Genomic DNA, 71,533 nt, shown 5'->3' on the forward strand with positions numbered 1-71,533 from the left:
GTTATCTACAGTTCTAAAACATTCAAATTTGTTAAGGGCAGTTTTGGAATTTTATTAAATTCAAGATGTCATGGACTTTTAATTGTGTTTGTGCTTGTTTTGATGGTTAGTATTTGAGATTGTTAATATCCCAATTACAGGACGCGCTACAAAAATCAGGAATTAATGTAGAGGATATATGTGGACAATATGATGTGCTTACACAAGCCCTCAGTACCAAAGAACAACGTGGACATGTACGTGGGATGGGTAAATTTGTTACGCCCCGCCAATATTTTTTCTTACCCAAGACGGTGAAGAAGATAATGGATACAGAGAAGAAGAAGGTGGATCAAAGGTTCGTTAAACTTGAAGACGAGGTAGAGAAATTGAAAAGGGGTATGAATAATGCTTCCGAAGCTGAAAGTTGCCAAATTTGGGGCAATGAAGACTTTGAAGACGAACCATATGAAGAACCATGTGTAAGTCTTTATAATTTGTAAGTAACAAATAATTGCATGTCTTGATTACAACTAACCTCTGATATATTTTTAGGGTAACTCGTGTTATCTTGCGGTTGAGGTTGCTACGAATATAGTCGCCACAAGAACCGTATTAATGGAAACAAGTGAGAACATTTAAGTTATGATGGAATGCAGTCTAAAAGGAGAATCTTCACTGCCAATTCCGCTAGAGGAGTTAATATTTAAAGTCAAAGATGGAGTGGGACACATACTAAGTTGGCCAACACATCTTGTCATTCATGTCTCGGAGTTGGTAATATTAGTTACATAGATTTATTGCATATGTACATGAGGTCTAATTTAAGTTATGTATTTATATTTTCTTTAGAGAAAGGCAGTGAGGGTTGAAGAAAGCCATGGAGGCTGATAGGGCCAAGTTGGATGCTGACCGTGAAGCCTTTGAGGTGCAGATGAGAGCCTTCGAGATAGAGAAGAAAGGCTTGAAGGCTTCGGTTACTCAGACTTCTGATGACAACAAGTGGTTGATTGAGCATGGGTTTCAGCAAGTTGTATCTTACTTGCTTCATTCTAAAGAGTTTAAATCGGTGTTGGGTGATGTTTACACGAAGCTGCTAGGTCATGGGAAGCATTTGGGCTTCATTGCAGGCTTCCATCATCACGAAACCGGTCAGCCTATGGAGCAGTCCCCCTTGTTCAACCCTGAAGCCTACAAGCTTTTTACTGGTTCAATTCATGCGATGGAAAGGCTCACTTACCCTTATGTGGGTGTGGTTTCATCATGCTATGGTAAGCCACTTTCAGTTTTGCAGGGTTTGAAACCAGCCGGCCTTGATGAGAAGGTTGCCAAAGAGGTGATTGAGTCTTTGTCGAAAAAACGTTCCCGTTCTGGTGATAGTGAAGAGACTTTATCTGGGGAAAGCGACGGGTCTCATGTGGCAAGCCTCGAAGGCTCGGCTGTTGCTGATGTTTCCCGCAAGTCAAGAAGTCCAAGAAGGCTAAGGGTGGTAAGGCTAGTACCTCAAAGCCTGTTTCTGATGTTTAAACACTTTATTCGTAGCTTTCTTAGCACTTTAAAACAATGTTATGTAATCTTTAAACAATGTAGGTTTGGCATGAAACTCTTAAAGTTTCTGCCTTGTGGTTGTGTTTGGCCTTTTTGGCCCTTTGAACATTTTCTTAGGAATCCTTGTGATTTCCTTGTTTTAGCCTTAATTGGCTTATTATGTATGAATGCTTGTTTAGCTACGGCCTTGTAATGGCCTTGTTTATGAACTGTGATGTTCTGTGTATTTTGGTTGCTTGTCTTGTTAGTTTGATGTGATTTTAGCTAACTTTCCTTAAAAAGTTTTAGTGCTGCAGTCACTTTAGCTTCAAGGCTTCATTAGGTAAAAAGCACATGTTGACTATCCTTTGTATCACTACTTAGTGTGTGTTTTTTGTTTTTGTAAGCTTAAGGAACGAATTGGTGTAGACTATTCAGACCTGTCTATGAGACAAGTTTTAGTTGAAAAAAAATTTCTAAGTCTCATGGAGTAGGATTGACATAGGAACTCACCCCTTATATAGATCCATTCAACCCTTGAACCTATTGAGCGATGTGGCCTGGGAGCTCATCCCCTTACATGGCCCTTGCCATGGAGTTTCTTACTAGGTTCTCAACCTGATTATAGGATAGTAAATACAAGTTATGACAAAAAGTTTATCATTCATTCAAGAGGTTGTTGTTTTACAAAAAGGAAAATTGTACATCTCTTGAAATATATTTTTACATTTTGATTAGGTATGGAACCTTTTAAGGGTTTTGCCGTTCCAGTGTCTTGGAAGCCTTTTGCCTTCTGCGTCGGCTAGCTTGTAGGATCCACCCTTGTGGGCTTCAAGGATTGTGTATGGTCCTTCCCACTTTGGGCCAAGTTTTCCTTGATTTTCTTTCTTGCTGGCCTCGTTGTTTCGGAGTACAAGGTCTCCAGGCTTTAAGCGTTCATGCTTTACTCTAGCATTGTAATAAGCTTCCATTTTTTGCTTGTATTTAGCCTCTTGTATTACGGCTTGATCACGAATTTCTTCGAGGAGTTGCAAATTCAACATGGTCTCATTGTTGTTTGATTCGAGGTCCATGTTGAGTGTTCTTTGAGTCACAACTCCGACTTCGGCTGGGATTACGGCTTCCGATCCGAACACTAGGCTATAAGGCGTTCGCTTGTGGCTTGTCTTTTCGGTTGTTCTTATTTCCCATAGAACGTTTGTGAGTTCTTCAAGCCAATTGTTGTTGTGCCTTCCCAGCCTTGTTTTGATTCCTTCAACGATAGTTCTGTTTGTTCTTTCAACTTGGCCGTTGAATTGTGGGTATGCAACTGAGCTGAACACTTGAGTGATTCTGAACTCTTTGCACCATGTTCTAAAAGGCTTCTCAGCAAATTGTTTCCCATTATCTGTGACCAACACTCCTGGCAGCCCATAACGGCAAATGATGGTTTCCCATACGAATTCGATGACTTGTTTGCCCGTTATTTTTGCAAGTGATTTGACTTCAGACCACTTGGTAAAGTAGTCAACTGCTACTAACAAAAACTTTACCCCACCCTTGGCCGGTGGGAATGGACCGACAATATCCATTCCCCATTTGTGAAAGGGCCAAGCTGAGGAGATGAGGACTAGATCGTGTTTAGGGCTTTTGGGAACCAGTGCATGAATTTGACAAGCTTCACATTTCTTGAGTTGTTCCGTTGCTTCTCGGTGCATGTTGGGCCAGAAGTATCCGAGATTCATCAATTTCGCAACCACCGTTCTTGGCCCAATATGAGCTCCACATATCCCCTCGTGAACCTCTTTGATCAGATATTGACTTTGTTCAGGGCCTACACATCTCAGTAGTGGTGCAAGGTAGCCCTTTTTATAAAGCGTTTCTCCTTGCAACACATACTGTCTGGATTTGATTCGAACCCTTTCAGCCTCAGTCTGGTCCAAAGGTAACTCACCATTTTTGAGGAACCTTTCTATGGGAGTCATCCAATTGGAACCTTTTTCAGTGATTACATCTTGAACCTCCAATTCTTGAATTGAAGGAGTTTTCAGCACTTCCACCAGTACTTTCTTGGTGAGGTGTGCAAAAGTGAGGGATGCTAGTTTACTCAGGGCATCGGCTCTCTTGTTTTGTGATCTTGGGACTTGTTTGATGGTGCATTCTTGAAACGTGGTCATCAACCCTTTTGCCTTTTCACGGTACTTCTTCATGTTGGGCTCTTTGGCTACATAGCTGTCATTGACTTGACTTGAAACAAGCAACGAGTCTGTGAAGACTTGTAGCTTTTGGATCTTCATCTCTTTGGCAATCTTCAGACCAGCGATCAATGCTTCGTATTCAGCTTCGTTGTTGGTGGTCTGAAATTTAAGTCGAAGAGCATATGTAAATTCTAACCCTTCGGGGTTGATTAAAACAAGCCCAGCTCCTGACCCTTTGATGCTGGAAGCTCCATTGGTAAAAAGCTTCCATGCTTCAGGGTTAGAAGGTTCAGTGGCAGTAGTGTGTATTTCAGGAATGACTTGTTTTGGTATTTCTACAATGAAGTCCGCCAAGACTTAGGCTTTGATAGCTTTTCTTGGGACATAGGTGATGTTATGTTCACCTAGTTCCACAGCCCATTTGGCCAATCGGCCTGAATTTTCTGGTTTTTCAAGCACACTTTTGTTGGGTTGGTCAGTCACCACTTGTATAGGGTGTGCTTGAAAGTACCTTCGAAGCCTTCTGGCCGTTTGAATTAAGGCGAGGGCAAGTTTTTCTAAAGGAGGGTATTTGACCTCTGCCAATTTTAGTGTTTTACTAAAGATATAAACGGGTACCTAAACTTTGTCTCGTTCGATGGTTAGAACCGCGCTTAATGCTTCTTCAGCAACTGAGAGATAGACATAGATCAATTCTCCCGTTTCAGGGGCTGCAATAGCTGGGAGTGAAGCCAAGTGTTGCTTCATTTGATTGAAGGCTTCTTCCGTCCACCTGAAATCTTTCTTATTGGTGCAACCCTTTAGTGTTTTGAAGAAAGGTAGGGATTTCTCAGCAAGCTTAGAGGTGAAACGCTTCAAGGTTGCAAGCCTTCCATTCAGACTTTCCACTTATTTTTTACTTTGTGTGGATTTGGTTTCAAGAACAGCCCTGACTTTGTTGGGATTAGCTTTTATGCTTTGTTTTCCCACAATGTGCCCCAAGAACTTGCCTTCTTCGAACCCGAATTAGCATTTTCCAGGGTTAAGCTTCATGTTGATTTTTCTTAAGTTTTGGAAGGTTTCTTGTATGTCTTCAAGCATTTGATGCTCGGTTTTGCTTTTGATTACCAGATCATCAACATAAGCTTCCAGGTTTCTGCTAATTTGGCTAGCGAATGCCTTGTCGATCAAACGTTGGTAGGTTGCACCGGCGTTTCACAGGCCAAAGGGCATCTGTTGGTAACAGAAAATACCCTTGTCCGTGTGGAATGCGGTTTTTTCTTCATCTTCCACTCTCATGAGGATTTGATGGTAACCCTTGTAAGCGTCGAGAAAACACTTAAAAGGATGGCCGGTTAAAGAGTCAACCTTGAGGTCCATTTCGGGTAAGGGATAGCAATCCTTTGGACATGCTTTGTTTAAGTCTTTGAAGTCGATGCACATTCTCCAATACTTGTCAGGCTTTCGAACCATGACTGGATTAGCTACCCAAGATTGGTACTTGACCTCGCGTAGGATCCCAGCTTGTACAAGCTTTTCAACCTCTTGACATGCTGCCAAGCTTCTTTCAGGAGCTAGGCTCCGTTTCTTTTAGACAACAGGCTTGACATCGGGAGGTATTTTTTGCTCATATTCTGCAATGCTTCGAGGGATGCCTGTCATGTCTTCCGGGCACCAAGCAAAGACATCGTTGTATTTTATCAACAGCTTTTCAATGTGTGAAAGTGTTTCTTTGGAAAGGCTTGTGTTTACCCGTACCTTTTGATCAGGGTACTTGGGGTTTATGATTAAGCCTTGCTCTTCGTATTTGCTTTTTGAGCTTTCCCCTTCAACCGTGTGAACCTCTTGGGTAGGTTGAAGGGTTGCAATTCCCCTGTCGGTGGGAAACTTCACAGCACCTTGACTAACCGAAACAGCCATGTTGAACACACATTGCCCTGGCCTTCCTATGATCACATCATAGTTGGAAGGTGTATTGATAACCACAAAAGTGAGTGGTTTGGTTTTCTTCTTCCTGCCTTCACTAAAACAGACATCAAGGGTTAGTGGCCTAAAGGCTTCAAGGGTACATCAGCGATACCTTTTACAGATGACTCAGAGGGTTGAAGCCTTGAACGTTCTTCCTTGATCAGCCGGTTGAAGAATCTTTCATACATGATCTATGTGGCTGCCCCTGTGTCGATGTAGGCTTTGTTTGTTTAGAGTGTTCCCACATTCGCTTCCACCGTTAGAGGGTTTGAGAGTAAGTTACCTTGAGGCGGTGGGAAGCAGATGCATTGAATCTCCCAAGCTTCCAAGCGTTGTCGTTTGTGGGAACACCTTGGTCTATATTCACCATATTCACTTCTTTGCTTTTTCTTTCAGCCATCTTGTCTTTGACCCCTTTCACCAAATGAGCCAATTCTCTAGACTTGACGGCTTCCTCAATTCTTCTCTTGAGTTGAAAGCAATCGTTTGTGTGGTGACATTTTTCTTCGTGGAACTCGCAGAACTGGGTGGAGCTTTCGTTCTTCTTGCTTTTAGGCAAGGGTCGAGGAGGTCGGAAGTTGTGTTTCACTTCTTCGGTGGCAAGGATCTCCTGAGGGGTTTTAGTTAAGGTTGTGAAGTTCACAGTCTTCTCCCTGCTTGGAGGGTTCCAGCCTTCAGGCCTTCGTTGATCTGAGCTCCTGGGGTATTTGTCATAGGGATTGTAGTTCCCTTTCTTTCGGTTGGGGCTGTTGCCTCGCCAACTGGGAGCTCTTTTCTTTATTCTTTGAAATCAACGGCCTCCTCGCCTCTTATATGAGCTTCAGCCCGTTCGAGAGCTTTTTCGAGGGTTTTAGGTAGGCACTTGTTAAAGTCCCTTGTGAGGTATTTGGAGGTGATGGCATTCATGAAGCCTGCCACCCTCATTTTTTTGTCAACCCCCACATATTGTAACCCTTCTTTCTTGTACCTTTCGATGAAGTCTCGAAGGCTCTCATCATCTTTTTGCTTTATCTGAAAAATGACCGTGGCATCCTTGACGTACCTTCTTTGTTGTGAGAAGTGGGCAAAGAAGCCCTTGCTCAGATTGTCGAAGCTTCGAACGCTTTGAGCAGGAAGGTCATTGAACCATATCCTGGCTGACCCAACTAACGTTTGCATGAACATCAAACAACATTCAGCATGGGACCATTTTTCAATTCTGGCCGCCCCGGTGAAGACCTAGAGGTGGTCTTCGGGATCTTCAGTCCCATCATACGTTCTTATATGGGGTGGCATCCTGATTTTTGTTTGAAAGTCATAACCGGCGATTTGTTGAGAGAAACAGGATAGGTTGCCGACTTGTAAGGTTTTGCCAAATTTTCATCTAACCTTACAGCAGGATTATGGCTCGTTGTTCCTTGGTGAGTAACAAGTGCTTGGTTGATGAGATGGGTCTAAGGGAAGTGTGCCATCATTTGAGCCATCATCTGAGGCATCAGGTTAAAGCCTTGAAGGCTTTCAGGGGTTGCTGCTGTTTGACTTGTTCCCATGGGAGTGCTCATCGCAGCACTTCGAGCCAAGGGCAAGACCGATATGGCCTGCTCCCATGTGGTGGCTGTGGGAGGAACACTTGAAGCTGGTGACTGCCATATTTGGTCGAGAGTGGTCTCGTGTCCAAGGGGTTGTGAAGTGAACAAAGGGAAAGCCGTTGGGCTTGGCCTCCCATAGGTGTAAGGAGATGGGTTAAAAGGTTGGCAGGTTACACTTGGACCAGCTTCAAAAAGAGAAGCAGCCGGTCGTGAGCTGATTGGAGGAGAAGGTGTTCGTCCGAGCGACAATGAGGGCTCCGATTCGTCATAATCTAGCCTTATTTGTATCCCCTTTTCTCTTTCTAGGCTCACGTGTTGGTTAAGAAGATGTCTTAGTTGCAAGAAATTTCATGATACCCCTTTCAGCGTCATGTCAACACGTTCCGGGGTGTTCGTGACTCATGCATGAGGAGAAGGAACTCCGGATCGTGAAGGGTTTGGAGTTCGGAAAGGTGAAAACTCAAGGAACAAGGGTTCCGTTCGAGTTCCTCCCGGAGTGGAAAAAATCAAGGTTGTTGCCAGAGTTTCTTGTCCGGCATTTGGTGTCGGTGTTCTTGACACTTGGTTGACTTCACCTAGAGATCCACCTTCCGACATGGTGATGGAGCTACACTACTGGTCTTTATGATAAAGTAAGCGGCGTAGTCTCACGGTGGGCGCCAACTTGTTGCTACAACAAAGATAAGACCAATGATAGTGAATGGACGGTTAGGCTAACAAGCTTCAAGGGTTCAGGTTAACCTAACGCAGGTCGTGGTGTCCCTCTACGTTTGCAAAACGTAGAAGGAGGTTCACTAGTTAGTTGTTTGTTGTTATAGCTCACCGAAGATCAAGAACCGTGATGTTTGGAATCGGTTTTAGAATGATGTTCTTGGTGAAGCTATGAAGTTATTGAAGTAAGAAAGAAATAAGCTAAGAGCATATTTCTCAAGGAAGAAGAAAAGATTAGGGAGATGGTGTTATCTGCCCAAATCTGTTGTTCTTGTTTATGGCTAAGTCATCTATTTATATGGAGGAGATGTAAGCCTTTTAGTCCAGTTAACTAAACTAGTTAGCATCTAGTTTGCATAGAGAGTTGACCTTTATGGGCGGGAAGGTTTGAACCGCTGGTCCATAGTTAAAATAATATTACTTTGTCTGAGCATGTCCTTTGCTCAGAGGGGACAAGGATGTGAACAGTGATGTGACATCGTATTGTAGCACGTGGGTACTTGTTTACATAAGTTTGGGCGGGAAACGAAGCTTTTAACCTTTTAACCCTTTTAGCGTTACTGCGTTTCAGTCATTTTATTATTTCTTTGGGCTACCCCATCATCAGATAGTAATACTAATAACAATAATAGCGTCCCAAGAAAACCGCAAGAACTTTAAAATCAAAAAGTGGTTTCTTTAATCAAGAAAAATTCAGCCAAGATATTGCAAAGATGGTTAATATGCATGACTATGTAAATTCAGGCTGGATGTACCCTGCAAACAACAATGAACCTGCCTTTTTGAATTATGTAAAACCCCTTCAACCTAAATTTACCGTTTACCCCTGGATACACTTAAAAGTGATTGTTTAGTGTTATACAAACTGTAAAGACAAGCCCTTTTGAATCTGGTTACCATGATTGCAAGTGAGTTAAAACCGTCGATTGCTGAAGCACTTATTTGTGCAAAAGAATGGCTGCAACATGGAAATTCACAAGCAGGTACCTTTAGTTCTTGAGTAATAGTTGCAAGATTTTAATTCATTTTGAAGTAGGCAGTAATATATATATATATATATAGGTATTGGATCATTTCAGAAGTTTTTTTACAGCGAGAAGTGCGAGAATTAAATGTGTAACTCTATCAATCCCTAATTTCACTCAATTTCTTATGTGTAGGTGCATTGTGTATGTGTGTAACTACGTATGTTTGTATATGTGTACGTATGTTTGTATATATGTATGTATGTTTGTATGTGTGTAGGTACATAGGTTTGAATGTGGCTCGGTACATTTATATGTTTGTAGGTAGGTTTGAATGTGCAATTAAGACATAAAGACAATAAATCTACATATATGTATGTAACATCATATGAAAGGGAGTGAAATTAGGGATTAATTGAATTATACCTTCACTTCTCGCACTTCTCGCTGCAATATCACTTCTCGCAATATATATATATATATATATATATATATATATATATATATATTTGTGCTTATGCAAACACCAATTTATGAATTCATGGCAGTAGTGAATTGTTCTTGAATCTTGCAATTGACATGTGTATATGTTGACTATGAGTCAACATCAATTTAGAAGAAATCGAGCAATCGAGGGGTCATCAAGCAAATGTGAGAAATTCTTGACTCTCTTATGTAAGCAATTGCATGAGATTGAATTTGTAGAAGGAATTGGTTTGTTTCTATAATTTGTTTAGGTACAAAATTTGATTGTAGTTTTAATGACCAAATTGTGAATAACTTGGTAATAATAAGAGTTTTGAGTACACTTGTTTGGGTTCTATATTAGTAACACACTTAGCTTCTTGGATTCTTCCTAACATGCTGGCGTGTGCTTTCAGGTGATAGCCCGCTGCTGGTTGATCACGAACTGAGTTTCTAGTGGGATTGATCACGGTAATGTTTTGCGACTGTCTGTTGGAAATGTGTCAGCTTACTTTTGTTGTATATATGAACTTAAACCTTTGGCATAATTAAACAAAAAAATTAGGGACCTATTTCTGCAAATTATCTTTAAAAAGGCTTAGTCATTATTACAAATTTTCGGATGTTACAACTTATATAGTAGATTTTAACATAATACTGAGTTATTTCACGCGGTGTGTTTGATTGCGACTTGGATTTTGTGGAAAAGGAGGAATGTGTTAGTGCACAAGGGAAGCCCAATTCATCTTGTAAGTATGATGGAGGAAATAAATGTGCTAGGATTTCTTTGGATAAAAAATAGGGGGAAAAGAAGGTCTTACTTGGGAGTATTGGTGTCGGTTTATTGTATAATGGGGTGTGGTTCATTACTTATGTCCTTGTTCTTTTGGCGGCGTGCTTTCTGTAATTAGGTGTTTGTGGTTGTAATAGTGTTTCTAGTGTCTTGCTAGTGTGTTTAATAAAATTTTTGTTAGTCGTTCAAAAAAAAATAAAAAAATATTGAGTTATTTCAAATAACAAACAGAGTTGTATCAAATAATTTGACACACATAATAACAATAATAATAATAACAATAATAATAAAAACACTTATCTTGTGACTACGGGTCGCATGACTTCCATACATGTCGTATGGGTTATATATGCGTTGATGTCATATGAACATGTCTTCCACATGAGTTGTTTGGTTGGATGGTCGTCATACGAGTCGTATGCAGACCATTAGGGTCGTATGGATCATGTGACAAAAACGATGTGATAGGGATAGTGGACTATCAAATTTGGCAGAGGTTCTTAAGCATTCTTGATAGATATATTCTTGAGATGCTTAAGGGAGCCCACCAACCTAGTAATTATTTAAAAATGAAAAGGCCCTACCACATATAGTCATGAATACTAACCATTCTCTCCACAAAATGACACAGCAAAAATTGCACTCTCAAAATTGTTGTCTAATAGTTCCAACATATCAGCTAAAACCTAAAAGTAGAGTTGTCTGTTAAACATCTGTGTTTCTTGCAATGATTCATTTACCTAAATCTGTGCTCTAAAAGCTAGTTTTAAAGTTTAAAAGACAGTAAGAAAAAAGAAGTATGAAAACTGTGTTGAAAGAATACTTAAAATAGACTCCTTATCAACCCAAGCATAATACCATTAGACAACAAAATACTAGATAAAAGCAGCAGCAGCATAGCTTAACAACATTGCAAGTCAAAAACTGGTAGACAAGAAGCATTCTGAAAATGTCACATTTGAAAAATAAGTATCCAACTCTCAAAAATAGAAAAACAAGTGACAATCTATAAATTCTAAAACTCGACTAGCTGTGACATTACCACCCATCATCACTCTAGTTCATCCTCCTGATGAGCTCGTTGATGAAATCTTCACGGTTTCCAGCATCCCCACCCTCAACATAATGGTTTCTCTTCTTTTTCAAACCACCCAAAGGTGCTTTCAACTTGAATGGCCACAAGAAGTTGTTGGCTTCCTTGAAGTGAGGTCCGGCTGTCAAGATCTCGTGAATCAAATCCTCAACACAGATGATACCGAACTTTCCAAGTCCCTGTTATATTAGAAAACAATTCAATTACTGTTGCTAATAATATTCATTATTTTAAAATATGATTAAACAGAAAAATATAAAACACACAAACCTGTTCAACAATAGAGTTGTCGGTCAAAGGAATGCGTTGTTTGTTAAGCTTTCCATAACCTCTCTTGTAAATCAACTCCTTCACACTCTTCAAGTTGGGGTAACTGAGAAAGATTGAAATTTTAAAGAAAATATAATATGAAAAGCAATGTAAAGACCATACTAAGTGTAAATATGCATACCCATAAGTAACATATGGTTCAACCCTGTGAAGCATGTTCAATGTGGCTTTGTTGCATTTCAAGAAAACACCATTGAAAATCTGTTGATAAAAACAGGATTAAGTTAAAAAAAATTAAGAAGGTGGACCATTAAGTATTACCGCATACTAAAAACTCATTTGTTTTCAGAATTGCTAACACTACAAGTGTACAACCAAACTCATGTGAATCAACTTTAACCAAACACAAAGTGAAAGTTTTGTTGCCCATTTAATTAACATAGAATATCCAAGACAACGTAATAACATCACAAGTAACCCACAAATGTATCAATGAAAACATAAATAATAATCTTAGGCATAGTGAAATAACCTGTCTCAGACGCAAAAGCTGCAAGATCTTCTTTGACTTTGGGTCCATAGCATTGATACTAGACAATTCAAAATGAAACAAAAATTAAGCTATTTCAATAGCATATGCACATAAAAACCCAACCAATGTCACAATAATCATAAAATAAAAACTTGATAAAAGAAGCAACATGCACCCTCTAATACGGATGATGAAAAGCATCTTGGCCTCGGGGTTGACATAAAATCCACCTTTCAATCTCGCCTCACGCTTGAGCTGAATCAACTCCCTGTCCTGCATTCAACGAAAAGCCAATACATATCAAACATATAACACCACATCATACAAACATATACTGACGAATAAAAGAGATAAATCACAAAATAATATACCTGAGCTTCATACTCCTTGCTGTACTGCTTAGCCCTGTTGAAGATCAACTTCCTGTTGACTGCATTCTTCTTCTTCAACTCCTCAGCCGCTTGCTTCTTTGCAAGAGCCCACTCTTCATTTCTTTTCTGTTTCTTCAAAACAGACTCCGGCACAATTTGTCCACCCTTAGCAACTTCAGCCATTTCTTATACCTACTCCACAAAAAACAATTTTAACCAAACAAATTACACATCGTCTAAACAAACAATTCCTTCACAACTAACTTCTACCATAAAACACACACAAGCATATATAAAGTATGTTGATCAAATACAAACAACTCTTAACATGAGAAACATACAAAATAACTCAAAGTTATTAATTCATTTAATAGGTTAAACTACTTGGCACGGTGCAAACAAGACAAGCTTTTTCACGATCCAGCTGAGCCTGAGCCTTCATTTAAACTCGTTTAGTTATTGAGCACGAGCACGAGCTCGAGCCTTGGATAAGAAGCTCGTTCAGGCTCGCCGAGCCTTAAAAAGCCTTGTATATTTTAAACTTTTCAACTTATAGACTTTTATGTATTAACTTTACATTGCACAACTGAGGTCAGCTCGGCTATGATACTACACGATCTCAAGCGGAGCTTAGGAATGTGATTTTATGTCAAAATATCTAATTAAAACCGTATAAAAAATATTCGATAAATGAGCCGATAACTTGGCATAACAACTTACGAGGCAAGCTCGAGCTTTAGAAAAAAGAGTTCAAAACAAACCATGCTCGAGCCTAAGCTCAGATCGGCTCGTTTGCACCTATACATACAGTCATACAGACACACATACTTATATGAATATAAAACTGCCCTAATTTGATATTTGCAACAGAAATACAGATCAAAATGAACAGATTAAAGCTTACAAGATATCAAAATCTAAGGATTAAAGCGTAAATGTCTGTTTATAATTTGATGTGATCAAAGAACTAATAAAAAAAAAATAAATAATAATAATATTCTGATAGTGGCTGTGTTTACAGAAGCATACCTAGTTGAAGCGGCACCAGCGACGAAGTGATTTGCAGGTGATACTAAAAAGAAAAGAAATTAGGGTTTGGTTTTGTAGGGTGTGTTTATAAAATGAGACGCATCCAATGGTCAGGATGAGGGACTGTCAATCTCAGCCGTTGATTTTCGGGCTTAGCCCATTGGGCTTTGTTGGTTTTTTATACAATGATTAACAGGCTTCTGTTCGTTCCTTTCTCGATACGATTATAAAACTAGATATATAATAATACGATTAATATTATATATATCAGTAGGATCGGTTTTGTCATTCAAAAGGGGGTGGCGCCGCAGCTTGTTGCCCGCTTACCTGCCTCTTTATTGTAATTGAAACTATTTTTAATATAATTTAACTCTTTGAAATTTTTTTTTTATTAAATTAATAGTATAAAAGTAGAAAGATATAAATTTTCATAAGTTAACGAGTGGTTCGGAGGTTAATCCTCGAGAATCACTTAACTATCGTAAGGTTGTATGTAGTGTAGCAATTTTTGGGTTAAAATCATCCTCCACACAACCCCCTAGGCGTTTTGTGGGGTTGGGGGGCAACAAATGCATGTCGTCATTTAACTTGGAAAATAATAATATTATATTATTATTGGGTAACTTTATGACGGTTTTGGACTACAACCACTACACTCTTAAATAAAAATTGTTCCCCTACTGACTAAACGCCACATGTAGAATATTGCTCCCCAAAATAGCCCCTCATGGTCTAAGTGGAGTTGGTACTTGATTTAACCGCCCACCATGGTTTTTATTTGAATCCTAGTGAAAATTAAGGTGATTCATTGATGTCGATTTGATTCAACCTATGTTTCAATCAACATATCGGTTTAACCATGAGCGATGGTCCAAACCTTCAATTGGGCCGATTTCGACTAAACCACCCACTTAGGTTTATACAACACTGATACAAAACCTAATAGCCCATGTAATGATGGTTTTAACTTTTAAGAGACATATAAAGCAAATTTATTTTTCCTTAAATGGATTATATACTCCTAAATTCGCCTAACCCCTAGTGCAAATTTAAACCCATGTCTCCGGTTAACTCAAAACATTATGGTACAATCCAAGAGTGTGCGAAACATTTCATAAGAACAAGGAACTTCGATTAGTTGGCATAGAAGTATACAACATAGCCATTAAAGCATTAGTCAAAACAAGAGCAAGCAATAACATTGTCTTAAAGGATGAAGCTAAAAGGTTTGGGTTCATGACGATACGAAACCAATCAATTGGATGGTAGATGGTGTGAAGGTTAAGATCGAGAATGAGAAGGCAAGGTGGGTATATAATAGTGGATGGGATCAAGTTGGGATAGAACTCTTCCATAAAGCAAAGGCCTATCAGATAAACAAATCTCTTATGCATAATGAATGGGATCGAGTTAGCATGGTCGAAAAACAACTCCATGAAACTAGAGCTACAAACACAATCGATATGAAACCAAAAAGATGAAGAATATTGGAGCCAAGGTTTGCTTTACTTTATACAATATTCACTAGTTAATGACAGGTGAATTAATCTTGTTTTTTCAAGTATTGGCTTCAACCTTCTATTCCTTAGTGGCTTAGTATACATATGACAAGAAGCATGGCAGCTTGTGATATTGTAGCTTTGGACGAAAATGATTGCATAATATTAAAGAAAATCTTGACAAATTAGATTTCATCTAATCTAGTAATTTCCGCTACTATTGGTTTGAATATCAAGTAATGTGACTGTTGGACTTGGATGTAGAAGCAAATTCATATTCTATAAGTTCTTCACAGCTTCATGATTTGGTAAGGCCATGAAAACATGTAGCTCTAAGTATGATCAACATATTTAGAAGTTCTGAATGTGTAGAGTGTGTGAGAACCCAATTAACAACTTATTTAGAAAGTGTAACTTTTGATGCATTGAGGCAGACAGGCAGTGAGAGAAAAACAAGTTTACAAGTTTTGTTAAAATGGATGCTGATCCCATCTCTCTTTTCCTACAAGTCTACAACCACTATTGCATACATTAACTATCCATAAACTAAGATATGTAGATAACTGGCATCGTCGCTACTAAAAGATGCCGCGCGGGACTTCCTAGAGGTTAAGGGGTACATCTCGTAACTAAAGGTTGGGAGTTCAAACGCTACAAGATGTATCTTATGGTGTATTATCTTAGAAAAGCTAAAACAAGACAACTCTCATCTGATTCTGGTTTTGTTGGCCAGAACAGTTATCAGCCATATTTCGGCCACATGAAACCACAAGAAAAAAAAAAGCAAATTCATATAACAGACTTCGTTCACAATCAATCCATCTTACCTTCTGCTGGTCAGTCCAATTGAAAGTTTCATAAACCTTGACTTAATTACAAAACCCGTAACGTTCCACTTTAAATAGAATCATAGCAAAACTGTTGGAAATCAAAAGTTTATCGTCGTTTTGACTTCTTATTTGATGACTTTTTGTTCTTCCCTTTATACTTTTTAACTTCTTCCTCTTCATCTTCACCGCCTCTTCTTTTCTTACCGCCTCCAGTTTCCTTCATTTTCTACAAAAAAACAGAAAATAAAAACAAAATTAACTTACCATAAACCACACATTCTAAGCAATCCAAATAAAAATTCTTACCGCCCGGGTAATACGCTCAGCCTCTGTCACGCGTTCCAACAATAACAAAACTTCCTCTTCTTGAGCATCAAACTCTGGCAACTTTTTGCCTGAACCATAAAACAATATATATCATATATAACTTATAAAAATATCGCCCTTTGCAACAATATAATAATAAAAGTTTCTTTAGTATATTACCAATAAGCTTTTCTATTTGAATATACCACTCCAGCTCATACTGGTTCACTAGAGAAATAGCAACCCCAGATCGCCCTGCACGTGCAGTTCTTCCAACTCGATGAATATAATCCTGAAATTTCAAATAATAATGGATATATAAAAAAAGCCCGATTTCAAATGTCACGTGTATAATAATCATTACATACCTTTGAGTTCGTGGGGATATCATAATTTATAACCATATCAACAGATGGAATATCAAGTCCTCTACTGGCCACATCAGTGCATATAAGAATATTACACTCTCCAGCTTTAAATTTGTTCAACGCACCAAGCCTGTTTGCCTAATTTGATAATTTTATAAGTTAGAAGCAAAATAAACAATCAAGAAAAATTTATGAAAAAGTCAAGGGGTACCTGAGTCATTTGACCGGATATTGGGATTGCACGTAACCCGAGGTTCCTTAGCATCATAGCCAAATGACGAGTTGCTTCACATGTTCGGGTGAAAACCATTGATGTACTTCCAGATTTTTCAATCAAGATATATACAAGATAGCAATTCTGTAGATAAAATGAGTATTTAATTATAAAGCCATATCATATATTTGACATGTAAACGAACCGATGAAAAATGAAAAAGGAATGTTCATGTTAGTTCGTTTAGATTTAACCGAACAAACGATCCAGCATGCATTATTAATCGAATATATTTCTTGTTTATGTTTTGTACTTATAAAAATGAGTGTGTTCATGTTCGTTTAATTAAACTTTTTAATAGTATAATCAAACAATTCATAAACGTATACAAACATAACTAAAAATAGATGAGCAAACATAACCGAGCAAACTCTAATTAATGGTAAACAAAAATACTACACTAAATTGTAATTCATAATATTTTATATTTATATTTGATAGAACTATACTAAATAGTATTGAATATATAAACAAACATAAACGAACATTCATATAAATATGTTTAAGTTTGTTCAATTAACTAAATAGACAAAAAAAATTCTGTTCATGTTTGTTCGCTTACATATACAAATGAACTTCCCACTGAATGCTACGCTAAACGTTTGGTTCGTTTACAGGCCAACGAACTAATATACGATCGTAATCTAGCATCAGATTGCATACCTTGTATTTAGCTGGAAGAAAACGATACTGCTGTTTCAAGGTATCAACAGTAGAGTATTTAAATGCTGCTTCAATCTGGAAAAAGTTAACAAAAACATATTAACATATAAATATTGAAACAACCATGTGAAGTGTAATAAAGTTCCTATTGCTACCTTTACAGGGTTTCTTAGACAAGCTCTCTGAAGTTTTTGCACCTGCAATGCGAAACTTTATTAGCAACATTTTATTGTAAAAGATGATAATAATAATAATAATAATAATAATAAACAAAATTGTACCTTTTTGGTCATAGTAGCAGAGAATAAGTATGTCCTTCTTTCTCGAGGGATGGCATTTAATATTTCATCAAGAGATTTCTCAAAATCCTCATTTAACAGTCGATCTGCCTCATCTAACACCTGTCAAATATGCATGTTAACATAATCACAAGATACTGCAGTATCCAAATAAATTCTTACCAGATACTGTATTGTGCGAAGAGAAAAACCCTTGGTGTTAGATAAATGATCCACAAGACGTCCAGGTGTTGCAACCTGCATTAAGAAAGAATAGAGGGGCTTTAAGGGTGAGCAATGAGGACGCCTGGCCGGGGCATGTTGTTTTCGGGGCACAAAGTTTTTTTAAAAAATCCCAATATTATGTTTATTGCTACCACTTTTATCGACGTTTAAACGAAAAATAGTTTACATTATTTAGTTCGTCAAGGCTTAAGGAAATATTTTTTCCGGCTCGGCCGGGACACGTGAATTCTCAGGGTTGCCACTGAGAAAGATTCTGATTATAATGCATACGTTAAATTTATGAAATTATACAAGAGTTTTAAACCTAGACTTTTAACAATTAACTATGCTAATAAATCAAACAACAAAGATAATCAGAAAGTAAAACTTACAACAATGTGAGGTCGTTTTCCAAGTGCTATACTTTGTTGTACATGATCCACCCCTCCAACAAGCTGCAAATTTAAATTGCATAGTAATTCAAATAAACTTCATCATATATCCGCAAACTATTATAAATCATTGCTACTAGGCAAAATCTCACCACTGCAGATTTTACACCAATGACCGAGCCCAAGGCCTCAAATTGCTCAGCAATCTGAATTGCAAGCTCCCTAAAATAAATTCAAGACCATTAAGAATAATATTAAGTACACACTCACAACAGATTTGCTAAACAAATAACCTAACAAAATACAAACCTAGTGGGAGAAAGCACACAAGCAAAAAACGCTTTCGGAGTTTCCAACAGCGCTTGGATTATAGGCAAAGCAAAAGCTCCGGTTTTACCCGAACCGGTTTGCGCTAACCCTATCAAATCCTTACCTAAACATTATAATACACAAACAGGCAGTATAAGCTACAAAGCTACAGTTCAACACAAACTATGCTAAATATACAAATTGAATAGTATTGTAACATATTAATAATTAATGTAACCTTCAAGAGCATGAGGAATAGCTTCAGCTTGTATTTTAGATGGATGCTTCCAGCCTAAATTGTCACAAGCCTCAATCAATTGGTCAACAATACCTAGCTCCTTAAATGATTTCACTTCTTCTCTCTCTTCTTCCATTTTTCAATCTGAAAACAAGGTGTTTTAAGTTTTAACCTAATTTTAGTGTAAAAGTCAATATTAATTGAATTTGAATTTGTAGAAATAAAGGATTAGAGAGCAATACGAGCAGAATTAGGTTATGCAGAGGCTAACAAGCGGCACCGGCGACGTGTGTTCTTGAAGATTTAGGTGAATGAATTGTAATGGCAGTTGATATCCGGTTGTTGTTGTTGTAGTTCAAGTATGGGTTTAGGGTTTCAGTATGTCGGGTATTATTTTATGGGCCAGCATTGAATGCACATTCATTGACGTGTTCACGAGCCTGTTAAGTCGATGGGTTTGGGTTTTAGAAATCACGGTTTGTCATTGGAGGCAACGAAAGGCCGTTAGACGTGGTGTGTGATACCTACTGAAAAGGAGTGGAGATGGGTGTGATGTGTAGCTGACGTTACACGGTGGAGAAAGTGTGAAATTGGTGTCCACGTCACACAGTCTAATGGGTGATAAGTTTAATAAAGAGATTCAATTCAATTTATATAGCGTCATTCTCTACATTTTGTTATTGTATCTTAAACCTACCAGGTTTTTGTTAAGGTGAACGGAACTTTTACATCAAAATATAAGGTAACCAGACAGTAAGTTGCGCCACTTACCATTTTTAAATGGAAGAACTAAGTATTTTGAAAACTACATTTATGGATTATTTACTTTTTTGAGTGTGTGAAAAAAAAATTAACTAGTGATTCACTCTTGTATATTATTTGATACAATATTTAATTAAAATACATTAGTGGGAAGGGGTATCTATTGCTCTTTCATATGTGGAAATTGCTACAAATGCACAAAAATGTTATGAAAGAGCATTACTCTTTCACGGGTAGAGTGCAACTTATCAATTCCATGCTTGACTCGATTCACGTGTATTGGTCGAGTATGTTCATTCTTCCTATATCAGTTTCCAATGAAATTGAAAAGCCTATGAGAGGTCAAGCAAAGGTAAAATGGAAATATGTGTGTGTGTGAATGCCGAGAAACCATGGAGGCTAAGATTGAAAATTTGAAGGCCTTGTATTGTTGTTTCTGAACGCCGACATGAAGTTTTCTTCCGGTTTTGTTGGAATATTGTTGTTCCGAAAATAGTTAGGCCAACATTAGCAAAGAATGCAAAGTCAACAACCTCATAGTTGAGGATGTTAAAACTACTCATTCTTTCAATTTAATATCAAACATCTTTTATCTACTTTTACATTCTAACAAATGTTGGTTTATTTTTCAAATTTGGGTTGCTTGGAGCTTCATAGGTTTGTCTTCTCATTCGTTGTGCTAAATCATCTTTCAAGACTTGTTAACCACAGCATGAGTGTCTTGGCCCGCTTATTAGCCAATAATAATTATGGATCCTTCCACTGTCCCATGTATTGCTTCTCTTTTACCTTCACTAACGGCTCTCGTCCTTTTTGTTCTCCTACAATTATGGCTGGCATTCGCCCGTTTCTAGTCAATCAAGGATTGATTTGGTTATAAAAGGATCGCTTATTTTGAAGGAAAGTAATCTCAATCAACAATATAGTCTTTAATCTTATTTGTTGTTATGGGTTCAGCCCTATAATGTTTCATCTTCTTGTATTTGAATATTCTTGAACAAACCATTCGGTTCTAAATACTTTGTTCAATAACAATCATATCATATCATTCAATTTATGACAAGGGATTGCTCAAGTACGATCATATGGACCGGTATGAGTAGGTGATTATAGAACATACTATACTTCGAGTGGTACACAAACAGTTTATTGGGCTTTCAATTCATATACAAGTCTACATGTGTTCTTACACACAAAAACTTCATCTTCCTTCATTTGAACCAGCAATAAGTTGATAAACTTTAACCACACATTTTTGCTTTTGTTAACCTATTATTAGCCACTACATAAAAAATATAAAAAAAAGGAAATTATTCATAGACATATTTACTATGCCCATGCTTACACCATCCTCTTGTGTATTCAAAACTTCAATTTTCTAAAATCATTTTAAAGTGAACTTAAAATTGTTTTTTATGAAAACAATCTATGAAGTGAATAAGTTATTAGTGTTGGCGGTAAAAAAATCTAGTATATTTCTAGAGACTTGTGAATTTATAAGAGCGGCCTTTTATAGTAAAGATTTGTTCAAGTAATATCTACCTTGACCTATTGACACAACTTATGAACACGTTGGGTGTTCACATTCGACGATACCTCAACATTTGGTTTCTTTCTTTCTAATTCTAATATACAAAAACGTCACAATTGAAGATAGTTTAAGTCGGTAAGAGGATCAACCGAATTAAGGACTACATCAAGTTTCCACTTGTTGTTACTTTGACTTAATCAAAAACTCCAAATTTTCGTTTTTGTTTGAACTTTGAATAGGCCATGCATGTTGAAATGTCAAAGCATAAAGCAATTTTAAAGCAAATGAAAGAAAATAAAACATTTTAGCCCCTTTTGACCTCCTTCCTTCCTTCCTTCCTTTCCCTTTATCTTTTCTCACACGAATAAAGAAAAAGCACTGCTAAAATCGACTTTCTTCATTGTCACATTTTCACATTATCCAATGTAAAATAGAAAATTAATTATCATAGAGTTATATATTTTAATGCGTCGACAAATGTATAGTGAGAAAAGTAATCCAGAACACTATGATCCTTTAAAAGAATACAATAAACTATATGGGTCATGTATATTTAAGTTCTAGACCCTATGTGACAGAACTATTTGGGTCATGTATAATTAATACATTGGATAGTTACACAATATTATATATTATTAGATTCAGGGAATAATTGAGAGGGTGATAGTTTATACGATCAATGATGAGGCACACCATACATTCTAATAGATTAATTAGAGGGTGATAGTTTATACTGGAAAGGTCGTTATATAGTCAATTCTAGTTAGTAGTTAAATGGCATGCCGTAAAGAAGAGAGAATAGTAGAATACAAACAAAACGCCTTTGAACTCAATAATTGGCGTATAAGGTGGAGAATCTTATTCCTTTTTATCTTTCATCACTCAACGAACTTTTCTTTTGTAAATTGAGCTACGTATATAGTATTGTTTTATATTCAAGGGAAAATAAAGTTCTAACCATTTAAATTATTATCCATTGATAGATAGGGAAGCAAACGAGCCAAGAGCCCACAAGGAGATCAGGTTGATAAAAAGCTCAAATGGAATCGAGCCTAAGGCCTGAGCTTGAGCCATAGCACCAGTGGCGTACTTACTCTTTAAGTATGGGGGGTCGAGCAAACCACGTGAATAAAATTTTAGGTTGTATATATGTGTTAAAATCTCTATCGACCCCTGAGAAATTTTGACACTGATTGCTATGGAATTTTGAGAACGACAAAACGATCTTGTGAAAATTTGAGAACGATCACTTGAAATTTCGAGACCAGACGTAATAGAAAATAAATTTATATATTTACAATTATAATTATATAACTAATTTTGAGTTTAATATAAACAAATTTAATACAAGTTTAAGCCCAAATGCTCAATCAAACTATTCTAAATTTTTAAGTCCAAACCCAAAACTTTCAACGCAGTCTATATTTAACCTATTAAAAGAAAAATGTTATGATGTCGTACGTAATAAGTCTGGTGAGTTAGACATATTAGTAGCTTTATTTTTAAAAGAAAATGTTTTGACTTTATATATGTATTCACTGTTTTGCGCATCAACTTCATTTGTATTGGTTTATCGTTTATTGAGGTTAACTCGTATTACCCGTCGTAACTGCTAACGTTGAAAATGATTTTCAGTGATAAAGTACGTGAGGTCCGATTTGCGTAATCAAATGGAAGATGAGAATTTAAATAATAGTTGTGTTTTTTTTATTGAGAAAGACTTGCGTATGAATGTCAAACTAGATGTTTTGGTCAAACTTCAAACAATTAAAACTCTTAAATAACATTTTTAGACATATGGCATTTTATTCATGCATTTCTAATGAAGTTACACGTACTTTTTTTTGTTATATGTTATTTTGTTTCATTATCTTTTTTCTATATTACCTGACCTGATTCGATCTGATCGGAACGACACAACCGAACCAAAAAATTATACACCGATTACCTGATACAACCGACGGATCGAAAAAAAAATTATGAAGCGATAGTCAATTCAACTTAATACCGATCCAAAAATTTATGACTCCTATTAGAAATTTTTATGGGTCCGCCACTACACAAACCTTGTTTTGATAGATCGTTTAGGCTCATCGAGCCTCGTGCTTTCTTTACCGTTTCAAGTCTTTTACTTCAATGTATAAATTATACTGCACAACCGTGCTCGAGCTTAAACTTGACTCACGAGGTGATTTCGAGCTTTAGAAAAAGTTCCCGAGCTCGAGGTCGAACTCTCGTAAGTCAAAACGAGTCGAGCTCAGGCTCCACTTGTTTCCAACTTTCCACCCTTATAGATAATTCATTTTGATAATGTGATCAATGACACTTTTAACATTGATTATCATTTCATAAAACAATCACACGATTCTCATTTCATAAAACAATCACACTCCGACAGAAAAAAAGTAACTCCATACGACCCTAATAAACAATTGAGTGAATTTTATCCCAATAAGAACATTGTAAGATGTTTTAACGCGACATAAATGAAATTAAAATGACACTACACTTGACAACGAAAGTTAAAGTTGCGACTATCACTAATCACACTAGTATGAATTCCAATTAGCCTATACTTTACAACCAAAACCATTATTAACATTGAAGTGTATTTCCCGGAAAGAAGGGTATATTGGTAATTATATTGGCGGGAAGGACAAGAGAGATCAGATAACGAAGCAAATACTAAAGGGGCCAATGGAGCAGAAATAATAAGAGCGAGTGGGGCTTTACAGCTACTAGATGCAGTTGCTTTGAAGGGACATCACAAGAAACCCTCTGGACCCCTTTCACCTTTGATCATAAAAATTTGCCTCTTGTGTATCAAATAAGGCGCCACCCACAGTCTGGTTAGTGGGACGTTCAACTTTAACCATACTGCCACAATCACCCGTGATCATTTTTAACTACTTTTTACCATTGTAAGTTTCTTTTTGTGTTATTTACTTGTATACGGTTAAGATGCAAGAGCATTATAAAGGGTTAAGTTATAATAAGAAGATTAATTTTTCTAAGAAGGATATGATATAATCTTATCCATTCATTTTAAAATTAAATGATTGAGATTAGATTAGAGAGATCATAAAGTGTAAAACAAGGATAAGGGCATAATAGGGATAACACATTTGTTGACTTTCTCTCTCCACATGCAAGACACATGTTAAATACCCCCATCATTTTAAAACGCACATAACTTTTTTATACGACATTTTTTTTCAAAACAATTTCACCATAATAACGAGTGTTTTTTTATCTTTTATATGAGAAACATATTGCTATATAAAAAAAAAAATTCATGGGTTTTTTACAAAGTGTGTTTTACCAAAATTGTGTTTTATTTTTTCATAGTGTTTTTACAAAGTGTGTTTTACCAAAATTGTGTTTTTTGCATTGTGTTTTTTACATCGTGTAATTTAATTGTGTTTTTATTTTCATAGTGTTTACTCCATTGTGTTTTTTACATTGTGTCTTTTTCATCGTGTTTTTCATAGTGTTTTATTTTCCAACGAAATTTCCGAAGACTTTTCCGGCAAGGTGGTGGCGGTGGGTGTTGGTGATTTTAGAAGATAAGTGAAAATTTAAGTGAGTTTTAATTAAGTGTGTTTTTTAAATTAAATTAAGTGAGTTTTCAATATTAAGGTATTAGACAAAAATACACTTTTTCCTAGCCTTCTTAGAATAATCAGACTTCTTATTTGATCTTTTCACACGTTATAAAAATTAAAAAGATGATAAAGCTAGCACAATGAATAAAATACCCTTTAATTTTTTGACTTAATAATGGTGTCCCTTGCCTAAATGCTAAACCATCCTTTAATTACGCCGTTCTTTCCTCTTACTTTATATTTTGATCATGATTTATTTACATTGTTAAAAATCCAAGAACTAAGATCCCGTCCTGAAAACAATACTCGCGAAAACGACCGTCACAATATCCAAAATCGCCCACATCTTTAAACAAATGTAATTAAAAAGTAAAAGAGAATAACACAAGTAGATATGAATCATATGAAAGTAAGTATTTATATAACACAAACTCAATAACACATTCACACTTTCTAACTACAGAATTGGCCATTACACTAAAAACAAGTAGCCTCATCTAACGTATATCAAAAATAAAAAAAACAAACAATAATCACTAATTAAAAAAAAAGGAAAAACGAGGATACTCCCTAAAAACCGCATCCACACCGTTGTTATGTAGTTTTTTTTGTATAACACTAAATAAATCCTTTTTTGGGATTTTTTTTTCATATAATAGGACAAAGATAAAGTAGATTGTTACCAAGATGTTTTGGTACTTGGCTTCCTTAACAAGACCAGTAGTTAGATGAGTCCAAACCAAGCCTCCTACAAAGCCAACATAAATTTAAGTTATTATTACACTTTTTAAATAATTTGACAAAACATAATTGTTTTTTCATGCAATACTAGCTTGTAACACATACTTTCACTGTTGCTTCACGAAATCTAACTTCACGGACTGAATTAACGAAAGAGTCATGTGAAAGCACAGGTGATTAATATACAACGGACCCACCGGAGATGGGCCCACCACGTGATATATGTTCCCAAAGGCTTTTTGTGGGGTTTTACTCAATGTTTTGAAACCCAGCCCGGCCCGGCCGGTCGGACCGGTCCGACCGGGACCCGGTGCTAATACCGGTCCGGGTTGTAGTGTAAGACCCGTTTTTTAATGAACCGGCCGGTCTTCACGAGCGCCGGTTGAACCGGACCCGGTGACCCGACGGTCAGCCCGGCAATTTTTATCCTTTCCTGTTTTTTAATGAAAATTAATCAGATCAGCATATGATATCATATACAAACACACCAACTAAAGTTGCTACAACCATATTCACTCCACCACCGTCGCTCCTTATGCACCACCGCTCCTAACACACCGCCGGAATGGCAGTAGAAGTTGCCAGATCTGTGAATTGAGAACAAAATAGAAGAAAAAGAAGATGTTACGAGCTATAATATTGCCGGATCTAAGGTCGTTATTATCACTTGTGGTGTTGAACAAAGGTGGATGTGAACGGCTCTATTTCCATGAACGGCGGCGGCTGACGATGTTGATGGCTCTGTGTGTTATCTCAATTAGGTTTGAAATAAAAATATCGTAGAGAGAGATGGAGAATAATAAGGGGTCTGAAACATATTTTAGTGTGAATATTGCCTTTTAGTATATCTATTTTACATATTTGGTCCTTCAAAATTTCAGTAAACACTAAATACTCCTTCAACATCAATTGTATTATATATGAAAAGTATATATATTATTTATTACGTCATCCGGGCAGGCCCGGCTTCGAGAATGGTTAAAAATTTTTGAGCCGAAGGCGAAAGCTTTTTTGGGCCTTAATAAAAAGGGTACCTTATTAGGTTTAAACAATTTTATTTTTTAATAAGCCTTAATTTTTTGGGTCTTATGATTTGGTTGTGTAATATACTTGGTTAAAATGTCTCAAGTGAGATTAGAACCCACAACCTTTTGGTTGAAAGCCACACCCCTTTACTGACAAACCAAACAGTGGTTGTGCAATTTGGTTTAAGCATTATTTATACATATTGTTTTTCACAAAAATATATATATATAATTTTTATTTTTTTTAAATCCGGGCCTATCGTGGTGTCGGGCCGTGGTCCGTCGACCACCCGGCCCTCCCTTATAGCCGGCCCTGCATCCGGGTTAATGACCGGTCCGACCTCCTGGGTCGGTCCGACCTGTGACCCAGTAAGCAGTCTGGGTCAATCTCCGGTCCGAGTCTGAAAGTATACTTTAACTTCACATTAAATGCTCTTCAGGAATCAAGACAGTCAACACAAAGGCTAATTTCGTCATCTATACTAAATTAATATCCACGTCAGCATTTAAGCCTAGCTGGCGGATTAGACGACTAACACGTGTAGTTTAACACTTTTAACTGTTTATTTGTTTAACTTAATTATTTTATTTTTAATAAAAATTTGAAGGAAAATTAATTTACCTTTTTCTTGGCGGGTATTAGTGGACTTTATTATTCTTATTCTCTCCAGGTCCGGCTGAATATATGCATCAGCCGGTTGCCGGAAAGTCTATGCAACGCCTTTTTAGCTCCGGCAACTTCCAATTCACTCAGCTTCTGTAAATAGCCTTGTGCGCCGGCGTCCCCTAGTCTCTTCCGGCAGCCGTTACTTCCTCCAGTCATCAACGAGTACACAATCGCCACCGAAAACCGCTTCGGAACCGATTCGTTAATCGGATCCAGCATCTGGATCAATCTCATCATATTCTTCTCGTCCTTAACGAAATCCTTCCGATTAAGTTTCACCGTCAATAGAGAAATTAAAGCCTTCAACGCCGAGTCCTGTAAACCGGCCGGTTTTGCGAATTCCATTAGCTTCATTAGAGATCCCATACATCCGGCTATCGCTCGCTTGTTCGATTCATTGATTGATAAATTAGCTAAAATTGAGACTGAGATCTGTTGTAGAGTGAAGTTTCCTTGCGAAATGAGACCGGAGAGTTGAGTTATGAACATAGACGATGTAGATAATAACCGATTAACCGAATCCGATGACGATAGCGAGTGAATCGCGCGTAATACGTGTTCTAGCGTGTCAGGATTTGAAGAATATTGAAGCAATTGTAACAGCTTTTGCAAGGTCTTTTCTTGTATTATCAAAGCCCTAAAATACTCACTCGATGATGAAAGTATTGTAATACAATTCGCGGCCTTCTCTTTCGCAGCTGCAGAACCGGATACAAGCAATCCGACTATCACCGGAACACCTGCTTCTTCGCCTATCGAGATCCGAATATCCTCAACCGAAGCCACATTTCTAATAGCTCCAATCGCGTGAGATTGAGCGGTTAAAGATCCAGACCTGCACACATCTAGGAGTATAGGAACACCTCCGTAAGCTGAAATCGCCCACGCGTTATCCGGATCAGCTGTTATTGCTTCTACGGCCATAGTCGCCTTTTCCTTTAACTGAAGCAATCCGGATTCAACGATTCTCAACAATGGACCTAATCCGCCTTCTTCGAAAACCGTTTTCCTTGACTGATCACTCGCACATGCCAGAATTGATATCGCAGTGACCGATTGTTCTCGATGAGCATTTACATCAAACAAATTAATCAAATAGCCGATATTACCTAATACAATAGAGTTATATCAGTATTACAATTTGTATAATTAGTTTAGATACATATTTGTATGAATCAGAATTCTGATATAACTTTATTGTAAACAGATTAATCAAATAGCTGATATTACCTGTTACAATAGAGTTATATCAGTATTATGATTAGTTTAGATTTATGTTCTTATTCCTGATATAACTTTATTGTAATTTTACCTTCTTTTGCAACTAATGTGGCAGCCTTTTCGTCTTCAACAAGCAATTGAATAAGCGATTCCAACGCCTTCCTCTTAAACTCCACACCACCGATCTGCAACCTGGTGAACACATCTGTAATAAACAAGCTCAAATCCTCCTTAGCAGATCCAGGAGCCGGTTGCGAGAGGACAATCGCGTTAGACTGCCGAAGAACACCCGAACGCAGCAACAAATCAAGGTCACTAAGCTGATTAGAGAGCCATCCAGTAGCCATATCGAGATCACTCTGCATCAAAAGCTTTCCAGCAGTGTAATTAACATCACTGCATCGTTCACATAAGGTTTGAACACGGCCGAGGGTGGATAAGAGGTTAGGGAGTAGTGTTAACAAGAGTTGGTTTTCCGACCAGTGAGGTAGGTAAGAGAGTTCAGAGATTAGGGATTTGAGTGTGGCGAGTTTGGACCGGATAACTTGCCAGCGGCCTGGGAAGGAGTGGATTGATAAGGTGGATGGGAGGAGGTGGGATAAGAGGTTGGTGGTTAGGTCTAGGGTTTCGGCGGGAGATGGTGGCGGGAGGGTGGTGGAATGCATGGTGTGGATTATTGGGAGAAGAGAGAGGTGAAATGGAAGGGAAGGATTGAGAGGCACGAGAGAATGGAGAAAAGTGAAGGTATGTATTTTATGTATGGTATGTTATATTGTTATGTATTAGAATGTGGGGTTTTAGGGAGGAATAGCGTAACAGATGCGTGGGCTAGTGGTAAATGGAGATTGTTGTGGGTGAATAGGTGATTTTGTTGACCAGGCTTGTTTTTATGGGCTTTGTTATGTTGGGCTTCCTTTAGATTTGTAGTTAACTAAAATGATATATTTTATGTTATATTTTTTTTATCAACGACCGACTAATAAAGTCTTAGGTGCTTAATGAAGACGAAATATGAAAGCCAATGTAATTTGGATAAATTTTAGTTCAAAGTGTAATTTGGTCAACACAAAATTATTGTAAGCTCTTGAGAAGTAATATAATACTAAAGTTTACTTAACCAATCAAATTACATATATATGGTGCTCGTATACTTAATACTATCAAACTAGATGATGATGATGGCTAACATTCCCTTGAGTTTGACATTTATATATACCATGTCGAATAACAAAGACACGATAATTAATACAATTACCATAGTAACAGCGTATTGAGCAAAAGTTTAGTAGTTATGTTAGTGAACCAAAAAAGTTAGCTTCAACAGCGCAAACAATAACGTCATGTGCAATAGACGAAATTATAGAAACCTGAAAGACCAGCACGTTTAAAATCCAAAAGAATCATATAATGCAGAATAAAAAAACTAATGTTAACATTATATCAGGCTATGAAAAGGGCATCTAGTGCTGTGGAACTGATGAGCTGTCTCCCAAGACTTCGGGATCCTCAATGCGAGCTTCTTTTGCTTCGCTCATGTATGGGAGTCGCCAAGCTTTTGTTCGGTTTGAGAACATGCCAACCTATGTATGTGAGGGAAGCTGCTTCTATATATGACAGTGGCCTTCGTAAGGCAATTGAGGACATTGTGGTTTGTGGAGGTCCGTTCTTTGGGGATTTCAATGGAGGTTGGCATCACTTCCGACCCGTTATAGGGGGTTGGGTCTATGTTCGGCCGAGGATGTATCTACATATGCTTTTGTGGCTTCAAGAGCACAATCGTGGTGTTTGCAAGACCATATTCTTCGGGTTTGTGATATCTATGGGCTGGACTCTGATTATGGGTGTGCGATGGATCGTTTACGTACTTCACTTCCAGATTTTGATCTTAGCGGGACCTCTAATAAGGACATCGCCCCCCCTAAAGCCCAATATGTTGTGGCGAGTCCTTATTTAGTGGAATCGTTTAGAGTTTAGAAGTGAAGTTTGATCTATCTCCTCGGCAAAAGACGGTGTTTGAATGCCTTCGGGCTCCTCGGGCTCAGGATTTTCTAACGGCCATCCCCATTGAAGGATTAGGCCAACGTATGTCGGGGTTGGAGTATCGGGCTATCCTTAAGTACCGGTTAATGATCCCTATGTTCCCGACTGATGAGCCTTGCCCAATTTGTCGCAAGGCCTGTTTGGATTCTTTTGGTGACTATGCGGTGCATTGCAAAGAATTGCTTGGCTTTAAATACAGACATGATTTGGTTAGGGATGTTCTGTGTGATGTTCTTAAACGGGCAGGGATTTCTGCTAAAAAGGAGGCCCCTGTTAACTTTCTCACGGATCCTCTTGAAGGGAGGTCAACTTTACGACCCGCTGATATCCTTGTGTTCGGGTGGGCAAGGGGAAACACGCCTGTGTGGATCTTACAGGAGTGTCTCCTCTTGTTAGGCTCAGGGACCGTGGGTTTGTTGTGGGTCAGGCTGCGTTGAAGGCTGAATCGGGCAAAGTTGTTAAACACGAGAAAACTTGTTTAGATAATCAACATGTCTTTCTACCATTTGCCTTTGATACATTTGGTTTTCTGGCTCCAGAGGCTGTGAATTTTTTGAGTAGGGTTCAACGTGTCGTTCACGGAACCTCTTCAGCTCCTAAGTTGCAAAGCTTTGTTTTTAGCAAGATTGGCTTTGCTATTCAATTGGGGGTTGCGGCGCAGCTTGTTGCCCGTTTACCTGCCACTTTATTGTAATCGTTTTATAGTAAAATTCACTTTAAAAAAGAATAAAAAAATAAAAGTTTATAAAAAAAATTCTACTTAATTTCCAGATAATACTAATATTAACATTAATAACCGTTACTACTCTTTACATTAGTATATTTAAGTTCTTGATATAAAAGTAGAGATTGGATTTTAATAATTCAAACTTTGTCTCGTTGTCAACATTAAGCCAAACTTTAAAAATGTTTCATAGCAGTCTCAAGTTTTAACTTGTTAGCCATCAACGAGCTTTTCACTAATGGGGTTAGATTCCGTTAGCATGCATTAGGCGGGTGTACGATATGCTTGAAAACAACTAACAAAGTTAGACAATATAAAGTAGTTTAATTTTATATATTATACAATACATATTAACCATGGTTCATATCGTACCTAGAGCCGAGTACTCGACGAGTAATCCCCAAATTCTTCCCACCTAGGCTGGGTACTCGGCGAATAATTCTAAGTACTCACAACTCCCAATCGACCGACTTGGAGCACATCGCGACTTATACAACCATGATGTTAATTACGTTTTGAAGTGACATGCTTTGACACCAACTTGTTGCCTAGCCCAACTCACCCGTTAGGTTTTTCCAAGTAAGGGGCTATTTGATAGCCTATTACTGATTCCATTAAGATGCAGAATTTGAATCGGTCGTATGCAAAGTGTGTTTAGTTCACTTATAAGATGCTAAGTAAGTTTAGATTCATGTTGGGCAATTTAAAAACTACGTTTTAATTGATAAGATCTCTTAATACCTTAATACAAGGTAGTCAAACAACCAAACATATACAGAAGTTCTAATTTGTAAATGAATTTGATTGAGTAAAAAGTTAGGCCGAAACAAATGTACAACTAAGTTTGAACCCTAACCCTGTGCCCGGTGGTTGCTGGTTCACTGCTTGCTGCTTCTACGCCGGTTTGCTTACCAAATAACATACGCCATATCAGTAATGTAACAGGTATTTTCCTTTCATATCAATTTGTTCTCATAAAATATTTGGGTAATTTTATTTGGTTTTAATAATTGATACCTTGAAAACATTTACTTTCATTTAGTATGCTTAGCCATTAAATGAATTATGAGGACTTACATGCTTACAAAGTATACCATTACAGTTATTTGTTGCATTTGGTGCGGTGATTAGATGCTTATATAGGGCTGTAAACGAACCGAACGTCTGGTGAATTGTTCGGCGGGAAGTTCTTTTTATGTTTGTTCATTTAACAAATGAACTAACACTTACAAAGGTCATGTCTGATGTGTTCGTGAATGTTCGATAAGGTGTTCGTTGTTGTACATCTACGTCTGTTTATGTTTGCTAATGTTTGTTTGTGTTCACGAACAAGAAATTTCGTTCAGTTAGATGTTTGTGAACCGTTCGTTTGCCCGATAAAAGCTTAACGAACGAACTTGAACAAGGCCTTGTCCGGTTCTATTATTAAAGCTTACATCATCATGCTACTCAAAGGGTAATGAGTAGTCTCCTTGGTTCTGTTATTATATATTTTTATGTTACTATACATTTGGAGATTTTATTGCTGTGGAACCTTTATCTCTGTTTCTTTTTACGTTCTAAAGCTAACATGAACTATTTTTCTATGCCTTCATAATGATCAAATGGCAACTGCTATGTTTGATTTAGAAAGTTGTAGCAAGTTTGCCGCACTGTATTGTTTTAAATTAAGCTATTATGTGTCATGTTTCTTTGTTGTGTTACTGTATTAAACAGTATTTTATCCTAAATAAATTTTCAAAGCAGAATTTTTTGCAGCCAACAAGAACATCTTAAGACGGACTTAATCAGCAAGCTTCCTATAGGCGTAATAGAAACCATTTTATGTTTACTGCCGATTCAAGAGGCAGCAAGGACAAGTATCCTCTCTAGGGAATGGAGGTACCGTTGGATCAATATCCCTAAACTCGCGTTTAATGAGGATACGTTTGTGTTACGAACCTCGTTCGTTAATCAAATGGTCCAAAGAAAATAGACGGAAACCAGAATAGAATTCATATATTTTTGGAAGAGACTTTGATTTATCAAATCATAATAATTTCATTAATGCCTTTGATTGAATACACAAAGCAAATAAATAAACTTACAAACTACTACCCCACTAACTAGATAACTACCCACTAACTAAGAAAACACATAAAAAGTGAACATGTGCACTAATATTCTTGATACATGCAACATGGTTGGAAGGCACGTAACAGTTTGGAAGTATTGACAGATGGGGCTGAATTGTCTGTTTTGGAGCAAACGTTTGACCATCCAAGTAACAGGAGAGTAATGACCACGAGGTGTAAAACCTTTTTATGCCATATACCAAGTTCTGTTAATGCACCAGGGTCCAATCTACGAGTTCACCCTTTCTATGGTAGTAGATGGCTCATGTGTTGAGATCGACCATATAATACTTCATTTGTTGAAGAACAATAATGTCAGGATATTAAAACTTGACTTTAGAGGGGGGTATACGTTACCCTTATCTTTCTTCTCGTTACATCATTTAACGGAACTCTATCTTACTTGTTGCAATTTTTACCACCAACCATCATTCAAGGGATTTCGTAGCCTTACAACCTTAAATTTGCAAGAAATATGGACCAGTGAAAAAACACTTTTGCATCTTTTATCAAGCTGTCCATTACTTAAGAGATTGACTATTGTAAGTTCATAAAAAAATAAAATGTCATTCCTCACAGTCTTTTGTAACTTAACTAAATACTGTAATCTTCGCAGCTGAGTGATTCTGGAACTATCGACGTCAGTGGAGATTCAACCATTGTTGATTTCATCGAGTGTTTGCCCGTCATTGAATATCTGTCTGTTTGGTTTTCCATCTTTTCAGTAATTAATTATTATATCCACACGGTATATGTTTGATTCTACTTTGGTCTTCTAATTAGTTATTACTAAGGTGTGTTTTGTATATGGTTAGTTGTTTCGTCCACTTCCGAAAGAGGTTCCAACAACATTTGCCCACTTGAAATGCTTGTCTATGGAATGGTTATGGCTTAAGCACATATATGCGGTACCTTTTCTTGTTCTTTTGATTAGAAGCTCCGCAAACCTCGAGAAACTTAAGCTAGAGGTAAATAAAAAGTAATCTATGTATTCAACGTTTCAATTTGTTTTAATTCTTATGTCAAACTACACTCACAAGACGCTTGGTGTAGATTTGCGCGGACGATGACTTGTTTGATGGATCTGTGACGGGCTCAGTTACGTTCAAAGACTATTCAAATATTATGTTGGAGCATCTTAACGAGTTGGAGATTCTACATATTAGCGATGCGTATAATGAGTTGAATTTTGTGAAGCTTATTTTGGCCAAGTCACCTGTACTAAAGAAGGTGAGAATACTCCTATGGGATCGGCTTGCTAAGTATAAAAAATTGCAGATTTCACAAATCATATTATGCTCTCCATGTGCATCACCAACAGTAAAATTTAGTGTTAGTTGAAATCCACTCATTTGTAGCACTTGGTGGTTTTGTTGACTGTTAATTAACTATTCTGTTTCTACCTCATGTGGGAGAATTGTGATCTTTTGCAACTTGAATTTGTTAAAATATTTTTCGTTGCAAAGGGCAAGATCGTTAGGAATGAGAATGCATATGACCGTTTAGCCACAATTTAATCACGAGTTGCATTGTAACTAGTCAGGCTAATTGTTTTTGGTACTTCAACTTAGGGCTGTCACTTTTACCCGAAACTCGAAACCCAACCCGAGAAAACTCGAACTAACCCGACCCGAAAATAGAATTGCGTGAGTTCAACAATTTTGTTTTACCAATTAGAGGATTATTAGTCGTCTTTCATTATAATCACGCGATAAGGACATACAATGGAACTAACCTTTATCTACTTAACCGGAGATTAACTCATTCGAACCTGTTTCAGATAAGAAATGTTACAACACTTACTAGGTTAAAAAGATATACTAATGAAGTTAAAAAGGATTGCATCAAGATTCAAGCTTCACCACCAATCTAGCCTCCTAGGGGCCAAAAGCCCACATCTCACATGCACGAGACCACTAACATTAAATGAACATGTTAGTGAATTGTCCCCTATCTTTATGAAATGAATTATCCAATCCCATTATTCAACCTCATCACATTATTATTTTCACAAGGCAATGAAGGGTGTTTAAATTTTAAGGAGCCTTTAGTTTAGACAAACAGGCATTTAGTTTCGATGGTTTAAACACGTGTTTAGTTATAGTGATTCCTATTAACCAGTCTTTTTTTTTAAACTTGGGTTTCACTTTTAAAACAGGTGTATAGCATCAAATCTTAGTGGTGTGTGTATAGTAATGACCCGCTAATAAAACAACTCTATAACTTCTTACGATTTAAACAACATGCACCAATCTGCGCCTAGAAAGTTCTATCTATTTACACCGGGTGTCATAATTGAATTTAAATTATCTAGCGTGTGTTCTATAGCATTGGTTTGAGTAACTTTTGGACACCATAACCTATTTCTTAAGTTTTTACACCTTGTGAGGACATCCTTTTACCATGTGACCCGACCTTACCCAAGGCAGACCAAATAATCTAAAATCGAGGGAACCGGATATTTCCAACACCTATGAAAAGGTCAAATTAATTTTGGTTCCACCGCCAAGAAACCAACGTTCAACAGCTAGTAGCGACTATTGAACGAACACGCTTGAAGTCTACTAGCATTTCAATGATTAAAAATATTTTGATGTATTATACATACCTAATTTCTATTTAAAAAAAACTGTCCAAAAACGTTTTTATAAAAAAAGCTTTTTGAATAAATATTATATTCCAAGTACAAACAACAGTGTTATCTTAAAACACAAATCAAGTGTTTCACATGCAGATGGTTGGTCAAGTTGGATTTGATCTCACAAGATTTCACACCACTGGTGGTTTCAGCATCACATGCATCATGAGTCACCACCTTCCATGTCTGTACTTTTCATGTGTTGATAAATTATATTTATACATCTTTAAAATCAATTAATATTTCAGTATGATATTTGCTCCTAACACGTGTTTTTGTTGGAGTATAGTATTTAAGGTTTAATTTCAGGATCACGAGCCCAGTTTATCTCTATATATCGTAAATTTGTAATCATTTATTAAAAATTAATAAAAAAGTAATCAATAAGTTTTTCCATCTTACATGGTATCAACACCGTGCTTAGCCACTGACGGCCCAACGCGCTCATCTGTTGGATTATGGTCCTCCACTGCACCCCTTAGCAGAACTATGAGATCACTAAATTGAAGAAAACTGATTATTTTTATGGCAAAAGTTTTGGACTAAAAAATCAAGAACCGAGCTAGAGACTGTATTTTTTTTATTATTGTTCTTTCTTTTACGTTTTTTTTAAGTATTGTTTTCCAGTCTAAGCATTTGATTTTCTACCTCTCCAACTGCGGGGGAGTATTGGAGTATCTCTAAGGTTTTAGTTTCAAGCACACGGTCTAATTTATCTCTATATATTTTAATCATTTATTGAAGGGAATAATCAATCAATTTTACCATCTTGCAGTTTTTAGGTATACTTGACAATGCTTATTGGTTTGTATAATGTCACACAAAGATTGTCGTGAAAAATGTGGATGAAAAAAAAAATATATAGAACAATATGTCCCATAGAATAGCTAACTTATAAATACAACCGCATATCTTCAGAAAAAAGTGATCTATTTAATTGTATTGTCACTATCAGCTAACTTATTTATGAAATGTTGTCTCTTCATCAAATTTAATAAAAGATTACAATTTGTTAATAAAATATTGTATGAATCTTATTTAAATAGTTAAATTAAAATGTGGCTTTTCTATAATATTGTGGCAATATATAACTTGTTATGATAAACTGCTAGACTTGATATGTTAACTAAATACACACATATTTTTAAAATTCTCTCTTTTTGTTACACCCATAGTCACAAGTTTTCACTCGGAAACTTTATTCATGATTGATGTTTTCAGAACCGGATCAGATATTGGATAAGCCGTCTTATAGGGCTACTTATCAGATCGGATTCTAGAACCGGATAACGTCATATATATACACACACAATGATTTTTTTTTAATTCACGAAAGTTGAAAACATACATCCAACATTAAATATTTTAAACAAAAATTCAAGTCAAAACAATAACGGGGAGAAAATATAAATTTTTGTACCAATATACCATCATCATACAATACATTCATTGCATCTAAAAAAATATTAACCTTCAAATTCGTGTGTTTGTGTATTAGAGATCATGAGGTTATTTGGCGGCTCTTCTTCCATCATATTTTCTAATTTATCATAATCAAGTGCATCTTCCGCCTTTTCATCAACAATCGAAAAACCAGTTTTATTAATGGTTTCTAATTAACTGGGTTGCAGGACCCTTTATTCTCACTGACCCAAATGAATTGAAATGTTGATGAATTAATGTTTTTATAAGCATTATTCAAAACATTGAACAAATATATAATGCTTATTTTGTAGAAACAAGTAGTACAAGATCACTAAAATCTTTGATGTTCCGATTTGTTCATTTTTTTAATGTGGATTCCTTCAAAAACACTCCAAGCGGATTTTTCTTCAAACTAAGCAAAGTCGTTGGTCGACTAAATTGACCCAGTCGATCGCAAAACTGATATAACTGTGATGTAACCTTTACGGAATCAAATTGAGCCTTCTAGTCACTCATATCAAGCACACAAGACAACTTATATTGCTTTTCATCATATTGAAATATTGAATTTAGCCATTGAGCGACAACATGAAGACTCCTATGCAGAGGCGGCCCAACGTATTTGGTGGCCTCAAGCGAACTAAAATAATTGGGGCCTTTTCTATAATAGCCATGTTATAAACCCTTCTTTTTTATCCACACTTGGAACCGATAACTATAAACTTCAAAGTTTATACAAACTCACTATTATATTTAAATTACTAAATCACGGAATCAAATTAAATCAAAGTTTTTTTAAAACTTAAACCGAAATGATTTATGTCCAAATTAAGTCAGTAAATCAAAACAAATGAGAAAATAACAAATTGCAACTAAAAGATTAGGTTCATAATAATAAATTTAGTACCTTATTGAGGCCAACACATTTGCAAATTCTCTATCATAAACTGTCCTTCCGTTTAAAATAGGGATGAGCTCGGGACCGGTACGGGTACCGAAAATACCAATTCCAAAAATTGCAAATTCTTGGTACCGGTACTAAAATATTCGGTTCGGTTCCGGGATAGTACCGGTATCGAATGTAAAAATTTAGGAAATACCGGTACCGTACCGATCCCGAAACTCAAAACTTTGCTACTAATTTGGTATCAAATCGGTACCCGTACCGGTACCGAATTTGCTAACGGTACCGAATTTGCTCATCCCTGGTTTAAAACCACAAAATGAAAGTATGAACCCAGTACCCACCAACCCACAACTCCACAAGCCTTAAAGCAATGACGATTGAAACACAAAAATTGATAAAGCCAACTGAAACTCTAAACTAATTAAAACCCAGCTTCCAATTGAAACTCAAAATTGATTAAAACCCAACTACCCATTAAAACTCAAAACTGATAAAACCAAACTGAATCGATTGAACTTCAAAATTAATTAATTGAATCACTAAAAGAATGAAGAAGGCTGAAGAGAATCGTAAGCGATTGTGGTATGTTGAATGTACAAATAAAACTCCCGATTGAAGAAAGGAAAGTGAGGCAACTAATTGAATCGTTTAACTTTGTGTTCATCGTAATTCCCGTTCCAGGCCCAAGACCCAAATATGAACATGATAAGCCCAAATGTATATAAAGCTTACTTAAAAAAGGGAGGCCTTATATTTTGTGAGGCCTCAAGCCCTTGCTTGGCCCGTTAACACTATTGGGCCGGCCCTGGACTCCTATGCAATATTCTATCCCTATGAACATTAATTACATCATACATCTCATAAATCCGTTTTTTTGTTGTGAAACAACTCTTCGACCCTATCCTAGCATGGACCATACCTTCAAACACATTACCTAGTGAAGGTTTCATTGGAGTCACAAATACGCAAAAGCCTCAAAATGGGAGTCATCACCTTTACGATTATCAAACAATTATTCCAAAGTCTTTCATTTAAGATAGTTTGCTTCACACCCTTGGCTTTTTATAGTTTCAAAACTTTCTTGAAATAATTAGAGGTAACCATAGCTTGCAAATCAAATTTATGGTTGTATAAGTTTTTCAATGCAATAAATATACCAAACCGAGTACTCCTTCCTGGACGAATGCTGTTTGTCAAACATGGTCTTTTCCTAAACCAATTTAAAGGCCACATGTGGTTATAAGTGAAAGCAGTCGTCTGAGATGTAAGTTGGACCAATTCAGTCACATAAGGTATTTTTTAAATATGTATGAAGAACAAATTAATACAATGGATTGTATACGGAGACCAAGTAAGGAAATGATATTTATCACAAAACAATCATCCCGTAGTAATCTAATTAGCGGCGTTATTAGTAACAAAGTAAACAATATTTCTTTAACCAGTTACTTCAAATTTAATGTTTAGTAAAACTATGCAACTTGTTTGGGGAAATCGTTGAAATAGCTGGTTATAAGAATATTGTTCACTTTGTTGATGATATAGCTGCTAATTACAAATATGTTTGGAGATTGTTATGTGAGAAATATCATATACTTCGTATTCGTGTGTAGCCCAATGTATTAAATTGATTTTGAAGGATATTTTAGAGATACCTTCTGTTACTAAATTGGTTCAACTTGCATCTTGGGTGACTGTTATGAATTTATAACCACATGTGGCCTTTAAATTGGTTTAGGAAAAGACCATGTTGGACAAACATCATTTGTCCAGGTAATACCTGATTCGGTAAAACATTCTATTCATTGAAAAAGCTTATATGACCATAAATCTAATTTGCAAGCTATAGTTACCTCTAAAGATTTCAAAAAGTCTTGAAACTATCAAAACCAAGGATGTGAAGCAGACTATCTTAAATGAAATACTTTGAAATAATTGTTTGATAATACATGAAGGTGACGAATCCCGTTTTAAGGGTTTTGCATAGTTGTGACTTCGGCGAAAAACTATCACTAGGTTATGTGTTTGAAGGTATGACTCATGCAAGGAAAAGGGGTCGAAGTGTTGCTTCACGATATAAAAAATGGATTTATGAGTTGTATACGGGTGTATATGATACTCGCTCGGATAAGATGTTGCATAAGAGTCTTCATGTCGCTGCTTAATGCTTATTGGTTAAATTGATTACTTCTTGTATGATGAAGAAAACACCGATAGAAAGCAATTTGCATTTTCAAGTGTGCTTGATATGATTGAACAGAAATGTATACATATTCCGAAAAGGTTGCATCAAAGTTATATCAAATTAGTGATCAACTTGATCAATTTAGACTACCAATTGTTTTGCCTAATGTGAAAAAAAAAATCCTCTCAATAAGATTTTACTTTAACTTAGAGTAATAACTTTAACTTAATAAATTAGATTATTATGCTAATTTTTATTATTAGTTGAGTGTTGGACATTGTACGACGGAGATGTCTCAGAGTTGCGGCCATTTGCTATATGAATTTTAAGTCAAAAGTGTATATTTATTTGGATGTGAACGTAGTTGAAGTGCTTTTGAAGAATCTACACCAAATGAGAAACCTGGCTTAGTGATCTTGTTGGTTGCTATATCTCCATTACCACAAGTTGTTTCTACAAAATAGGTATGGTATACATGTTATAATTATTTTTGTAGCATAATTGAAGAAACACTAACCGGACCCCGGGCAGATTACGGATAACCTGGGGGTTAGATAGATGTTTCCCACGAGGGGTTAGACCCGGAGAAGATGGTTCTTCTGATAACCTGGAAAACAGACACCGTGAGCTTGTCACTGAGAAGGGGGGGGTTCCTCCTTGTGACCACCCTCCGGCGTGAGGATCAGACTAGATTGCTCTTTAAATATAAATGTATATTAAGAGATTGCTAGAGCAGATATCAGGTATAATATGATAAGATATGTTGAGATGAGATGGTCATACCATTTGTGGTATTTATAGCCGAAGGTAGGTTTCCAAGGAGGTGTGGCCGGCTGAATAGTATTCCTGTTCTACCAACTGTGGCCTACGCACGTGCCCTGCTGGTAGTTGATGGGTAGGCAGCGGCTGATAGTGACCAGGCCTGCTGTGTACTATTCCTTTTCCACCAACTGCCGGCTATGCACGTGGTATGGCAGTAGTTGGTGAGTAGACAGCGGCTAATAGTGACATACAGTACAGGAGCATGCTGCTCGCCATACTGTTGTCAATAAGCTGTCGTATCTTTAGTCAGATCTTTTGCCCATACCTCGTCAGGTACAGTACAGAAGATCTTCCCGTATCGTACGGACTGGCTTATTTGGGCGGGAGTATTCCCCCTCCCGCCCTTGTGCGGGATTGTTCCCGGCTTTGCTCATTCCTTCAGGTGACACTGAGTGATTGAGAGCTAAGTGCCTTGTGCGTGTAGCCTTGCTGCGCGGGTAGCCTTCCCTGATGGCTTGTATCCGCAACTGCGGGAACAGGCAGAGTCCTTCACCATTGGGAGGCATTTCCTGCGGGAACAGCTTGCGTACTGCGCGTAAGGACGTCACGTCTCTGAGCATGGTTGGTCCTGCGGATCCAGTTGGTTTCTGCGCAGACGTCCCTTTTCAAGGTGAGTTGTGGGTCCAACTGGGCTCTGCTGGGACCTACCTCTTCTAGTCCCCCCAGTCCAATGTTCTTCTCATGAGTGTTTAATAAAGTGAGGTGAACTTTTGGACTTAAGCAAAGGGTTTTGAAAAGGGTTTTTTAAGGTTTTCCATGGGGATTCTTCCCGCGGAAGTCCTTGTCACTTGCAAAAATTCCCGAGTTTCCTGCTTGATCTTTGGGTATGATGCGGGTAGGTCTGTAACCTCTTCGCAAGTCAGGAGCGTTGAGTCCCACTTGTGTGGATTCTCCATGGGGTTTTGGTAGTTTTGAACATAGTGATCAATTATGTTAAAACCACCAATTCCATCCTGGAGCTTCAAACAATGTAGTTCTCGACGTTCCCGCTATGCGGGGATGTTATTTCCGTTTCCGCAAGCATTGCCCAGAAGATCCTTCTTGGTTTCAATTCCCTGCGGAGCGCTAGGTATGTGAAGGGTTTTGCCTTGACACTCTACCCGCGCTCGTCTTACGGTTACTTTACTTCCAAGGTATTCCTGGCGTCAATTCCCTGCGGGTGCTAGGTATGTGAAGGGTTTTGCCTTAACACTGTACCCGCATCCGTCTTACGGTTACTTGGTTGCCAAGTTATTCTTGGCTTCAATTCCCTGCGGGTGCTAGGTATGTGAAGGGTTTTGCCTTTACACTGTACCCGCACCCGTCTTATGGTTACTTGGTTGCCAAGTTATTCTTGGCTTCAATTCCCTGCGGGTGCTAGGTATGTGAAGGGTTTTGCCTTTACACTGTACCCGTACCCGTCTTATGGTTACTTGGTTGCCAAGGTAAGGGGTATTTTCCCGCTTACTTTGAATCTTTTTGAATTTTGAAATTCGAAGAGTTGGTGAAAGGATAAGAACAGTCCAAACCTCTGAAACGTCGTGCGACGGTTTCTTCTGACTGTGTCAGGACGTGCAGGAAGTTATGGTGACGTGACAGTACATGGTCATTCCAGACGCTTTTTCAGGCGCGTGGGCGCGATTTTTCGGGCGCGTGGCCGCGAAATTAATGGTATGCGTCCTGTCAACAGCTGTTGCCAGCTTGCTCTTTGCCACGTGTCATAGTTTCATTGCACCTTCGATTTCTCTCTCTTCCGCATTAAATGCATCGCATTAATTGCGATTAGTATATAAAGGGGGAGAGGGTTCTTTGTAATCCACACTTTCACTCTTCTCTTCATCTTAAGAACGATTTCCGGCGAATACTCATCTTTCAGTCGAGCATTCTCTTGAAATCGTTTTCTTCTTTCTTTTTGCAAGATGTCGTTTCGTGATCTCGAATCTACAGCCGATGACAAGAGTACTGCTGGCGAGTGCCAGTGTGCTCTGCCTGGCGATCTGTATCAGTACATCGTCAGGAAGTTCATGCTCGAGTCTCTCGAGCCTGAGTTTCCTGAACCCCAGCAGACGGTGTATGATGCCCCCAGAGGCAAGATCGGGGTTTATGCTGCATTCTTTGTTTATGGGAATCTTAGGTTCCCATTGACAAAGTTTGTTTACCGTGTCCTTGAGAGGCACGGTGTGCACCTGACCGAGGTGCACCCGATGGCGATTGCCAATATTCGGCACTTCGAGTGGGTGTGCCGGATTCTGGGCATTGAGCCCTATGTTGACCGCCTGATGACCTTCTACACTTGGAGGTGCATCCAGGGGTGGTACACGTTGATAACCCGGATTAAGGGTTTGAAGATTTGCGCAACCGAGCGCAGTCTTCGCTCGTGGAAGCGAGAGTTCTTCTACATCTCCGCTCGCGCCATCCCCCTTGCCATGAAATTTAAGAACGGGCAAGCACTTCCCAGCCTTCACGCCTCCAACTACGAGGAGGCGGAATGGTTTTCGAAGATATCCCGAGTCCAATCTCCGGTTTACCGGTTTGCGGAGTCCGGGATGGTGATGCTGGGGATGAGCCGGGTGTGGAAGGATGCGGATGCGCATAAGATCCCAATCGTCCTCGAATACGGTTCGAACTTTGTTCCTTACGGTATGCTTTGTTTCTTTTTGTTGATTTAGAATCTCTTCTAACTTTTTTCCTGTTTATTTCAGAGGGGAACGACTTGCAGTCGCTCCTGAACCCGCGGGAGGCTGACGGTCCCGCCCGGATGGGTACTCGCGCTCTAGACGAGAACGAGTTGCCCATCCTAGAACAAACGGCGGATCGGTTCGTGGAGGTCTATCCGCTAGGCCACGAGATCCTTAGCGCCAAGCGGCCAAGTAAGGCGCTATTCGACCCTCGACCCCTCAATGTTGAAACCTCTGCTGGAATTCCTTTAATCGTATGTTCTGATGAGGAATCCGCAGATGGTCCTCCGTTGGTGCGGAAGAAGAAGGCTGCCGGCGGGAAGGGGAAGGAGAAGGTGGCCTCCACTGCCGATCCGGCGCCTCGGTCAGATTCGGAGACCGAGAGCGAAGAGGTGGCGGGGAATCCCGGTGGTGATCAGACCACCACTCCGGAGTAGAGGTGCACAAATCGGTTTTTTTTAAAAAAACCGGTTCGGTTATTAACCGGACCGGTTTATTTCGTCCTGAAAAAAAACCGGTTCGGTTAATAACCGGACCGGTTAATAACCGGTTTTTGTGCATGAAAACCATAACCGGTCAAACCGGTTACGACCGGTTTGGGAACCGGTTAGAACCGGTTAATAAACCGGTTTTTTTTATTAACCGGTTTTTAAATAACCGGTCTAACCGGTTAACCGGTTTTTTTTTTTTTTTTTTTTTTTAAATAACCATTATTTTTTCACAGTATAAACAAACCGGTAACTACAAGGCAAACCGGTAACTACAAGCATTAAATCGTTATCGCATATTCGTAACTCAAAAATACATAACTTTCATTTATAGCTTTTACATTAAAAATACAAACATTAAATCGTTATCGCATATTCGTAACTCAAAAATACAAACATTAAAGAATGCTTAGACACGATTACATTAACAACTTGCTGTTTCTTACTCATTATTTTCATCGCTACCCGATCCCGAGCTATTCCTTATGTAATCGTCGTACGCGGCTTCTTCATCGGTCATTGGTTGAGTGTGTCCTTGATTGACCTCGTCTTCATACAAGCCCGCCTCATAGTCCATTTCCCCCTCGAGTGAGCGTTGATGTTGTGCCCTATCTAAAGAGTCCAAGTAATCCTTGTAGCAAATAGACATCTCTACAGCTGGTGGAGTGAGTCGAGTCCTCCTAATCGATATAACCCTGCCAGAAACAGAAAAAGCAGACTCCGAAGCTACCGTGGAAGCTTGGACCGTTAGTAAATCTTTGGCCATGGCGGCGAGGATCGGAAACTCATCCTCCTTACCTCTCCACCAAGCCAGCAAATCAAGACTTCTAAATTCATCTGGAGTCATGTGTTTCACAAAGTTGGTACCACCATACCTTCCAAGTTCACTGCTTGGGGTGTTTACCTTTTGTCGTTTACCGGCGTCTTCCCAAATCATGTAGTACATCCCCATTTCAAGGTCGGTTTGGGATTGGGATTGGGCAACAGCTCTTAACGAGTCATGAATTTGGGAAGACGACCCGTATTTTGTAAGGTAAACATCATACATGTTAGACAAGGTGGTGTTGAAAGCATTCTTTAAAGTTTGGTTATAATAGGGGTTTTGATCGTCGTTTAACTCTAGCTCATCACAAATTTTTTCTATTAAAGCTTCAACACCACCAACATTTATGCAAGGGTTTAACGCAGCAGCACATGTCAAAACAGCGGGTAGTTGTTGAAAATATTTTCTAAATTTTTCTTTCATTTTTACACCCATATCAAAATAAGGTGCACCCCTACAATGAAGTTCACTCAACTTTGTGCACATGACAGCAATTTTTGGTAAAACAATGGGGCTTGTTGGATAGTAAACCCCGGATAAACTTGTTGTGCAAGATTTAAAAATTTGAAGTACCTCCGTAACGATCTCAATCAATAACCAGTTTCTAGGATCGTACGGTGCACATTTACCCCTACTTGACATTATTTGATGAAACGCAACTAGTGATTCTTTTTGTTGGATGGCTTTCTCAAACATATCACAAGTCGAGTTTCATCTTGTTGGACAATCCCAATTGGGCCCCAACCATTGACAATTAGCTTCATCACAAAATTTTTTGTATCTTGAAAATGTTTTATTGTTGCTAAAAACATCTCGTAACATTCTTTTAAAATTGTTTCTTTGCGTTTCGATCACGTTTAACCCATCTTGCACGGCCAAGTTGATAATATGTGCAATGCATCGGCTATGAAAAAATGCTCCATCACAAATAGGTTTATACTTTAATTTTAAATGGCCAACCGCGGCCGTATTGTTGGACGCGTTATCAAACGAAATTGAAAAGATTTTATCTTCAATCTTGTATTGTCGAATGACTTTATCCAAGAGTTTAAAAATATTTCTGCCCGTGTGCGGGTAATCAAACAATTGAAACGCAACGGTTCGTTTCATCATTTGCCACGACCCGGGGTCAACCCAATGAGCCGTCACACAAATGTATGAGTCGGGCGAACCATTAGGTACCGACCACACATCCGTTGTTAAGTTTACACCAGTTTGTAAGTTTGAAAAGTATGAAATTAGTTCGGATTTAGCGTTTTTCCAAGCTTTAAGACAATCTCTTCTAAGGGTCGAACGACTTACGTGTTGGTAGCGTGGTTGAACATACTTTTGCATCATCGACGTGAATTGAGGGTTGTCGAAGTGGTTGAAAGGAAGTGTATTTTGAATCACAAAGTTTGAAAACTGTTGACGTACCGCTTCAAGGTCGTACGTAAACACCGTTCCTTGATTCGTCATCTCCGGCTGCGAACTACTTCCCGATTCGTCCTTCAAGGCCTTGTAAAAGGGCCTTTGTACATGCGCTCTCAAAGTGGAGTTTGCATCTTTGCCATAAAACTTCAAACAATGTTTGCATCGAGCTTTTTGGGTACCGTTAGACATTTCGCATAGGTCGAAATGTTGCCAAACATCTTGGTTTCGTTTCGTGGGGATGACCCGAACGACCGTTTCTCCCGTGTTCGAGGCACCCATGTTGACGGATGAAGCAGCACTTTGGGAGGCCATGATAATCGACTACGAAATAAGAGCGTATGGAGTGGTAATGTGGTATAATTGAGCGTGAGATAACAAAATAATCGCGTATGTAATAAACGTTTAGAGCGTTTGGAGTTGTATAATCGAGTGTGATCTAACCAATACCCAACCTAAGCTATATATAGATGTTTGTGGGGGTAAAATGGGGAAAAAAAAAACGGTCAAAAATAAGAAAAAACGGCTATATGGCCGTTACTCAACGGGAAAAAACCGGTTTTTAACCGGTTAACCGGCTTTTTTATAACGGTCAAAAAACCGGTTTATAAAAAAACCGGTTAACCGGTTTTTCTAATAACCGGTTATTAAAAAAACCGGTTTTTTAAAAACCGGTTATTAAAAAAAACCGGTTTTTTTTAAAACCGGTTATAAAATCGGTTTAGGCTCCAAATCGTGGAACCGATATACAAACCGCCGGTTTGTAAACCGGTCAAACCGGTTTACAAAAAACCGGTTTTCTTAAAAACCGGTTTCCGGTTTAAACCGGCAAACCGGTTCGAGGACCGGTTTTTTTGACCACCTCTACTCCGGAGGCTGCGACTGTCACCTCCGGAGAGCCCAAGAAGACGACGGTGAGCGGCGCAAAGAGGCCGGCTCCATCGGGTTCGTCCCCGCCACTCCGTACATTTAGGCTCAAGAAAACCCGTAAGTACAAACTTCCTTTATCTTTTAACTTCATAGTTTTCCATCATTAATACTTATCTTCTTAACGCAGGCGTGGATGTTGACGCATTCCAGGGTGGAGCGCAGAGGAGTACCTCTCCGCCAATGACGGTAGGCTTGGTCAGCCTACCTGAGGCGACGACCCAGGCGCCTGCGCCTGCTTCCGCTGGTTCAGTTGCTCACTCCTTTGAGCCGACTGTTCCAGCTGTGATGACGTCACCGCCGGCTGTGAGTGCTGTTTTTACCGCATCTTTCACCGAGCCGGCGATTACTTTTGCTGCGGATTCCGCGGCGGCGACCGCGGCGGCTTCTACCATGCCTCCGTCATCGGCAACGACGGCCGAATCTTCAGGTATGCATGGGGTTTATCGCCAACCTCTGCCTCCTTCCCATCTGCCCGACCTTTTGGATGGATTTCCATTGGGTTCAGGTGATGGGTTTGGCAGCTATCGGCCTGTTATTGACCCTACAGGTGCGTAGGGTTGTTTTGGCCCATTTTATATATATATATATATATATATATATATATATATATATATATTTTTATCATCTTTTCCTAACTGCTTTATATTTTTTGCAGTGTCGGATTCCAATGAAGTGTATGTTCCACGATGGAACATTCGTCGAGGAACAACCCTTCGCACCCCTGTGGAGTGCGTGGAGTGGGCTCGTCACGCTGCTCCCAGTGGTGCGTTGGGGGAAGCCATGGCTAGCTACCAGGAGGGTAGGCTAACCAATGAGCTTCGGATTCTCCTGGCCCGGATGCAGCCGCGCGTCGAGCTGCTTTGTCATGAAAACGACAAGTTAAAAGCAGCTCGTCTTCAAGAAGTAGCTCGGCCGCGGGCTGTCCGGGAGGAGAACGTAAAGCTTACCGCAGCTGCTGCGGAAAAGGAGAAGGCCTTCAAGGCCCTCGAGGTTGAAGTTCAGGCCCGGCTCGAGGCCCGTTCCAAGGCTGCCCAAGCTGTTAATGAACAGCTTCGGCTGGCTAAGGAAACTGCAAGGAACGCAACCGAGAGGGCCACCAAGGCTGAAGCTGTTGCTGAGCCTCTACGCGTGGAGAATGAAGAGCTTAAAGCCAAATTAGAGGCTCTCCAGCAGGCTCATGATGCCTTAGCGATGGAAGACGCCAAAAAGCTCCAGGAGATCTTGGACCAGAGGGGGGTGCTTGACCATACTGAGCGGAAGCTAAAGGGCGTCGAAGAGGCTGCGGCTAAAGAAGTGTTGCTTGCCAACCTCAACAAGAGTGAAGCCGAATGCGCCCTTAACGAAGCTCAAGCTGCCCTCCAAGAAGCTCTGGTTGCCAAGGAATGGCTTCTTCGAGAAGCGTTGTCTCAGGTATGCTTTTCATGTCTTTACGCTTTTCTTTGTAAATAGAAAAGGTTCTGATACTTATATTTTCTTGTAGGTTGTGCATCGAGTCTTTGTTGAGACGTCTTATGATGATGCTATGAGCGCAGCCCTCAACGCTTCTCACGAGGATGGGGAAAAGGCCGGCTTCCTGCTTGGTCTAGGGTTCGTTGAGAAAGGCATCCCGCCTTCCAACTTCCCTTTGTACAATGTTGATACTGAAGCTGTTTACGACCAAGCAGTGAACCAGTATGCCGCCTTCCCGCATCCGGTGGTGGAGAAGGTGAACCAAGTTGCTGCTGCTGATGATGGGCTAGCTATCCTTAAAGCTTTCCTTGAACTGCCACGATCTACTGATGGTGCTGGTCCAAGTGGAAGTGGCCCTGAAGCCTGATCCTGAAGATCCCTTCCCACTGCTAGGATAGATTTATCTTGTATAGATTTATTTTCTTGTAGGCGGGTAGTTACCCGGCCATTCTTGTAATGAATCATTGTGAAATATAAATCTTTGTGCGGGTAAGACCGCTACTTTCTCTGGATTCCTTGCTTTATAAACGTTATATGACTTGCATACTTTAGTTTAAATTAGCAATTTTCCAAGTGTAGAATAAGTTAACCTTTGAACGTGGTAGATAATAGGTTGAAGTTTTGCTTCCTCTTTAGTGATTGTGCGGGTAGGACCATCACTTGCACTTAGTAGGATGGCTAAACTTTACCTACGTCTGACCTGCGTGGAGGTTTTCCTCATCTTTTTTGAAATTTCTAAGTATTTAGGATAAGTTATCCTTTGAACGTGGTAGATAATAGGTGTGAAGTTTTGCTTCCTCTTTGGTGATTGTGCGGGTAGGACCGTCACTTGCACTTAGTAGGATGGCTAAACTTTACCTATATCTGACCTGCGTGTAGGTTTTCCTCATCCTTTTGTTAGAAATTCTGTTTTGAATAAGTTAACCGTTCGACGCGCGGTTGTCAATAGGTTAGTGTTCAGTTTCCTCTCCTGATTCATGCGGATAGACCGGCACTTTCATTTAGTAGGATGACTGAACTTTTCCCCTTCAACTGACCTGCGTGAAGGTTTGCCGTTTTTTGGGTTTATGCGGGTTTTGCCGCCTTCCCCACGCAACGACTTTCTACGTAATTATGCGGTGAAACCGGCATATTAGTGTTGAATAAATTAACCGTTCGACGCGCGGTTATTAATAGGTTAGTGTTCAGTTTCCTATATCATGATTCATGCGGATAGACCGGCACTTTCATTTAGTAGGATGGCTGAACTTTTCCCCTTCAACTGACCTGCGTGAAGGTTTGCCGTTTTTTGGGTTTATGCGGGTTTTGCCGCCTTCCCCACGCAACGACTTTCTACGTAATTATGCGGTGAAACCGGCATATTAGTGTTGAATAAATTAACCGTTCGACGCGCGGTTGTTAATAGGTTAGTGTTCAGTTTCCTCTATCATGATTCATGCGGATAGACCGGCACTTTCATTTAGTATGATGACTGAACTTTTCCCCTTCAACTGACCTGCGTGAAGGTTTGCCGTTTTTTGGGTTTATGCGGGTTTTTCCGCCTTCCCCATGCAACGACTTTCACACTTATGTATGCGGTGAAAACCGGCATCAGTGTTGATAGTTCATAAAGTATAAATGTAAAATCATCAGCGTCGATGTTCTTAGGAGAATCATTTCCATTAGAAATGGCTCTTGGCCTTTTCTTTACAAATTTGGAATTGATCTACATGCAAACTGTGTAATTGAGCTCCCTTCCATGTTGTTGGGATGGGAGTGCCATCGAGCCGATACGCACCTGGTTCGGGATCTCGTTCTTTACGCAGCATGTAGTCTTCACATTGAAGCTGGAATTTTATTCGTGTTTTCCCCAGCTGGGGTTCTACATGCATCAGCCTGCTCAGCGTTCATTGCGCCACGAGGTGCGCGAGCGTCCCATCTCTGACAAATGCTTCGACCATGTCCTTTACGTCTATGCATTCTTCGGTGTTGTGGCCTTTTGTCCTGTGAAAGTCACAGTATTTGCTCCGATCAGCATTGTGACGATGTCGGATTATTTGAGGCTTTGGCCATGGGAGTTCCTCAGTGGCGAATATCTCGGTGACGCTTTTGGTGAGCGGCGTCCATCTGGAGTTCTGGTTCGACTGTACATTTCCCCTTCCGCCTAACCGATGTTGCAAGCCGGATGAGGTGTCAAAGTTTACCCTTGACTGCCAAATGCCTAGCTTTCGCTTTTTGTTTAATCGGGCGGTAAGGACGTTGTCTTCCCTTGTTTTCTGGGTGTAGAGGTTTGTGCTCTGTGGGAGATCTCTACCCAGTTGCTTCTCCGTTTCCGCAAAGCGTTTAGCTGCTGTCATGATGGCATCCCATGTGGATGGCATGCCATCTTTACCCGTTAAGGTGCGGATAAGCTCTGGGTCGTTCGCGCCCTGAATAAAAGCAGCGCGAACAAGATCTTCGCTAATGTTACCCAGACGTAGCTTCTTCGAGTTGAAGCGAGTGATGAAGTCTAGCAAAGATTCATCTTCCTCTCGAATGCATTTGAGGATTGTCCATTGCTCCTCGGTATACTTTCTTTGCTGGCTGAAGTGTTGGCTAAACTTCTGTTGGAAGTCTGCCCAGTCGTAGATGTGGTTGACCGGTAGACGATCGAACCACGCTCTAGCAGCCCCCACAAGCGTCATTTGGAACATGTAACACCACGTAGGTTCCGTCCAACTACTGACGGTTGCCCCCGCTATGAATCTGTTCAAATGATCATCTGGGTCAGATATACCATCATATGTGCCTATGCTGGACGTTTGTTTAGCACTTTTTGGGGCAATTGCTTCCGCAATGTCCCTTGCAAATTTGGACGTTCCCGCATTTGCAACGTTTGGTCTGAATGTTTTGGAGAAGTCACGTGGACTTCCACCTGTGTTTTTTGGTTTGAAGGCTTCTCCAAAATGCCTTCTCGGTTGGGAGTCCGTTTCCTTACGCTTCCCTTTTGCCCTATGGCGAGGGTTTGCGTCGGAGTCGGATTCCTCCGAGTCATCGTCCGAGTATTCTTCGAATTCGTCAGCCTGTTGGACGGAACGCAAACGTTCGTCCAACTCAGTTTGGAATTCCCTCTGACGTGCCTCCGCCCATGCCTTAACTTCATCGAGTGTTTGGCGGGGGAGTCTTGTTCGTTTCTCTAACTGGGTATCGGTGAATCCCAGTGAGTGATTATTTACTGCACTTGCCCCAGCTTGGGTAACTGGGGTAGTGTTCGTAAAATTTACTTCACTTTCCCCGGCTTGGGTAACCGGGGTAGTGTTTGTAAAGACTGTGTAGCCGGTATTCCCCCCAGTAGCTGGGGTTGTGGTTACCGGAATTTCTTTAACCATCTTTCCAGTAGTTTGAAAAAACTGAAAAGAAATGAAGTTCTAGCTTTTATGCACGGATGACGCCAATTAGAGGTGCACAAATCGGTTTTTTTGAAAAAACCGGTTCGGTTATTAACCGGACCGGTTTTTTTTATCCAGAAAAAAACCGGTTCGGTTAATAACCGGACCGGTTATTAACCGGTTTTTGTCAATGAAAACTCAAACCGGCCAAACCGGTTTGGACCGGTTTAGAAACCGGTTAGAACCGGTTATTAAACCGGTTTTTTTACAACCGGTTTTTAATAACCGGTCTAACCGGTTAACCGGTTTTTTTTTTTTTTTTTTTTTTTTTTTTTTTTTTTTTTTTTTTTTTTGCTTTAGGGTTTAGGGTTTAGGGTTTCGTTGTTAGCATTCTTTGCTTGGAAGATTAAAAACACATAACTTTCATTTATAGCTTTTACATTAAAAATACAAACATTAAATCGTTATCGCATATTCGTAACTCAAAAATACAAACATTAAAGAATGCTTAGACACGATTACATTAACAAGTTGATGTTTGTTACTCATTTTCTTCGCTACCCGATCCCGAGCTATTCCTTAGGTAATCGTCGTACGCGGCTTCTTCATCGGTCATTGGTTGAGTGTGTCCTTGATTGACCTCGTCTTCATACAAGGCCGCCTCATACTCCATTTCCCCCTCGAGTGAGCGTTGATGTTGTGCCCTATCTAAAGAGTCCAAGTAATCCTTGTAGCAAATCGACATCTCTACAGCTGGTGGAGTGAGTCGAGTCCTCCTAATCGATATAACCCTGCCAGAAACAGAAAAAGCAGACTCCGAAGCTACCGTGGAAGCTTGGACCGTTAGTAAATCTTTGGCCATGGCGGCGAGGATCGGAAACTCATCCTCCTTACCTCTCCACCAAGCCAGCATATCAAGACTTCTAAATTCATCCGGAGTCATGTGTTTCACAAAGTTGGTACCACCATACCTTCCAAGTTCACTGCTTGGGGTGTTTACCCTTTGACGTTTACCGGCGTCTTCCCAAATCATGTAGTACATCCCCATTTCAAGGTCGGTTTGGGATTGGGATTGGGCAACAGCTCTTAACGAGTCATGAATTTGGGAAGACGACCCGTGTTTTGTAAGGTAAACATCATACATGTTTGCCAAGGTGGTGTTGAAAGCATTCTTTAAAGTTTGGTTATAATGGGGGTTTTGATCGTCGTTTAACTCTAGCTCATCACAAATTTTTTCTATTAAAGCTTCAACACCACCAACATTGATGCAAGGGTTTAACGCAGCCGCACAGGTCAAAACAGCGGGTAGTTGTTGAAAATATTTTCTAAATTTTTCTTTCATTTTTGCACCCATATCAAAATAAGGTGCACCCCTACAATGAATTTCAGTCAACTTTGTGCACATGACAGCAATTTTTGGTAAAGCAATGGGGCTTGTTGGATAGTAAACCCCGGATAAACTAGTTGTGCAAGATTTAAAAATTTGAAGAACCTCCGTAACGATCTCAATCAATAACCAGTTTCTAGGATCGTACGGTGCACATTTACCCCTATTTGACAAAATTTGATGAAACGCAATTAACGATTGTTTTTGTTGGATGGCTTTCTCAAACATTTCACAAGTCGAGTTCCATCTTGTTGGACAATCCCAATTAGGCCCCAACCATTGACAGTTAGCTTCTTCACAAAATTTTTTGTATCTTGAAAATGTTGAATTGTTGCTAAAAACATCTCGTAACATTCTTTTAAAATTGTTTCTTTGCGTTTCGATCACGTTTAACCCATCTTGCACGGCCAAGTTGATAATATGTGCAATGCATCGGCTATGAAAAAACGCTCCATCACAGATAGGTTTATACTTTAATTTTAAATGGCCAACCGCGGCCGTATTGTTGGACGCGTTATCAAACGATATTGAAAAGATTTTATCTTCAATCTTGTATTGTCGAATGACTTTATCCAAGAGTTTAAAAATATTTCTACCCGTGTGCGGGTAATCAAACAATTGAAACGCAACGGTTCGTTTCATCATTTGCCACGACCGGGGGTCAACTCAATGAGCCGTCACACAAATGTATGAGTCGGGCGAACCATTAGGTACCGACCACACATCCGTTGTTAAGTTCACACCAGTTTGTAAGTTTGAAAAGTATGAAATTAGTTCGGATTTAGCGTTTTTCCATGCTTTAAGACAATCTCTTCTAAGGGTCGAACGACTTACGTGTTGGTAGCGTGGTTGAACATACTTTTGCATCATCTCCGTGAATTGAGGGTTGTCGAAGTGGTTGAAAGGAAGTGATTGTTGAATCACAAAGTTGCCAAACTGTTGACGTACCGCTTCAAGGTCGTACGTAAACACCGTTCCTTGATTCGTCATCTCCGGCTGCGAACTACTTCCGGATTCGTCCTTCAAGACCTTGCAAGAGGGCTTTTCTACATGAGCTCTTAAACTGGAGTTTGCTTCTTTGTTATAAAACTTCAAACAATGTTTGCATCTAGCTTTTTGGGTTCCGTTAGACATTTCGCATAGGTCGAAATGTTGCCAAATATCTTGGTTTCGTTTCGTGGGGATGACCCGAACGACGGTTTCTCCCGTGTTCGAGGCACCCATGTTGACCGATGAAGCAGCACTTTGGGAGGCCATGATAATCGACTACGAATTAAGAGTGGTATACTCGAGTATGAAATAAACGACTACGAAAGAAGAGCGTTTGGAGTTGTATAATCGCGTATGAAATAAACGTTTAGAGCGTTTGGAGTTGTATAATCAAGTGTGATCTAACCAATACCCAACCTAAACTATATATAGATGTTTGTGGGGGTAAAATGGTAAAAAAACAAAAAAAAAACGGCTAAAAAACGGTCAAAAAAAAAAAAACGGCTATAAAGCCGTTTGGTAACGTTCGAAAACCGGTTTAACCGGTTAACCGGTTATTAAAAAACCGGTTAACCGGTTTTTTTTATAACGGTAATAAACCGGTTATTTTAAAAACCGGTTAACCGGTTTTTTAATAACCGGTTATTAAAAAAAACCGGTTATAAAAAAAACCGGTTATAAAACCGGTTTTGGCTCCAAAACGTATAACCGATACGTAAACCGGTTACGTAAACCGGTCAAACCGGTTTTTAAAAAAACCGGTTTTTAAAAAACCGGTTTCCGATTGAACCGGCCAAACCGGTTCCGTAACCGGTTTTTTTGAACACCTCTAACGCCAATGAAGAAACACTAACTGGACCCCGGGCAGATTACGGATAACCTGGGGGTTAGATAGATGTTTCCCACGAGGGGTTAGACCCGGAGAAGATGGTTCTTCTGATAACCTGCAAAACAGACACCGTGAGCTTGTCACTGAGAAGGGGGGGTTCCTCCTTGTGACCACCCTCCGGCGTGAGAATCAGACTAGATTGCTCTTTAAATATAAATGTATATTAAGAGATTGCTAGAGCAGATATCAGGTATAATATGATAAGATATGTTGAGATGAGATGGTCATACCATTTGTGGTATTTATAGCCGAAGGTAGGTTTCCAAGGAGGTGTGGCCGGCTGAATAGTATTCCTGTTCTACCAACTGTGGCCTACGCACGTGCCCTGCTGGTAGTTGGTGGGTAGGCAGCGGCTGATAGTGACCAGGCCTGCTGTGTACTATTCCTTTTCCACCAACTGCCGGCTATGCACGTGGTATGGCAGTAGTTGGTGAGTAGGCAGCGGCTAATAGTGACATACAGTACAGGAGCATGCTGCTCGCCATACTGTTGTCAATAAGCTGTCGTATCTTTAGTCAGATCTTTTGCCCATACCTCGTCAGGTACAGTACAGAAGATCTTCCCGTATCGTACGGACTGGCTTATTTGGGCGGGAGTATTCCCCCTCCCGCCCTTGTGCGGGATTGTTCCCGGCTTTGCTCATTCCTTCAGGTGACACTGAGTGATTGAGAGCTAAGTGCCTTGTGCGTGTAGCCTTGCTGCGCGGGTGGCCTTCCCTGATGGCTTGTATCCGCAACTGCGGGAACAGGCAGAGTCCTTCACCATTGGGAGGCATTTCCTGCGGGAACAGCTTGCGTACTGCGCGTAAGGACGTCACGTCTCTGAGCATGGTTGGTCCTGCGGATCCAGTTGGTTTCTGCGCAGACGTCCCTTTTCAAGGTGAGTTGTGGGTCCAACTGGGCTCTGCTGGGACCTACCTCTTCAATAATATTATTAAAAAAACATTAAGTCGCAACATTTCAATTCATAAGATGAGAATTAAAGGTCCTACAACCCGGCTGATTATGAAAGCATCGATAAAACCGATTTTTCGGTAGTTGAGGAGTTGGAAAATATGCTAGAAGAGCCACCAAATAACCTTAGGATGTCTACTTCACAAACACAAGAATTTTGGATTATGTTTTTTTAGAATTGGATGTTTGTTTAAGATATTAATGTTTTGAGAATGGGGGATTATGATGTACGTTTTTGTTGTCTGTTTTGAAGTTTCATGAAAGTTATGTATGTTTTGAAGCTTCATACATTTTTGTAGTAACATGTTTATTATTTATGACGTTATCAATTTCTAGAATTTTGCCCAACCTGCAATATGTTAACGTGGCCATTTCGATGTATGGTCAAGTTATGAAAAATTGCACTTAGCCATACTTGCAAGGCCGGCTTGAGCTATCGGTACAATTCTACATTTTACAAATCAAAGTATTGAACAAGTTTAATCTTTGAAATTGAATCTAAAATTGGCAATTATTAATTCGTTTTAACAAACTCATTCATGAACAAGTCAAAAACATGTTTGTCACTGTAAAACACTAGAAACGACTCTAACTTATGTGATCTACTGATGTCCACTCATATTGCAATTTATAAATTTTACTTCAACGATCATGTGATTCACTCAACTAAAATCAGATCTTCTAATCACTCGAGTTTAGTGGAAGTGAAGAGCAAGTTATTTGAATTTCAAGCCAAATTTATAATTGCATTAGTTATATTTTGATGACAATTTGGATATGTAATAATAGACGGCTTAGTTGTAGCATTTTTATTTATTTATTTATTTTTAATCTCTTCATTGAAACTTCACTAAATGAATTATGAAACAAACAGAAATAAAAACAAATTAGATGGCGACCTTTTGTTTTGTAAACAGGGTGGGCTGCCAATGCTTGGGCCGACACTCAATTCTTTTGGCCCATAAACCCGGTTATTATAAAACTATGCAGCCCATTTTTCTAGTTACACTTTTGTTATTTATCCAACTAATAGTAGCATCAAATCACATTTGAGCTAATGGAGTAATGGTACCTTGATGGCTTGATGTCTAGCTTTGGACTCGTGAAGTAGAGTTACGAGTATATTAGATAAATGCTGAGTTCTTAAAAAAACTAAAACTAAAAGTAACAAACGTCAAGTGTAACGGCCCAAAAGCACTATTATTGGTAGTGTATAGGGGTGTGGATTTGAATAGAAGAAAACCATTCCGATATGTTCTGAGAGGAGAGAGAGAGAGAGAGAGAGATTATACCGTTGAGACCACCGGCTCAGAAGGCCTTAATCTGAGTAAACGTAATGAACGATATTTTCTAAAATTTATTATATAATCCACGATTTTATTTTGAGTCTCAGCTATGACACTTATGATGGAGAATATGGAAAGATGTGCTGTCACATGCATTTGAGGGTCTCTCCACTAGAGCTGAGAAAACCAACACTATACTTGAACAAATACGCTTCATCATGTAGGTGGTGGAAATGTGTACAAAATGAGAGCGCGAAAGCAAAAAAAAAATATATATATATTCAGATAGTCATCATAAGAATTTTCTTCTCTTTCAGCTACAACTAATTGTCTAATTGGTCATGCTCACGATTTTTTAAGCCTAGCTTTAATGTAAAAAAGTTGACATATTCCAATGATTTGAAAGTTAATGAACCCCTCTTAACCCTCCCAGGTTCCACCAATGAATGAGACTATGAGAGAGTTACTATGACATGTGTTGGTAGCAACATTGGTGGAATGGTGGTGGCTATAAAGTTTCTTTCAACAAGATAAGCGTGGCCCGTTATGTTCATGTTAGCTTCTTTGTTAAATAGGGATCTTGTTGTCGATTTGATAAGAATTTTGAGGCCCTAGCGACCTTTAAAATATAATGATGACGCATAACATAAAGTTACATAGGTTGACAAGGGTATGAGGGCACGATCCATACTATTTGGATGTGACTAATTGATAAGACGCCATATAAAGTCATAAATTTCAATTCAACCTACATGTTACAAAGTGTTGAACATATAATTCAATTGATGGATTTGTACATGCAGCGATGGGAGGTAAGATAGTGGGTGAAAGTGAAATTCAAGCTACCATAACTTTCAATTCTATACTAAATAGTTATGTCTATGATCGAAACTAATTCGTTTTAATGTTTTATGCTTCTGGTATATTTTTATATTTTACGTTTAGAATTATGGTCACTTTTTATTTAATTTAAGGATTATCTTTATACGTTCGTTACATTCACTTTAGTACTTACATTACTTAAACCTCTATTTTCTAACGAGAAGCTAAACTACGTCTAAACTACATCATTTTTATCTAAACAACTACATGCCCATTGATTGAACATGGGACTTCCCATCAAGATGCATAGGTTGGGTCAACTACCCAAGTGAGGTGTTAAACTTATAAATAAATACTAATTCACAGTGTTTAGGAGAATTATTAAATTAATAATACATTACAATAAAAGTATAGGTTTCATATTTCAATTTTTGAATAGCTTTATATATTGAGTATCAATCCACTTTTAAACTAAAGCGTTTTGTGGGTATAATAATCGGATAATGTACAAAGTGTCATGTAAATAACGATAATTCAAGTGAGAACGAGTTGCTTAGCTCATGTCAAACACACACCAAGTGATACAAGGCCAGATTGTCACATTGATTGGATTAAACCATTACAACTCTTTATTAAATGGTACAATATATGACATTTATAACTGCTTTATAATTATGTGAGAAGTAGTAAATATGCAGATACTAACTATACTTATAAACCCAAGAGCTTTTGGTCTAACGATACCAAGGTATATTAGGTATTGGAGAATATTTTATTTTCTAAATTGTGAGGATTCGAGTTCTATGGTTGTAAATAAAAAAGTAATTTATGAGTTAGAGTTAGAGAGTATGTGAGTTGTCTTTCTAAAAAAACTCAGTAGCTACTAGCTACTAGTTACCATTGCCTGTAGATGCCAATAAGCATAGTTACAACTGATAATGTAAGTTGTCACTGATGACACATGCCCCATTGAGGCCATTTTACGACTAATGCATATCTGCCATCGATGATTAGTTACCATATATCTCGGTTTTTGTACAACTTTTAACCACTGTCACTCCCATCAGGGACTCAACCCCTTAAAGGATTAGACCTCATCAAGGAGTCGGCGAGTCACCCGAACCCCGCTAGTGTGGTGCCCCTTTAGGACTCACATGGCCTAAGGGCTTTGTCTTTGGAACCCTTGAGGTTTTATGGTGCAAATAGACTTGACTGAGTATATACTTCAAACCTTCTAACCTAGTCAATGTTTATTCTAGTTTCTAATTTGGTTTTAGCAAATCAAATTATACTAAAATGACATGACACTAAAATCACTAACAAAAACAATGTTTCAAGTTGAGTTTTATCACGTTTGATAAAGCACACGTAGCTTTGTTCAATTTCGTATTGTGAATCCCCTAGTCATATCATTATGGAACTCTTTAAATTAACAACTTACATTGATTACTTTCAAAAATCGAAATATCGTTACTCATGCAAATATAAGTTAGTATTTTCAGATAAAATTGTAAATATTAACATTGTAATCCCGTATTTTTAATATAAACTATTTACTAGTTTCACGTGACACGTATATAGGTTCACCTTTCATGCATACCAGAGTGTATATAATCTAGATAAATTAATTAGCGACACATTGTCCCCAATCAGGTACAATAAACTTTTATGTTGACCACTTGACGAAGCAACGAGTGTTCAGGAAACTTGACATATGGAATTTAAAGTTGGACCTTTTATAAAGTCATGGATAGAGGTTGCGAAGTAAAGAAGGATATATTGTGTAGACATGAATGGTACTTGATTTGGATTGTTCATTATATCGCATAGTATTAGATGCTTTTACACATGTTTGGGTTTTAAAAATGGTAACGTCATTTAGACTTAAAATTTCACACAATCAATGTCATATTAGACTTACAAGCTGGTTACTCATTCATGGGTAATGTTAAACAACCCAAAACTACCCAACACTGCTCAATTTAGATGGTTGGTGTACGGCGTATCTAAATACTCAACAATTAGCGACACTTTGTTGAGTTCATCCTAGCTACTCGTTTAACTAGGGGTGGTTTCCCGTCTACTTAGTTACTCAGTGGTGGCAATTGGCTGGGCCGAGTACTCAGACCCCGTCCACGCTCAACAGATTGTCTGTGGTGTGCTTGTGTGTTTGAATTAGCGCCACTTATATCTTTTTTTTAATCTAGACCTCTTCTCTCATAATAGCTAGATTTTCATAAATATAAATTGAAATGAACAAAACTTTAATATATATTAATAATCTCTAAAATATAACTAGTTATAGCACTTGCATGTTGACGCGGAGGGAAAAGATAGACATACAAACGTTGAATCCCACACACGCGTTGCAACGTGTTAACTTATTAATTTAGACCGAAACTTAAACAAAAAATTTGTAAAAGATATTGTGTGATATATTTGTAAACTATGAAAAATACATGGGTCAAAAAGAAAAAAAACAAAATTAGATAAAATGAAAAAGTATTATAAACAGGTATAGAGGTAGGGTACTGAAAAGACCCAAATACCCTTAAATATCACCCGCGGGTCAATCTAAAGTCCCTCATAAGGCACCCGCGGGACATATGGGCCACCCGTGTAATTGTCCGTGGAAGAAGCACTCTCCCAAGACGTGCGGAAGCATCATGGCACCCTCAGAAGTTATCCGCAAGACGGAATAACTTATCCGTATAAATGACCGTGAGGTAATGCCCCGAGACAGCTGTTATTAACTAATAACATTCTAGAAGATCTATTAAGATGTTTTCCTGAGCAATACGTGACCTCTCGGCCAATCAGCAAAGAACACCTGGCAAGGCCGTTATAACCGTGCACATGGCCAGGGTGGTCTACGACCCTATCATATGAAGACGCGTGTCCGGGTTGTTATACATGCACATGCAACGTATAAGCTGAGTCTATCGTATGAGGACACGTGTCCAGTTGGTTACGAGAGCATCTTCTAAAGGGACAGCTGGCCCAATCACCTTCCCACGCCCTTCGGCTATAAATGCATGTCTCAATCTCCATGAGGTATGCAGTCACTCTCACTGTACTATCACTATTTACTTAAGTGCATTATCTTCGTCAGAACTGTACTTATTCTCACGCTGGAGGGTGGTTACGGGAAGACCCCCCACCTTATCCTTCCCGTAACGAGCTCACGGTGTCTATTTTGCAGGTTCACGTCACTGGACTTTGGGGAGTTCATATCATATTGGCAGTTAACCGTATCCTACCATGTGGACTCATTGGATCTAAGATCCGTTAAGGGGAGCAAATCCGTGTTTCTTCAACAAGGAAATCAAAGAGAGCTAGAAGGTGATACAACATGTGATGCAACATGTATAACTTTGAAAGCCAAAACTCTTTCAAAATCGTATATATATAAATTTAACGATTTATTATTATACTAATAACGATTTACCATTGTGGAGCTCGATGTTGACACTTATTTTTGGAGTGTTATTCTTGATCAAGAATTTTTAAAAAAATACGGATAGTTGTGGCTCCATGTATTTTTTTTTGTAAACATAGAAAAAATAACCGATGATGATGTTTACAAACTTTATTTTTGATGTTTATTTTACTAGATGGGTTTTTGGTATTTTTCATGTCAAATATACGTATTTTATGTGACAAGACACATTTTTAAATGTTTAGGTTTTTTATTGTACATATTCTCACTTTAAACATTAAAAACCCTATAATTGTTCATATGTTTTTCAAAAATATCAATCCTTTCACTATGGCTACCGAGAGAGTTTTCTTTATTAAAGATATAAATTAGAGTACTAGTTTTAGTTAGAGCGCGTGTTATGTTCACCGCCAAAGGGCGCCACCAGTTGTCACTGTGGATTCGCGACTGCCAAACCCAATAAACCCCAAGTGCCAAAGTATGTCAAAGAAGGGACCGTGAGAACAATGGCGATATGAAGGTATTTGTAAGGAAATTTTTTAATTAATAATAAATAATATAACCAATTATTTCACTCTATCTACTAATTTACATTTTCACTCACACCTCCTATAAAAGAGTCTAGGGAGAAAGCCTCTTGCCATAGGCATGATTTACCAATTTCACATTTCTCTTTTCACACATCCTAATATCCTATAACACATGGCTATAAAATTATATTTATATTTTATTTGATATTTATAATATGATTTAAGAAAAAAGTATCTATATGTTGCAAATAGTCATAAAAGTAAGAAATCAAAGGTAAACAGTAACAAAATCTATAAAAGAGACTTGAAGAAACAATAAGTGACCTCGGCAGATTAAGAATAATCTTAGGGTAAATAGATGTTTCCCACGAGGGTTAGGTCCGGCAAAGATGGTTATTCTTCTCGACCTGCAAAACAGACACCGTGAGCTCGTCACTGAGAAGGGGGGGGGGGGGTTCCTCCTTGTGACCACCCTCCGGCGTGAGAATCAGACTAGATTGCTCTGAATATAAGTGTATATATAGAGAAATAGCTAGAGAGAAGATAAGATATCAGATAAGATAAGATGATGATACCGTTCCAAGGTGTTGGAGTATTTATAGCCGAAGGTAGGTTTCCAAGCAGGTACGGCCAGCTGTATATAATATTCCTTTTCCACCAACTATGGGCTACGTTCGTGCCACGATGGGAGTTGGTGGGTAGGCAGCGGCTGATAGTGACATTTTGTACTGGAGCGTGCTCCTCCTCGTACTATTGTCGGTGAGCTGTCACCCTGTGATTGGTTCATGGGTCGCTTTCGTCAGATCTTGTCTATTTGTCCATACCTTGGTAGGTATAGTACAAAAGATCTTCTAGAAGTGTACGGACTGGCTCTTTTGGGCGGGAGTATTCCCGCCCTATTCATTCCTTCTTCAGGCGACATTACTGAAGTATAAGAGTTAGTGCCTTATGCGTGTAGCCTTACTGTTAGTGCGGGTAGCCTTCCTTCTTGGCTTGTACCCACAGCTGCGGGGACAGGCATGGTACTGTACCAAGGGAGGCTTTCCTGCGGGGACAGCTGGCGTACTGCGTGTAAGGTCTTCATCTCTCTGAGCATGGTGGGTCCTGCGGATCCAGTTGGTCTTTGCGCAAACGTTCCTCTTTAAGGTGAGTCTTGCGGGTCCAACTGGGCTTTGCGGGGACCTACCTCTTCAAGTCCCCCCAGTCCATTGTTCTTCTCATGAATTGTTAATAAGTGAGGTGAACTTTTGGACTTTAAGCAAGGGGTTTTAAAGGGGTTTTCGTTTTTTAAGGTTCTCCGTGGAGATTCTTCCCGCAGTTTTCCTAATGTCACTTGCAGAAAATTCCCGACTTTTTCTGCCTGATCTTTGGGTATGATGCGGGTAGGTGCGTAACCTCTCCGCAAGTCGGGAGCGTTGAGTTTCACTTGTGTAGATCTCCACGGGGTATTGGTAGTTTTAGACATAGTGATCAGTTATGTTAAACAACCAATTCCACCTTGAAGCTTCAAACAATCTAGTTCTCAACGTTCCCGCCATGCGGGGGTGTTATTTCCCTTTCCGCAAGCATGACCCATAAGATCCATCTTGGGTTCAATTCCCTGCAAGTGCTAAGTATGTGAAGGGATTCGCCTTGACACTGTACCCGCACTTGTCTTATGGTTTCTTGTTTTCCAAGGTATCTTCTTGGCTTCAATTCCCTGCAAGTGCTAAGTATGTGAAGGGTTTCGCCTTGACACTGTACCCGCACTTGTCTTACGGTTTCTTGCTTTCCAAGGTAAGGGGGTATATTCCCTCTTATTTTTGAATATTTTTTAATCTTTTTGAAATTCGGAGAGTTGGTGAAAGGATAAGGACAGTCCAAACGGTTGAAGGGACGTTGGCGTCTTCTGACGGTTTCAGGACGTGCAAGAAGTTAGGACGACGTGACAGCATGTGGTCAATCAGGACGCTTTTTCAGGCGCGTGGGCGCGAGTTTTATGGCACGCGCCCTTTTGACACATGTTGCAAGCTTGCTTTATCCACACGTGTCGCCGTGTCATTGCTTCTGCGCCTTCTCTCTCATCCGCATTAAATTCATCGCATTCATTGCGATGAGTATATAAGGGGGGAGAGGGTGTATTTCATCCATCATCTTCACTTCACTCTCCTTTTCCTTTTAAGCGATTTCCGGTGAATACTCATCTTTTCCGGCGAGCATTCTCCTGAAACCACTTTCTTAACACTAAAAAATGTCTTCTTCTACTCATGACCCAGAGGTTAACGTCGAGGAGTCCGACGTTTACCTTGAGAACCCGACATCTACGTCCGATAAGGACGATAAGAGTACTGCTGGCGAGTGTCAGTGTACTCTTTCTGTCGATGTATACCATTACATCGTCAAGAAGTTCATGCTCGAGCCTTATGAGCCTGAGTTTCCGGAGGCCCATCAGACGGTGTACGATGCCCCTAAGGGCAAGATAGGGGTTTACGCCTCGTTCTTCTTATATGGGAATCTGAGATTCCCATTAACGAAGTTCGTGTACCGTGTTTTAGAGAAATACGGTGTTCATTTGACGGAGGTGCACCCAATGGCAGTTGCTAAAGTTCGCCATTTTGAATGGGTGTGCCGTATTTTGGGTATCGAGCCTCTAGTCGACCGCCTGATGACCTTCTATACTTGGAGGTGCATCCAGGGTTGGTATACCCTTGTTACTCGGATCAAGGGTTTGAAGATCTGCGCTACTGAGCGTAGTCTTCGTTCTTGGAAGCGGGAGTTTTTCTACATCTCCGCTCGTGTCGTCCCCATCGCGATGACGTTCAAGAATGGGAGGGCACTTCCTAGCCTTCACGCCTCCAATTACCAGAAGACGGAATGGTTCACCAAGATTTCCCAGATTCAGACTCCGGTTTATCGCTTCGCGGAGTCTCAGATGGTGATGCTTGGGATGAGCCGCGTGTGGAAGGATGCCGGGTCTGGGACGCCGCAAATACCCATCGTCCTTGAATACGGTTTGAACTATATTCCTTATGGTATGCTCCGTCTTTTGTGTTGGTTTAGGATTTTCTTCTAACATTGTTATCTTTTTATTTCAGAGGGGAACGACTTACAGTCGCTCTTGCACCCGCGGGAGACTGGTGGTCCCGCACGGTTGGGTACTCGTGATCTCGATGAGAACGAGTTGCCAATTTTGGAGAAAACTGCGGATAGATTTGTAGAGGTTTACCCGCCAGGCCACGAAATTTTAAGCGCCACTCGGCCGGGTAAGGAGTTCTTTAATCCTCGTCCTCTTCATGCTCAAACTTCTGCTGGAATTCCTCTGATCTTGTCATCTTCTGATGAGGGTTCCGCAGATGGGCCCTTTATTGTGAGGAAAAAGAAGGCGGCTGGCACGAAGGGCAAAACGAAGGTTGCTACCTTTGTTGACCTGGGGAATCAGTCTGAATCCGAGACTGAGAGTGAGGAGGCGGCGGGTAACCTTGGTGGTGGTGACGAGGCCATTGTCTCAGAGGTTGAGACAACGGCTGTCACTTCCGAGCCACCAAGCGCTGCGAAGGTAACTGGCGTGAAGAGGCCAGTTTCTTCGGGTCCATCTCCGCCTGTCAGGTCTTTCAGGATCAAGAAAGCCAGTAAGTATACTTTTTGTGTACCTTTTCCGCATTTCCTTCCGCCTTTGTTTTTTATATCTTTGGTTTTTCTTTATACAGGAGTGGACTTATCTGCTTTCGAGAGCGGTGCGGGAGGAAGCGGTTCAGGACCCACGACGATAGGTTTGGTCAACCTATCCGAGGCGATGACCCAGGCGGCTGCGCCTGTTTCTGGTGCTGGTTCAGTTGCTCATACTGTTGAAGCAACTGTTCCGGTTATGACGTCATCTGTCATGGCTGCTGTGCCGACGATGGCGTCCAGTTTCGTTGCTGCGTTGAGCAGTTCAACTTCTCCGCCGACCGTCAGTGCCATCTTTACTACATCATTCACCGGACCGGCGGTGACTTTTTCTGCGAGCTCATCTGCGGCGGCTACCACGATTATGAGTTCATCTCAAATGAGTTCATCTCCGATGGTCTCTACCTCAGTGGCTTCTACAGCGTCACTTCCGGCGTCAACGACTACCTCGTCTTTGGCCGGTTCTTCAGGTATGTTTAGAGTTGAGACCTCTAGACTTACCTCTGTTGATGAGGGGGTCCAATATTTGCCTCATTCCCATCTCCTTGACCTCTTGGATGGATATCCTTTAGGTTCGGGTGATGGGTTTAGCGGCTATCGGCCTGTTATCGACCCTACAGGTGCGTGGGGTTACTTTGGCCTGTTATCCATTCTTGTCATTTTTTCCTAACTGTTTTTTGTTTTCGCAGTTTCGGATTTCAATGAGGTTTATGCTCCAAGGTGGAATATCCATCGAGGAACAACTCTCCGGACTGCCGCAGACTGCGTCGACTGGGCGCGCCATGCCGCTCCAAGTGGTGCATTGGGGGAGGCGATGGTTAGCTACCAGGAAGGCCGCTTGTCCACTGAGCTCCGAATCCTTCTCGCCCGGATGCAACCGCATGTCGAGTTACTTTGTCGTGAAAACGACAAGTTAAAGACTGAGCGTAGCTTGGAGGGGGCTCAGGTGCGATCGCTGCGGGAGGAGAACAAGAAGCTTGCCGCCACCGCTACGGAGAAAGAGAAGGCCTTCAAGGATCTTGAGGCCGAAATTCAAGCTAGGCATGAGGCCCGTTCCAAGGCTACCCAAGATATTAACGAACAGCTTAGGTTGGCTAAGGAAACTGCGCGTAATGCAACTGAAAGGGCCACCAAAGCTGAAGCTGTTGCTGAGCCTCTGCGCGCTGAGAATGAAGAGCTGAAAGCCAAACTGGAGAAGCTTCAGTAGGCTCATGAGGCTTTGGCATTGGAGGATGCCAAGAAGCTACAGGAGCTCTTGGATCAGAGGGGTGTGCTTGATCGCACTGAGCGCAAGCTTAAAGGCGTTGAAGAGGCTGCTGCCAAGGACGTGTTGCTTGCTAACCTAAACAAGAATGAGGCCGAACGCGCCCGCGATCAAGCTCAAGCTACCCTTCAAGAGGCTCTGTCCAATAAGGATTGGCTTCTACGAGAAGCGTTGCCGCAGGTACGCATAGCTCCCTAACTCTTTGCTTTTTGCTCTTTTTCTTTATACTTAGACAAGTTTTTTTTTTTTTTTTTTTTTTTTGTAGGTTGTGCATCGGATTTTCGCGAACACATCCTATGATGATGCCATAAGTGCAGCCCTCAACGCTTCTCATGAGGATGGAGAGAAGGCTGGTTTCTTACTTGGTCTAGGATTTGCAGAGAAAGGCATCCCGCCTTCCAAATTTCCTCTACATGATGTTGACACTGAAGCTGCCTACGACCAAGCTGTGAACCAGTACGCTGCTTTCTCTCATCCGGTTGTGGAGAAGGTGAACGAAGTTGCTGCTGCTGATGACGGGCTAGCTGTTCTCAAATCTTTCCTTGAACAAACGCAGCCAACTGATGGTGCGGGTTCAAGTGGGTTTGGAGGGAGTGGTCCCGAAGCCTGAATCTTGAGATTCCTCCCATCCGTTAGGATAGATTTGTATTTTTTGTAGGCGGGTAGATACCTGGCCATTTTGTAATGTTTGAACAGCTTTTATCATGAATATAAATGATTGTGCGGGTAGGACCGTCACTTTCACTTAATGGCTTGCTTTATAAACGTTATATGATTTGTTCATGCATATTTTAGTTTAACTTAGCAATTGCCTTGCCTTATAAACATTATATGATTTGCTCATGCATATTTTAGTTTAACTTAGCAATTTTCTAAGTGTTTTGAATAAGTTAACTTTTCGACGCGTGTCAGATAATAGGTTAATGTTCTGTTTCCTCTATCATGATTGTGCGGGTAGGACCGTCACTTTCACTTAGTAGGATGACCAAACTTCACCTATATCTGACCTGCGTGAAGGTTTTCCTCATCTTTTCCTTAGAAATTTTTACCGTTTTTGTGTTTATGCAGGTTGAGCCGCTTTCCACACGCAACGACTTACTTCCTCCCTCACTTATTTATGCGGTGAATACCGGCATATCAGTGTGATCAGATCATAAGTATTAAGGTAAGGCTATCAGCGTCAATGTGATAAGGAGAATCATTTCCATTAGAAGTGGCTCTAGGCATTTTCTTTACAAGTTTGGAATTGATCTACATGTAACATTTGCGTAATTGAGCTCCATTCCATGTTCTTGGGATGGGGGTGCCATCGAGACTTTCGAGCCGGTATGCGCCCTTTCCCAGAACTTATAATAATGTATGGCCCCTCCCATATCGGGGCCAACTTTCCTGGGCGCTCTTGGTTCGAAGCCTCGTTGTTACGCAGTATGTAGTCTCCGACATTGAAGTTGCAGAGTTTTACCCACGTGTTGTAGTTGTTTCCCCAACTGGGGTTCTACACGCGTTAGGCTGCTCAGCACCCATTACGCCACGAGGTGTGTGAGTTTCCCATCTCTGACGAATGTTTCGACGACATCCTTCAAGGATATGCATTCCTCCATGGTGTGGCCTTTTATCCCGTGGAAGTCACAGGATTTGCTCTGATCAGCGTTTGACGCTGTCGGATTATTGGAGCCTTTGGCCATGGGAGCCTCTCGGTGGCAAATATCTCGGTGACGCTTTTGGTGAGTGGCGTCCATCTGGGATTTCGGTTTGACGACTGCATGTTGTCCTTTCCGCCTAAGAGAGGGCGAGAGTTGGATGAGGTGTCAAAGTTTACCCTTGACTGCCAAATACCAAGCTTCCTCTTTTTTTTTTGTCGGGCGGTATGGACGTTATTTTCTCTTGTTTTCTGGGTGTAGAGATTTGTGCTCTGGGGAAGATTTCCACCCAGTTGCTTCTCCGTCTCGGCAAAGCGTTTAGCTGCCGTCATGATGGCATCCCACGTGGATGGCATGCCATCTTTACCCGTCAACGTGCGGATGAGCTCTGGGTACTCAGCGCTCTGGATAAAAGCTGCGCGAATAAGATCTTCGCTAATAGTGCCCAGACTTAGCTTCTTTGAGTTGAAGCGAGTGATGAAGTCGAGCAAAGATTCGTCTTCCTCTCGGATGCAGTTGAGGATCGTCCATTGCTCTTCAGTATATTTTCTTTGTTAACTGAAGTGATGGCTGAACTTGTGCTGGAAGTCTGCCCAATCATAGATGTGGTGTACCTGTAGACGATCAAACCACGCTCTGGATGCCCCAACGAGCGTCATCTGGAACCTGTAACACCATGTGGGTTCCGTCCAATTACTGGCGGTTGCCCCCGCTATAAATCTGTTCAAGTGATCGTCCGGGTCAGATATGCCATCGTAAGTGCCTATGTTGGACATCTGTTTGGCACTCTTTAGAGCGATTGTTTCCGCAATGTCCCTTACAAATTTGGACGTTCCCGCATTCGCAACAGTTGGTCTGAAAGTTTTGGAGAAGTCACGTGGTTTTCCCCCCGTGTTCTTTGGTTTGAAGGTTCCCTCGAAATTTCTTCTCGAGTGGAAGTCTGCTTCTTTACGCTTCCCTTTCGCCTTATGACGAGGGTTTGCGTCACTGTCAGATTCTTCCCAATCTTCATCATCCGCATACTCGCAATCATTGCTCATGTTGAGCTGTTGTCGAGTGCTTCCGAATTCGTCATTGGCCTGTTGGAGTGAACGTAAACGTTCGTCCAACTCGGCTTGGAATTCTTTCTGACGTGCTTCTGCCCAAGCTTTAATTGATCTAGTGTTTGTCGGGGAAGCCTCGTCTGTTGTTTCTCCAACTGGGTATCAATGAATCCCAGGGGAGGATTGTTTACTGCACTTGCCCCGGCTTGGGTAACCGGGGTAGTGTTCGTAAAAATCGTGTATTCAACGGTGTTCCCCCCAGTAGCTGGGGTTGTGGTTACCGGAGTTTCTTGGTCACTCGGTGGCTTTGGCATCGGAGTAACCTTAACCATCTTTCCAGAAGTTTGAAAAACTGAGAAAAAGAAGAATTAGTTCTAGCTTAATGCACGAATGGCGCCAATGGAGAAACACTAAGTGACCCCGGCAGATTAAGGATAATCTTAGGGTAAATAGATGTTTCCCACGAGGGTTAGGTCCGGCAAAGATGGTTATTCTTTTCGACCTGCAAAACAGACACCGTAAGCTCATCACTGAGAGGGGGGTTCCTCCTTGTGACCACCCTCCGGCGTGAGAATCAGACTAGATTGCTCTGAATATAAGTGTATATAGAGAGAAATAGCTAGAGAGAAGATAAGATATCAGATAAGATAAAATGATGATACCGTTCCAAGGTGTTGGAGTATTTATAGCCGAAGGTAGGTTTCCAAGCAGGTACGGCTAGCTGTATATAATATTCCTTTTCCACCAACTATGGGCTACGTTCGTGCCACGATGGGAGTTGGTGGGTAGGCAACGGCTGATAGTGACATTTTGTACTGGAGCGTGCTCCTCCTCGTACTATTGTCGGTGAGCTGTCACCCTGTGATTGGTTCATGGGTCGCTTTCGTCAGATCTTGTCTATTTGTCCATACCTTGGTAGGTATAGTGCAAAAGATCTTCTAGAAGCGTACGGACTGGCTCTTTTGGGCGGGAGTATTCCCGCCCTGCTCATTCCTTCTTCAGGTGATATTACTGAAGTATAAGAGTTAGTGCCTTATGCGTGTAGCCTTACTGTTAGTGCGGGTAGCCTTCCTTCTTGGCTTGTACCCACAGCTGCGGGGACAGGCAGGGTACTGTACCAAGGGAGGCTTTCCTGCGGGGACAGCTGGCTTACTGCGTGTAAGGTCTTCATCTCTCTGAGCATGGTGGGTCCTGCGGATCCAGTTGGTCTTTACGCATACGTTCCTCTTTAAGGTGAGTATTGCGGGTCCAACTGGGCTTTACGGGGACCTACCTCTTCAAGACTAAATAATGACATTAATCATAACTTCCATACGAAAACAAAT

At 39.7% G+C, this 71,533-nt stretch overlaps 3 protein-coding genes, 1 long non-coding RNA gene and 1 pseudogene across 6 annotated transcripts; 2 read left to right on the forward strand and 3 right to left on the reverse strand.

Moving 5' to 3' along the window:
* Nucleotides 1–11,051: 11,051 nt before the first annotated feature.
* On the reverse strand, nucleotides 11,052–13,497 carry LOC143575489 (large ribosomal subunit protein uL30w-like). Of its 2 annotated transcripts, none has more exons than XM_077059854.1 (7): nucleotides 13,428–13,497; nucleotides 12,399–12,590; nucleotides 12,203–12,300; nucleotides 12,028–12,085; nucleotides 11,677–11,756; nucleotides 11,496–11,598; nucleotides 11,052–11,404 (listed from the first exon to the last, which is right to left on the reverse strand). In XM_077059854.1, exons 2-7 carry the CDS (start codon nucleotides 12,579–12,581, stop codon nucleotides 11,189–11,191), a joined length of 738 nt encoding a protein of 245 aa, XP_076915969.1. In that variant the 5' UTR covers nucleotides 12,582–12,590; nucleotides 13,428–13,497; the 3' UTR covers nucleotides 11,052–11,188. The 2 variants fall into 2 exon arrangements, with proteins under 2 accessions (XP_076915969.1, XP_076915970.1); XM_077059855.1 differs by having other exon boundaries at nucleotides 12,399–12,593; nucleotides 13,428–13,467.
* Nucleotides 13,498–15,615: 2,118 nt separating this feature from the next.
* Nucleotides 15,616–19,198, reverse strand: LOC143575490 (DEAD-box ATP-dependent RNA helicase 10-like). Its single transcript, XM_077059856.1, has 14 exons — nucleotides 19,052–19,198; nucleotides 18,810–18,953; nucleotides 18,572–18,695; nucleotides 18,415–18,484; nucleotides 18,263–18,325; nucleotides 17,829–17,903; nucleotides 17,649–17,768; nucleotides 17,523–17,564; nucleotides 17,368–17,442; nucleotides 16,642–16,788; nucleotides 16,431–16,568; nucleotides 16,243–16,354; nucleotides 16,063–16,151; nucleotides 15,616–15,982 (listed from the first exon to the last, which is right to left on the reverse strand). Exons 2-14 carry the CDS (start codon nucleotides 18,943–18,945, stop codon nucleotides 15,863–15,865), a joined length of 1,311 nt encoding a protein of 436 aa, XP_076915971.1. The 5' UTR covers nucleotides 18,946–18,953; nucleotides 19,052–19,198; the 3' UTR covers nucleotides 15,616–15,862.
* A 4,768-nt stretch (nucleotides 19,199–23,966) lies between these two features.
* Nucleotides 23,967–27,258, forward strand: LOC143575492 (uncharacterized). The gene is made up of 3 exons (XR_013142769.1): nucleotides 23,967–24,088; nucleotides 24,831–25,439; nucleotides 27,082–27,258. It is a non-coding gene; the product is annotated as an uncharacterized LOC143575492 (long non-coding RNA).
* On the reverse strand, nucleotides 25,108–29,113 carry LOC143575491 (uncharacterized). Its single transcript, XM_077059857.1, has 3 exons — nucleotides 28,453–29,113; nucleotides 27,096–28,249; nucleotides 25,108–25,455 (listed from the first exon to the last, which is right to left on the reverse strand). The coding sequence occupies exons 1-2, from the start codon at nucleotides 29,024–29,026 to the stop codon at nucleotides 27,132–27,134; spliced, it is 1,692 nt and encodes a 563-aa protein (XP_076915972.1). The 5' UTR covers nucleotides 29,027–29,113; the 3' UTR covers nucleotides 25,108–25,455; nucleotides 27,096–27,131.
* A 3,616-nt stretch (nucleotides 29,114–32,729) lies between these two features.
* LOC143575498 (F-box/FBD/LRR-repeat protein At1g13570-like) lies at nucleotides 32,730–34,663 on the forward strand (annotated as a pseudogene). The gene is made up of 6 exons (XR_013142771.1): nucleotides 32,730–32,779; nucleotides 32,884–33,051; nucleotides 33,327–33,781; nucleotides 33,856–33,963; nucleotides 34,055–34,207; nucleotides 34,293–34,663. The product of XR_013142771.1 is annotated as an F-box/FBD/LRR-repeat protein At1g13570-like (transcript).
* The last annotated feature ends 36,870 nt before the right edge of the window (nucleotides 34,664–71,533 follow it).

Source organism: Bidens hawaiensis, unplaced genomic scaffold (assembly GCF_021521415.1).
Source record: "Bidens hawaiensis isolate Kalapana, Puna unplaced genomic scaffold, B.hawaiensis_p1.1 tig00027525_1, whole genome shotgun sequence".
NCBI lineage: Eukaryota > Viridiplantae > Streptophyta > Magnoliopsida > Asterales > Asteraceae > Bidens > Bidens hawaiensis.

What these genes read in the sequence shown, in the direction of transcription:
- LOC143575489 (XM_077059854.1), bottom strand. Translation starts at nt 12,581, where the DNA reads ATGGCTGAAGTTGCTAAGGGTGGACAAATTGTGCCGGAGTCTGTTTTG. An exon ending in AGCTTTTGCGTCTGAGACAG is followed by an intron (nt 11,757 to 12,027) that starts GTTATTTCACTA and finishes TTTTATCAACAG; the next exon opens with ATTTTCAATGGTGTTTTCTT. An exon ending in GAACCATATGTTACTTATGG is followed by an intron (nt 11,599 to 11,676) that starts GTATGCATATTT and finishes AATCTTTCTCAG; the next exon opens with TTACCCCAACTTGAAGAGTG.
- LOC143575490 (XM_077059856.1), bottom strand. Translation starts at nt 18,945, where the DNA reads ATGGAAGAAGAGAGAGAAGAAGTGAAATCATTTAAGGAGCTAGGTATT. An exon ending in CTGCTACTATGACCAAAAAG is followed by an intron (nt 17,565 to 17,648) that starts GTACAATTTTGT and finishes TTCGCATTGCAG; the next exon opens with GTGCAAAAACTTCAGAGAGC. An exon ending in TCAAATAGAAAAGCTTATTG is followed by an intron (nt 16,152 to 16,242) that starts GTAATATACTAA and finishes TTTATGGTTCAG; the next exon opens with GCAAAAAGTTGCCAGAGTTT.
- LOC143575491 (XM_077059857.1), bottom strand. Translation starts at nt 29,026, where the DNA reads ATGCATTCCACCACCCTCCCGCCACCATCTCCCGCCGAAACCCTAGAC. An exon ending in CACATTAGTTGCAAAAGAAG is followed by an intron (nt 28,250 to 28,452) that starts GTAAAATTACAA and finishes CTATTGTATTAG; the next exon opens with GTAATATCGGCTATTTGATT.